This window comes from Podarcis raffonei, chromosome 18, assembly GCF_027172205.1.
Source record: "Podarcis raffonei isolate rPodRaf1 chromosome 18, rPodRaf1.pri, whole genome shotgun sequence".
NCBI lineage: Eukaryota > Metazoa > Chordata > Lepidosauria > Squamata > Lacertidae > Podarcis > Podarcis raffonei.
The window spans coordinates 5,457,462-5,527,254 of NC_070619.1; the positions used below are offsets into that span (position 1 = coordinate 5,457,462).

A 69,793-nucleotide genomic window follows, 5' to 3' on the forward strand; every position below is an offset into this window, starting at 1 on the left:
CCTCCTTCGATCAAGCAGTAAAGATGATTCGCAAATTCGGGCGTGGGGCACTTCTTGCCAAGTGTGACATTGAGTCGGCGTTTCGCCTTCTTCCCGTCCATCCAGCGGATTTCCGTTGGCTGGGCTTTAGATTTGAGGGGGCGTATTTCATTGACAAAGCAATGCCCATGGGCTGCTCCGTGGCTTGCTCAGCTTTTGAGTCCTTCAGTACTTTTCTGGATTGGGCCCTACGCATCAGGACAGGGTCGTCGGGCGTGTCTCATTACCTCGATGATTTTATTTTGGTGGCAGAGAGCAGACAACGTTGCTCCGCCCTTCTGGAGGCTTTCATGGCTTTGGCAGGTGAGCTAGGGGTGCCACTGGCCGCCGAAAAAACGGAGGGGCCAGCGACTTCATTGGTCTACCTAGGCATCGAGTTAGACACCGTAGCTCAAACATCCAGACTGCCTCGGGAAAAACTTGCAGCCCTTAGGGAATTGATACACCAGCTGCTGCCCCTAAAGAAGGTGACTTTAAGGCAAATTCAATCCCTGTTGGGTCACTTAAATTTCGCCTGCAGGGTGGTGGCACCGGGCAGACCTTTCTGTGGCCGCCTGGCCAGGCTGTCGGCCGGTCTCCGAGCTCCGCAGCATCGGGTCCGCCTTTCTAAGGAAGTCAAGGCAGATTTGGAGGTCTGGCTGCAATTCCTGGATAAATACAATGGCATATCCCTGTGGCAGGACTCCTTGTCACTCAATGCTGACTTCCAAGTTCAGTCAGACGCAGCGGGATCCTTGGGCTTTGGTGTGTATTTCAGAGGGCAATGGTGCGCAAAAAAGTGGCCGGAAGAGTGGCAGGGGCAGCCCATTTCACGGGATCTTACATTCCTAGATTTTTTCCCTATCTTGGTGGCAGTGCATCTCTGGGTGGAAACGTTTCGCAATCACAGGGTCTGCTTCAACACAGATAATCAGGCCGTGGTTGCGGTTCTTGCTAGGCAGTCCGCGCGCACCCCTAGGGTGGGAAACTTGCTGCGGTCCTTCGTCCTCTTGTGTCTGGAGAACAATATATATTTCTCAGCCAAATTCGTACCTGGTATCAATAACGACATTGCGGATGCTCTGTCTCGCTTTCAGATGGAGCGCTTCCGCTCATTAGCGCCGGATGCGGAACAATCATCGATGCCTTTCCCGGAGCATCTTTGGAGTCTTGGGAGGAAGAAGTGATGAAGGGAGTACTCGGTGCAGTCGCCCCTTCCACAATGAGATCGTACAAAAAAGCATGGGCCGATTTCCTGAAATTCCGCAACAAATTTCCTAGCGCAAAACAGAAATCTGTCCCCTCAACGAGGGAGGTCCTCCACTATTTAGCCCACTTGAAAGAGATGGGCAGGGCACCTAAGACTCTCAATATTCACTCTGCAGGGATTTCTTACTTCTGTAAAACCTTTTTCGCAACAGACCCGTGCGCAAAATTTATAGTGCGTAAGACCTTGGAAGGGTGGCGCCGGCTGCACCCCCCCACCCCTGACAGGAGGAGGCCCATAACTTTCGATATTCTGACACAGATACACAAAAAGTTACGGGACATATGCTGGTCGAAATATGAAGCTCGCCTATTCTCGGCCGCTTATTCCATAGCCTTCTTTGGGGCCCTTCGTATAGGGGAAATGGTGTGCGAAGGAGGGGCTTCCCATGCACAGAGGGGTATTCTCTTAAGCGACTTGACCCTTTCAGCAAATGAGCTTATAGTCCAAGTGCGGAGCTCTAAGACCGATCAGCAGGGCAGGGGAGCCCTCTTACGGTTACCAGCCGCGCAAGGTGTCGGCCCCTGCCCAGTTAGGGATACAAGGCGTTTCCTCTACCTAAGACCCAGTAGCCCAGGCCCCCTATTGATTCATGCTGACGGAACGCCTTTGGCTAGGCACCAGTTTACACGGGTGATGCGCAGGGCTCTGGCGGCTTGTGGGCAGCCTGCGGCCGAATTTGCGGCTCACTCCTTCCGAATCGGTGCAGCAACCACGGCGGTGCACCTTGGGCTCTCCACTGAGAGGGTGGAGGATCTGGGGCGGTGGAAATCTAATGCGTACAGGGCTTACGTAAGAAAGACCGTATGACTACTGGGCGCGTCACTGACCTCGGTTTCCTTGTCTATTTGCTTTTCAGAATTCCGAAAGCTGCGCATTTGGTTGGTGGGCCACAGCATTGTGTATTGGGCCAGGAAGCGTGCCATTAGTACCGGGCTGGGTCAAAATTTGAACTTACCTGCTGATGTTGAGCTAACGTGGATAGCGCGAAGAGGGATGCGCTGGAGCGAATTTATGCCAACCGTGATGGCGAGAGCCGCCTCTGAGGGCCCCCCTGATGCCTTGCTCATCCAGTTGGGGGAAAATGACCTAGCATACCGCAAAGCTATTGATTTGAGATGGAACATCTTTGACGATTTTGATGGCCTGATGGCGGTTTACCCAAACATAACTATCCTGTGGTCCTCGTTGCTTGAGAGGAGGACATGGAGGGATTGTGTGAGCCCGGTGGGAATCAATAAAGCAAGAAGGGTCTTGCAGCGTGCTGTGGAGCGTAGAGTGGCAGCTCTGGGCGGGGGCGTCATTCGACACCCGAGCATCCAGTACAGCAATGAGGCCCTCTACAGATGGGATGGCGTGCATTTGTCCGATGATGGAAACGATATATGGTTGGGGGACATCATTGCATGGATTAGGAATTGGTTACAGGATTGAAGGTATTGGCGGCGAGCTTTGCTCGGGTGGCGGTTAGGCATTGGCAGGGGTCAATTGTTATGCAAATGATGGGGGGAAGGAAGCGCCATCACCTTCCCCAAAGTAAGGGTAGTCCGGTAGAGGACTCCGAGGGGCGTGGCCTTGTCCGAGACCTAGGGAGGTAAGGGCCCCCGGCACGCCCCAGAGCGGTGACATCCGTGGGATCCTAGTTGGCGTACTTCAACAGGACTCCCACGGTTTGTGGACAACCCTTCCCGGTGCCCATGCCGGGTAGTTGATAGGAGCCAATGCCTAAGGCCAATACCTTCCAATTCTGTAATCAATAAAGTTGTGGCCTTTTTATGCCCATTAACCTAAAATTCTGTGTCTGGCGTCTTCATTTCACATGGGGGAGGGGTCTTGCCACGCAAAGCCATTTCCGACCTGGGAGGAGAGGGGGTTGCGGGCTGAAATCCCTCCCACATCTCGCGCGGGGGCTGGCCCTTGCCCCCGCGTGGTTAGGGAATCCCCGGGCGTGTCAGCCCACCGGCCCGCCAATCAGCGGGCTGGGGAGGCGTGGCCTAGCCTACTTAAGGCCGGGCACGACCGGGGACCGCCCTCTTTGTCCCCTTCCAGCCGAGCGGTTTTCCCGTCCCACCCTCCCTTTAGGTTTAGCTAGCCTTGACTTTGCTATGGACTTTGGTTGGTCGCCGCAAGGGGCCTGGTAGGAATTTTTCCAAGTTGGCGCACTTCCAGCCGTTTGGTTTTTTCGCCTACCTCGTAGCAAACGTCACAACTTATTTCGGTATGGGCGGTTAGGCATTGGCAGGGATCAATTGTTATGCAAATGATGGGGGGAAGGAAGCGCCATCACCTTCCCCAAAGTAAAGGTAGTCCGGTAGAGGACTCCGAGGGGCGTGGCCTTGTCCGAGACCTAGGGAGGTAAGGGCCCCCGGCACGCCCCAGAGCGGTGACACACGTGGGATCCTAGTTGGCGTACTTCAACAGGACTCCCACGGTTTGTGGACAACCCTTCCCGGTCCCCATGCCGGGTAGTTGATAGGAGCCAATGCCTAAGGCCAATACCTTCCAATTCTGTAATCAATAAAGTTGTGGCCTTTTTATGCCCATTAACCTAAAATTCTGTGTCTGGCGTCTTCATTTCACATGGGGGAGGGGTCTTGCCACGCAAACTTCTCTACTTGTAAACAATTGCGTGTGCAGAAGCCAGGTGTGACGGAAAAGTTGGTTCCATAAGTATTTCTTTTTTACTTTTTTCTCCTGCCAGGAAATGGTGAAAGAACGGCAGCCTCTGATTGGCTGAGGTTCCAGGAGGGAGAGTTTAAAAAGAGAGGCGTTGCAGGGAGACAGGGAGTTGGGCGGTTGAGGGTGGTGTGGTTGGTTGAGTTGAGCTGGTTGAGGAAGGTTTCTAAGGCGGTACTTTCCTTCAGTTAAAGGTAAAGGGACCCCTAACAGTTAAGCCCAGTCGTGGACGACTCTGGGGTTGCGGCGCTCATCTCGCTTGGCCGAGGGAGCCAGCGTTTGTCCGCAGGTCATGGCCAGCATGTCTGGGTCATGTGGCCAGCATGACTAAGCTGCTTCTGGCGAACCAGAGCAGCGCACGGAAATGCCGCTTACCTTCCCACTGGAGAAGTACCTATTTATCTACTTGCACTTTGATGTTCTTTCAAACTGCTAGGTTGGCAGGACAGGGACCGAGCAACGGGAGCTCACCCTGTCATTGTGGGGATTCGAACCGCCGACCTAGGCAAGCCCTAGGCTCTTTGGTTTAGACCACAGCACCACCCACGTCCCTCTTTTCCTTCAGTTACCCACCCCTTTAACAAATCCAGGACAGACTTTCAGTAATAGTCTTAAGGGTTCACCATACACACACCGTTTCTTCACTGGATTTCGGGAGTCTCTTCTTTCCTCAGAAGAGTCTCTCCCCTCCAGACTAGTTTGTTTTTAATATAATTTTTATTAAAGAATTTTTTATAACCACAAAAACATAACAATACATTACAATAAACACAACAAATACACAAACAAAAACAAAGACAAAAACAAGTACAATTTCAGATCTTAATTTCTTACACCTTTCTTCTCCGACTTCCTCATGCCTCCCTTTTCTGTATTCCAATTTCTAATCAATTATTCAGCAAATCTTCCCTTATTTTAATTTAGTTTAATCTTCCTTATTCTCCTTATCTTAACCATTACTAATAGTAACCATTTATTTTCTAGTCCAACATCATTCTAACTTTCATTAATTTTGTAATATTTCTTTAAATAGTCCTTAAATTTTTTCCATTCTTCTTCCGCTGCTTCTCTTCCCTGGTTTCGGATTCTGCTCGTCATTTCTGCCAGGCCCATGTAGTCAATCACCTTCATCTGCCATTCTTCCAGAGTGGGTAGCTCTTGTGTCTTCCAGTACTTCGCAATGAGTATTCTTGCTGCTGTTGTAGCATACATAAAAAAAGTTATATCCGTCTTTAACACCCCTTGGCCGACAATACCCAAGAGAAAGGCCTCTGGTTTCTTAGGGAAGGTATATTTAAATACCTTTTTCAGTTCATTATAGATCATTTCCCAGAATGCCTTAATCTTCGGGCACGTCCACCAGAGGTGAAAGAATGTACCTTCCTTTTCCTTACATTTCCAACATTTATTGTCAGGCAAATGGTAAATCTTTGCAAGCTTGACTGGGGTTATGTACCACCTATAGATCATTTTCATAATATTTTCTCTTAAGGCATTACATGCCGTAAATTTCATCCCGGTGGTCCACAACTTCTCCCAGTCAGCAAACATAATATTATGACCAATGTCCTGAGCCCATTTAATCATACTTGATTTAACCGTTTCATCCTGTGTATTCCATTTCAGCAGCAAATTATACATTTTTGACAAATTTCTAGTGCTGGATTCTAACAATTCAGTCTCCAATTTTGATTTTTCCACCTGGAAGCCTATTTTACTGTCCATTTTAAACACTTCATTTATTTGATGATAATGCAACCAATCTCTCACTTTCCCTTTTAGTTTCTCAAAACTCTGCAATCTCAATCTGCCCCCTTCCTTTTCCAGAATTTCCCAATATCTTGGCCATTTAGACTCCATATTTAACTTTTTAATTGCCTTGGCTTCCATTGGCGACAGCCACCTTGGGGTTTTGTTTTCCAACAAATCTTTATATCTAATCCAGACATTTAGTAGTGCTTTTCTGACAATATGGTTTTTAAAACCTTTGTGTGCTTTAACCTTGTCATACCACAAATATGCATGCCACCCAAAGATATTATTAAAACCTTCTAAATCCAAAATATCTGTATTTTCAAGAAGTAGCCAATCTCTTAACCAGCAGAAAGCTGCCGCTTCATAGTACAGTTTAAAGTCTGGCAGGGCGAATCCCCCTCTTTCCTTTGCATCCGTTAATATCTTAAATTTTATTCTGGGCTTCTTGCCCTGCCAGACAAATTTAGATATATCTTTTTGCCACTTCTTGAAACAAGACTAGTTTGAGACCTCAGCTAAGTAGACCTCAGCTCCTACTTCTTTCTCAGCCTCAGTCTCCCAGCAAGATCTGGTCCTATTACTTCCTCAGGACACTACACTCAGACACTATACTCAGTCCTTCACTGTACAGTGGAGTGGACCTTTTCTCCAGAACCAGCTCTGCCTCCTCAACACTCTTTGTATTTCAACCTGACTCCTATCCTATCTCCCTACCTAACTCCCAACCTCCTTCCTCAACCAGCTCAACTCAACCAACCACACCACCCTCAACCGCCCAACTCCCTGTCTCCCTCCAACGCCTCTCTTTTTAAACTCTCCCTCCTGGAACCTCAGCCAATCAGAGGCTGCCGTTCTTTCACCATTTCCTGGCAGGAGAAAAAAGTAAAAAAGAAATACTTATGGAACCAACTTTTCCGTCACACCTGGCTTCTGCACACACAATTGTTTACAAGTAGAGAAGTTTCTGCTGAAAGACGAGGAGCAAGTTGGCTCCATGTACAACAGAAGCTCACCTTCCCCAGAACATGTCCCTCTGTTGGAGAAGCCTTTCAAAGATGGGGTGGAAATTCACTTGAAGTGGACACAAGATTTACCCACCCGGGAAGAATGGCAGATGAAGTTGATGGACTATGTGGAACTGGCGGAAATGACTGGCAGAATCCGAGACCAGGGAGAAGAGTCGGTGGAAGAAGACTGGAAAAAATTCAAAGATTATTTACAGAAATACTGTAAAATTAATGAATGTTAGAAAAATGTTGAAATGAAGTTATATGGCTTTAGCAGAAAGGTTATAAGGAATTAAGTACAAATAGATTTTTAATGTATTAAAGGGAAAAAATAAGGTTAGAATAAGTTAAGATAAATTACAGGACAGAAAACTGAGGAAGATGGAAAGGAATTGCTGAAACAGTTAATTGAAGTGGAATACAGAAAGGGAGGTGTGAGGAGGTCGTGGGAACAAGTGAATGAAAGATAAGATACTGAAATTATGGATGTGTTTTAAATTGTGTTTCTTGTGTTTTGTTAATTCTATGTTTTAGTGTCAGTGTTACGTAGTGTTTTTTATTTTTGTATTGTATTGTTTTGTTGAATTCTTTTTCTTTCTTTTATAGTTTTTAAACTGTTAATAAATATTATTTTTTTTAAAAAAAGGAAATTCACTTGAAGTGGCTTCGAAGTCACCAAGGTGCTACTTCCCTTCAGGGGGAGAACCAGAAGAGAGTGGCAGGAATCAAGCGGCCCAGACCCACCCAAAGTGGCCAGAGGGTGGGCTTGAGAAAACTCTCCCCTCGCAGGCTCCACCAGTCTCAGTCTCCCGCAGCCGCCAAGAAACAAAATCCCACCGCCATGTATTCCGTTCACAGTAACGATGATTCTCAGCATTCTCCATTTATTCCTTCATCTTTATTTACTTATTGAATCTATATACCGCCCTAAGAGGAACTACCGACTTTGAATGAGTGGAGAATGAAATTTATGGATTACGCAGAACTGGATAAAATGACTGGAAAAATTAGATACCAGAAAGATCACAAATTCATCGAGGACTGGGGAAAGTTTACGGATTATCTGAAAACTATATGTGATGAACAGATAACGCTAGAGGGTTTTAAGGAGGTTTTGTGATAGTACAAGGTATATTGTAAAAAAGAAACAGAGATGGAAGGATAATATTAACTGGCAATATTATATATAGAAAATGCGTGAAGATAGGAAAAATGGATGATGGATGGAGGTGCTGGTGGAAGCTCAAAAATTGGAAATTTGTAAACATGGTTATTTGGACTTATTTGTAATGGAAAATTTAATAAAAATCTATCTATCTATATATATATAAAAGAATCCATATACCACCGTATGCCTGGAGGCCTCAGGGCAGTTCAGAGAGCAAAATCAAATTATATAACCACAAAATATATAATCAAAATAAAAACAACAACCCAATAACAGCCTCAGCCCTCCCCAAAAAACTCCACATTTTAAAAGGGCTTAGGATGCCTGGGATACAAGGCTGGGACTCCTTCATCTGGCTGTTGTCCATCCCTGATTGTCCGACCTCTTCTTAAAAACCTCCAATGAATCATAGAATGGGAGACTTGGAAAGGGACCCCAAGGTCCTCTAGTCCAAACCTCTGCAATGCAGGAATCTCAGCTGAAGAAACCCAACAGATGGCCATCCAACCTCTGCTTCAAAACCTCCAAAGAAGGAGCGTTCATGGTCGGATCCAACTCCTTCTTTGGTGGTCTTGAACAAAGTTCAGGCCAAACTTCCAACTTCCAAACACACCCCTTGACTTCTGTCCAATGTGTTTTTCTCCAGCTCTGCACCTGCCACTTGAGCCACTCAGGACTTCAGAAAGTTATTGTGGTGAAACTTATTCCACTTGGAATAATCAAAATTATAGTCATCTCATCTTCTGAAAGCTCAGGAGATATTTCTGGAGATTACATCAGCCTCAGAAAGTAGCATGACAATATTAATTGCTCTGTGTCTGGGAAAGAAAAAGTTGGTGCACAGAATATTTCCTGTGTTGGATCCAGACTGAGTCAAGATGCAGAGCTGGCAAAAAGGGTGTGTGCCTGCCTTGTGCAGGTAAGAGGAGGAGGAGGCAGAGCCAGAATGAGATCCCTGCTCCTTCTGTTGCTCCTTCTGCTGCTCATGATGCCCTTTGGAGTCTGCGGGAAGCACAAGGCGAAATGCCCCTTGAATCTGGTCAGGGATGAAATGGATGCTCGCAATTACTACCGGCCTGGACACTTTCTCATCAGTGGGATCATATCTCCAAAACGCTTTTATGAGGAAACTCCATACGTCTTTTCTCAGACACCCTTCGCCAGGAATGAAGTGTATGTACTTCACAGTTTTGCGGTCCTCCAGTCCTTCTAGTGGTTCCTATTTATCAAGGAAAGAGCCCCTTTCTCAGGGCTGGGGAGCCAAGGCTGTCCTCATGTTGCAGGTCTACCCTGCCCTGACCATTGGTCTTGCTGGCTGGGCTCATGGGAGCTGGGGGGTCCACTAAAAGATTCCACCCAAACCTCTCCCATTTCCTTGTTCCCTGGGTCTTCCTTAGTGAAACACTCTCCTACCTATGGATGCACTGAGTTTCCCCACCTGCAGGATGCCATGAAACTCAGGCAATTCAACCTTTGAGCTCTGGAAATTGCCTGAGTTTCAGGGCATTCTGCAGGTGGGGAAATTCAGTGCAAACTTTTGAACCCTGACCAGATTCCTTGGCATTCTTGCATTCTTCGATTATATCCTTATACTGATATAATATTATAAATGACCATCAACAAACTGTCGTTAAAGAATGCTATAGTTTTAAAAATGGATTTTTAAAATCCTACAGGTTAACGTTTGGTGGCTGGAGAGCAGGAAATATGTGCTTTAATTGAAATGATAAAATAATATGAGTCAGGAGTCTTCCTTGTTAGAGGAGTCTAAAATGTGAAAAGGAATTATTCCTTTTTTTCACACACAAACAACTGGTCTCATTTCTAACTATTGCAGTGGTTGACACAGTAGGTACCTGTTTCCTAACGCAGAGGGTGGCATGAAACTCAAGCAATTTCCAAGCAACTGAGATTCATTATTTTACGTTTATTCTATTTGGATCACAGTTCTCTTTATACAACACAACAGGACACCTACATCTCAGAATGAAAAAATCTCTCTTGAAAATGGGTGGATTTTTATGGGAGAAGAGCAGGAATGATATGTGTAATGGTTATATGGGGTTGCTCGTGCGTAAGTTGCCGCCACTCCTGGCTAGGTGGCCTGGTTAAACCTTTCCTGGCTGGACAGCCCCTCACTTCGTGGCTGCTCAGTCGCTGGCAGAATCCGACAGTGGGCGTCTCGTCAACCTTTTCCAACATAAAAGTTGTTTGACGCCCAGTCTCCTCCTATTCTCCCTGCGCGGAAGTCTTCTGCGCAGGGTGGGCGTGGGTAGCGGAGGACCTGTGCTCTCCCCGCTGGTGTCCAGTGAAGAGTCTCTGAGCCTGCTCTCCGCTTCCCCCATTGGCCCCCCTCCATCCCTGGTGTTGCGCTGATTTTCTTCCCCAACAGGAGACCTGCCTCTCTCCCTACTTGGCCCCTCTCCAGCATCGTCGTGGAGCCTCCCCTCCTCCTCTCGCTCCGATGGCAGTTCCCTGACAATATGCTTCAAATAAAATGATTATATAAAATAATACAGACCAGGGGGTGTCCTCATTGGTGGAGTCACTGATGAAAAACATGTGCAAAATTATGCTCAAAGCTGCAAGCCACCAGGCCTCATTTGTAACTAAAAGGGGACTGAGGTATTTGGTGCTTCCCCTCCTTCAATAAAATTGTCTCTTACCTACCTATAGTCTAGCCCCTTGGAAGAAGTCAAAGACCAATGCAGGAAAAGCAGCCTTTGCAGCAACTTCCCAGTATAGCACACATTTTGAGGGGCGCCTTCATTTCTTACTCATAGAACCACTATATAATAGAATCATAGATTGCAGAGATGGAAGGAACCCGGAAGAATCTCACCTGAAGCATCCATGACACATGGTCACCTTCGGAGGGAGTCTGTTCCACTGTTGAACAGCTCTGTGTGCTGTTTGCATCAAAGCTCCGGTCATGGAGCAGAGATCTCCAAATTTTTATTCTATACTAGACTGTAAATGGTTTGATATTAATGCAATAGGATTAATCAATACATACTAATCTTTTTGGATCATATAATGTCCCCACCCCCATTAATATGAATACCAGTTTCACTCTTTTTAAAGGATTCATTTATTGCAGAGACACACGTAGGATCTACTGGTACATGTTGTCTTTCCTGTTCACCATTCAAGAGATCAACCAGGATCTCAGGCTCTTACCCAACATCACCCTGGGCTACAACCTCTATGAGAACTATTTTGATGCAAGGATGACTTCGGACGCCATGCTAGAGCTGCTTGCAGGCAGTGGATGCAATATTCCCAATTATCACTGTGGAGAACAGAATCACCTGCTGGCTGTTCTTGAAAGAAGCAACACTTTCATCTCAAGAGTGATTTCAGCCTTGTCAGGCATCTACAAAATCCCACAGGTAAGTAGTGGGAGAGCATGGAGGGAAAGGGAATTTCAACTGCGTAAAATTCTATTTTTTCTTTGGAGGGGTCAAGTGGGGATATTTTTCAAAATGGGAAAATCCTGAGCTATGGATCCAACATCCCTTTTTCAAAACTGAGCCTTCACCAACTTGACACCTCCAGATGTTTCAGACTAAAACTCCCATCAGCCTCAGCCAGCAGAGATTTAGATATCAGACATTTCATATGATTAAATACCCGTTATGATGAAAGTAAAATAAATTGGTGATCTTTTGCTTTCCTTGCTAGATCAGTTATGGCTTCACTGCCCAGGTTCTTGAAGGTAAAACCCTGTTCCCTTTTGTCTACCGGACTTGTCCTGTCTTCACGCTTTTTATGATGGAGGACCGCTGTAGTCACCCCCAACGACACCTTCTCAAGATGGAGGGAGAGGGAACAGCTGCAGTCGCCTGTGGTTCCTGCGCAATGTTTGCCATCTTGCCAAAGGTTGCAGGCAGCTTTACCTGCAGCAATTGCATGTTGATTGCCCTCTTAAAAGACAAAGTCCAGCAACTGGAGGAACGTGTAGCTACGCTCCAAAGAATTAGAGAGCTGGAGCTCTTCTTGGAAGCAACAGAGCACACCGTCTCCACCAAGGAGGAGACAGGGGACTCCCCTGAGAAGGAGGCTAGTTCACCAACACAGGAGCCAGATATATGGAGAAACGTGACTCAAAGAAGTAGGAGGCCCAGGGTTCGCTCTGATTGTTTAGAAATACGCAATCGCTTTGAGGTCCTTTCCCCTAGCATGGAAGAAGAAGAGCAGACTCCATTTGAGGATCTCTCCCTCATTACAGTCGATCAGGTATATGAAGACGAGCAGCAAAGGCAGTCCTCAGGGAATGTGCAGGCGACCTTGGAACGGACACCTCACGGAAGAACCCCGACCAGACCTAAGAGGAGGCGTGTAGTGGTGATAGGGGATTCCCTACTGAGGGGAACAGAAGCAGTGATCTGTGGGCCTGACAAGATGTCTCGGGAAGTGTGCTGTCTCCCCGGGGCTAAGATCCAAGATGTAACTGAACGACTGCAAGGAATCATAAAACCCACTGACAAATACCCCTTCCTCTTGGTTCATGTGGGAACCAATGACACTGCAAGCAATAGCCTCCAGAAGATCAAAAGAGATTACGAGGCTCTGGGCAGGAAATTGAAGCAATTAAATGCACAAATTGTCATCTCATCTGTCCTCCCAGTTGAACGACGTGGCCCAGGGAGAGAGGGAAAAATAGTGGAAGTGAACAACTGGCTTCGCAAATGGTGTAAACAGGAACGGTTTGGATTCTTAGATCACGGAATGCAGTTTCTTGAAGATGGACTTCTGGCAAGCGATGGGCTGCACCTCACAACGGTTGGGAGGAATGTTTTTGCAAAAAATCTCAGAAACCTCATCAGGAGGGCTTTAAACTGACTAATGTGGGGGAGGGAGACAGTGCTCCTGAAGGTAGGAGTCTATCAATTGATGAAGATGATCATCCAAATGTCATAGACCGAATGGAGCAAACAGCACGCAGACCTAGTGGTGGGAGGAAAAAATCCTTAAATAAGAGACACGGGGGAATGATTAATGGACTTCAATGTCTGTACACTAATGCGCAAAGTATGGGAAATAAACAAGATGAGCTTGAGCTCTTGGTACAGCAAACTAAATATGACATAATAGGAATCACTGAAACCTGGTGGGATAAGTCCCACGATTGGAATGTAATAATGGAGGGATACAATCTATTTCAGAGAAACAGACCAGACAAGAAAGGAGGAGGAGTGGCGTTATATGTCAGGGATGTTTATACCTGTGAAGAGATCCAAGATTTAGAACCTCAAAGCCAAAGTGAGAGCATTTGGGTCAAAATTAAGGGAGAGAAGAATAACAGTGACCTCATTGTGGGAGTTTACTATAGATCCCCAAGCCAAACGGAGGACATAGATGATGCCTTCCTGGAACAGATGGCCAAGCATGCAAAAGGAAGGGAGATAGTAGTAATGGGGGACTTCAATTACCCGGATATTTGTTGGATGTCAAACTCAGCCAAGAGCATAAGGTCAAACAGATTCCTCACTGGCCTTGCAGACAACTTCATTGTCCAGAAAGTGGGAGAAGCAACAAGAGGAACAGCCATTTTAGATCTGGTCCTAACCAATGTTGATGACCTGGTTAGTGGGGTAGAAGTGGAAGGATCATTAGGCGCGAGTGATCATGCTCTTCTGAAGTTTACTATACAGCGAAAAGGAGCAGCCAAGCATACTAGGACTCAATTTCTCGACTTTAAGAAAGCCGACTTCATAAAACTTAGGGAAGTGCTTGGTGAGATCCCATGGACAGTAATACTAAAAGGAAAGGGAGTTCATGATGGCTGGGAGTTTGTTAAGAGGGAGATAGTAAAAGCACAACTTCAGGCAATACCAATGAGACGGAAACATGGAAGGTGCCTAAGGAAGCCAGGGTGGCTATCTAAAGAACTTTTAACTGAGTTAAGATTAAAAAAGGATGTGTACAAAAAATGGAAAAGGGGGGAAACCACCAAAGAGGAATTCAAACAAATAGCCAGCACGTGTAGACACAAAGTCAGAAAAGCTAAAGCACAGAATGAACTCAGGCTTGCTAGAGAGGTTAAAAGCAACAAAAAAGGCTTTTATGGGTATGTTCGTAGCAAAAGGAAGAACAAAGAAACAGTGGGGTCACTCAGAGGAGAAGATGGTGAAATGCAAACAGGGGACACAGAAAGGGCTGAACTCCTCAATGCCTTCTTTGCCTCAGTCTTCTCCGATAAAGAAAACAATGCCCGACCTGAAGAATTTGGAGCAAATGATTCAGCAGAGGAAACACAGCCCAGAATAACTAAGGAGATAGTACAAGAATACTTGGCTAGTCTAGATGTATTCAAGTCTCCAGGGCCAGATGAACTGCATCCAAGAGTATTAAAAGAACTGGCAGATGTGATTTCAGAACCACTGGCAGTCATCTTTGAGAATTCCTGGAGAACAGGCGAAGTCCCGGCAGACTGGAGGAGGGCAAATGTCCCTATTTTCAAAAAGGGGAAAAGAGAGGACCCAAATAATTACCGCCCAGTCAGTCTGACATCAATACCAGGGAAGATTCTGGAGCAGATCATTAAGCAAACAGTCTGTGAGCACCTAGAAAGGAATGCTGTGATCACCAATAGTCAGCATGGATTTCTGAAAAATAAGTCATGTCAGACTAACCTGATCTCGTTTTTTGACAGAATTACAAGCCTGGTAGATGAAGGGAACGCAGTGGATGTAGCCTACCTTGATTTCAGCAAGGCATTTGACAAGGTGCCCCATGATATTCTTGTAAAGAAGCTGGTAAAATGCGGTCTTGACTATGCTACCACTCAGTGGATTTGTAACTGGCTGACTGACCGAACCCAAAGGGTACTCATCAATGGTTCCCCTTCATCCTGGAGAAGAGTGACTAGTGGGGTGCCACAGGGTTCTGTCTTGGGCCCGGTCTTATTCAACATCTTTATCAACGACGTGGATGATGGACTCAAGGGCATCCTGATCAAATTTGCAGATGACACCAAACTGGGAGGGGTGGCTAACACCCCAGAGGACAGGATCACACTTCAAAACGACCTTGACAGATTAGAGAACTGGGCCAAAACAAACAAGATGAATTTTAACAGGGAGAAATGTAAAGTATTGCACTTGGGCAAAAAAAATGAGAGGCACAAATACAAGATGGGTGACACCTGGCTTGAGAGCACTACATGTGAAAAGGATCTAGGAGTCTTGGTTGACCACAAACTTGACATGAGCCAACAGTGTGACGCGGCAGCTAAAAAAGCCAATGCAATTCTGGGCTGCATCAATAGGAGTATAGCATCTAGATCAAGGGAAGTAATAGTGCCACTGTATTCTGCTCTGGTCAGACCTCACCTGGAGTACTGTGTCCAGTTCTGGGCACCACAGTTCAAGAAGGACATTGACAAACTGGAACGTGTCCAGAGGAGGGCAACCAAAATGGTCAAAGGCCTGGAAACGATGCCTTATGAGGAACGGCTAAGGGAGCTGGGCATGTTTAGCCTGGAGAAGAGGAGGTTAAGGGGTGATATGATAGCCATGTTCAAATATATAAAAGGATGTCACATAGAGGAGGGAGAAAGGTTGTTTTCTGCTGCTCCAGAGAAGCGGACACGGAGCAATGGATCCAAACTACAAGAAAGAAGATTCCACCTAAACATTAGGAAGAACTTCCTGACAGTAAGAGCTGTTCAACAGTGGAATTTGCTGCCAAGGAGTGTGGTGGAGTCTCCTTCTTTGGAGGTCTTTAAGCAGAGGCTTGACAACCATATGTCAGGAGTGCTCTGATGGTGTTTCCTGCTTGGCAGGGGGTTGGACTCGATGGCCCTTGTGGTCTCTTCCAACTCTATGATTCTATGATTCTATGACTCCCAAAGAGGAAAGTCAGTACCAGGGGATTGTTGAATTGCTCCTGCATTTTGGATGGACGTGGATTGGCCTCTTCACTCCAGACAATGACAGTGGAGAAAGATTTGTGAGAGCTGTGAAACCTCTGATGCTCAGCAAAGGGATCTGCATTGCTTTATCAAAAAGAGTACCAGAAAGTGATATGGATCAATTTATCAGGCCTGGGGAACCTTTTTTCCTATGGAGACAAGTTGGGGTATTTTTTTACTATATAACCAATGTAAGGGGCATCATTCTACTCGTGTCAATAAACGTGGCATATGAGAAGGAAATAGGGGCAAAAGTCTGGATCACAACAGCTTTGCTAGAAATCAGAACTGGCTATTACATCCCTCCAAATTACTTCCAGCACCTCCATGGTTCTCTGTCCTTTGCAATTCAGACCGGAATAAGGAGCAGCAAAGGTGACAACTATAAATTGCAGTCCAATCTTGGGGATTATTTCAATCAAGCATTTCAGTGTTCATATTCAAAGCATCTGTTGTCCATGAAAGGCAGGATAAGATGCAGAAAGGAGGAGAAACTGGAGCCATTGCCCCAAGAGGAGTATGATAGAGCCCTGTCTCTTGACAGCTATAGCACTTACATCAATGTTCAAGCTGTGGCTCAGGCCTTGCATGCTTCGCTTTCATCTAGATCCCAGAGGAGGCTGATGGTGGAGGAAGGAGAGCAATGGGGACCCCAAAGGCTACAGCCGTGGCAGGTATTTCCTTCCCCTTTTTGCAAACTGCAATCCCCTCAGATGCTGATCTTGACTGGGGATAGACCTGTAAAATATCATAGTTAGTATTGGTATTAGTAATAGTAGCATACCGCCCAACATTTCTCTGTTGAAAATAGAGACGGCCCGTTCCATAATGATAATCTTACTGTTTATAGCCAGGGCTTTTTTTCAGTTTTGACACCTTTCAGGTGGGTGCCATTGCCATTCTCAGAGGGAGGTGTTCATGGTGAGTTCCGGCACCTTCTTTTCTAGAATAGCACTGTTTATATATCTTCTTCAGTTGCCTCCTCACTCTGGGCAGCTCCCAAAATAAAGAAATTCATACTAAAATATTAAACATATTAAAATTTCCGATACAGAATTGGACGGCTTGCGGGTTGGATAACTCCACATCCGCCAACATTTCTCCAATGAAAATAGGGACATTCTAAGGAAAAGTGGGAAATTCTGGGATCAAATGAAAAACTGTCTCTAATTCAGGGACATCCCTGGAAAATTGGAGCACTTGCAGGGTCTGTAGTAATAAAAATGGCTGAATAGGAATTCCAGTCTATATGAGATACATGCAGCCCCAAATCAGAAGAGGTTGAAGTGAGTAGGACTGAGATATCCATCTTGGCTTCCAGCTTTCTCAGTGCTGCTGCTTTCCCCTGTCATTCCAGCTTCACCCTTTCTTGAGAGAAATCCGGTGTCTGAATACTTCCAGAGGCAGGCTGTGCTTGGATGAGAACTGGGAGCTCCCAGGAGACTTTGATATTATCAACTGGGTGATCTCTCCCAATAAGTCTCATGTCGTTGTGAAAATTGGGAATATAAGGAGAGAGACATCTGCTAGCATAAAGTTCACCATTAACCCAGAAGCCATTGAGTGGCCCAAGAAATTCAACAAGGTACGGGGAATCACAGAGAGGGGAGGCTAGGAGATCCTGAATATGTTTTTCCTTGAACAACTGCTGCAAAATGAGTATATTGGGTTGATCAATGATGTATTGACGGTCCAATAACAGCTGCAACCGCCACTCCTTCTTTCCACAGCAGCTGAGATAGGAGGGGAATTTGGGGTGCTCAAAGAAAGGATAGAGCCCAGAGGTCCTCAGAGAAGACACCATCTATTTCCAAGCCAGACAGAGAATTTAAGAATTCTGGACAGAATCTTTAACTGAATGGACTACGTAGATAAGAAGAAAAGGGAAAACACCTAGGGAAAAGGGAAAATACCTAGTAAAAGTGAACTATTGAGTTTTCATACATGCAGAAGGATGGAAAGTAATTTATTTTAGAAATTATAATTACTAATTTATTGTGGATTTTTTAATTTGTGGAGTAAGCTCACTTGTAGATGTTGCAAATGTTAAACTATTGTACGTGCAGGAATTGAGAAGTGCACAGCTGTTGGTGAAGCATGGTAAGTATTTTTTAAAAAACCCTATTGTAATGTAAGGTTAATGTTAAGGAATGGCATATGAACTAGAAATAACTAGGGAAATAGATCAGCGACAAGAGGAAACCTTGCATGCCTCAAGAACAGAGTGAGGGAAACCAATATTTGGAAAAGTCATATTAAATGTGTCTTAATTAGCAGTTGAGAGATTATCAGAATCCTGAAATTTGGGGAAATCACATTTCAGACTCCACTGCCATTTTCTTTGAAGATTTATTAAGCAGGGAAGCGGGTAAACGGAGAAGAAGAAACAGAGTTCTGTGGTGCAAACCTCAGTTCTCCTGAATGAATTATGAAGAACATGATATTCTGGTCACCCCAATGGTCAGTGGGGGGTTGAAAGGACCCTGATGAGGGGTCAAAGGCTGCAGTCCAGAGATCCCTTTGAATTCACTCTATGTGTGAATTAAGGTAAAGGTAACGGGACCCTGATCATTAGGTCCAGTCGTGGCCGACTCTGGGGTTGCTGTGCTTATCTCTCTTTAATGACCGAGGGAGCCGGCGTACAGCTTCTGGGTCATGTGGCCAGCATGACTAAGCCGCTTCGGGCGAACCAGAGCAGCGCACGGAAACGCCGTTTACCTTCCTGCTGGAGCGGTACCTATTTGTCTACTTGCACTTTTGACGTGCTTTTGAACTGCTAGGTTGGCAGGAGCAGGGACTGAGCAACGGGAGCTCACCCCGTCATGGGGATTCAAACCTCAGACCTTCTGATCAGCAAGTCCTAGGCTCTGTGGTTTAACCCACAGCGCCACCCGCGTCCCTATGAGTGAATTACATACCCACAAATACTCCTAACTGTTCCTCTTTGTTGCACCTTCTTGTCTTCCTGGTTAGGCCGTGCCTCGTTCCAGGTGTACAGAGAGATGTCGACCTGGATATGCCAAGGTGGTTCTAGAAGGAAAGCCCATTTGCTGCTATGCTTGTGCTCGGTGTGCGGAAGGGACCTTCTCCGCCCAGGAAGGTGGGTGACTCCAAGGGGGAGGGTATTCCTATTGAGAGTAAACACAGGGCAGTAATCTAGTCTCACACTTTTTCTGAGAATTCTGCAGACATTGTGGAATGGGGCTCCTTCCTCAACTTCTTTAGGATTAATCGCCTTCATTACATCCTGGAAGAGAGTTGAAAGGAAAGATCATAAGGAAGCAATCTCTAGGATTTCTTCAAAACGTAATAGAGTTCTTCAAAACGTAATAGAGCATAGATCATTAGGGATGTAAGTGATGTTGCAGCCACTCTTTTTCTCTTCCTCAGATGCAGAACATTGCACCAAATGCCCAGAAGATCACCATTCAAACAAGGACAGAGATCAATGTGTCCCCAAGATTACCACCTTCCTGACTTATGGAGAATATTTAGGAATGTTTTTAGCTTCTGTTGCCCTCTTCTTATCTATAACAGCAGGCATCGTGTTGGGAATCTTCATTAAATACAAGGAAACTCCCATAGTCAAAGCCAACAACCGGGACCTCTCCTACATCCTCCTCGTCTCCCTCCTGCTTTCCTTTTTGTCCTCCTTCCTCTTCATCGGGCACCCAAGGAAAGAGACCTGCCTTCTCCGACAAACGGCCTTCAGCATCATCTTCTCTGTTGCTGTTTCTTCTGTCTTGGCAAAGACCATCACGGTGGTGCTGGCCTTCCTGGCCACAAAGCCCGGGAACAGGGTGAGGAGATGGCTGGGCAAGAGTCTGGCCAACTCCATTGTCATCTCCTGTTCTGGGGGGCAAGTTCTCATCTGCACCATCTGGCTGGGCTCTTCTCCTCCATTCCCAGAGCCCAACATGCGCTCCCAGGTGGAAGAGATCATCCTGCAATGCAACGAAGGGTCTGTGGCCATGTTTTACGTTGCCCTCGGCTACCTGGGCTTCTTGGCTGCCACCTGCTTCACGGTGGCTTTCCTAGCCAGGAAGCTGCCTGGCTCCTTCAACGAAGCCAAGCTGATCACCTTCAGCATGCTGGTCTTCTGCAGTGTTTGGGTGTCTTTTGTGCCCACCTACCTGAGCACCAAGGGCAAGTACATGGTGGCCGTGCAGATCTTCTCTATGTTGGCCTCCAGTGCTGGGCTTCTGGGCTGCATCTTCCTTCCCAAGTGCTACATGATTGTGCTGAGGCCTGATCTGAACACAAAGGAGCACCTGACAACCAGAAATTAAGGGAACATCTGATTCTTAAAATATTCCATGTTCCTGATGTCCAGAAGTGCCTAAAGGAAACACAGCTACTCATCCATGTTGCTCCTTCTCCACCTCTGAAAGAGATTATGTTCATTCTTAGCCCAACTTTTATGTAGTCCTGTTCACATGAACAGGAAGATGGAAGGAAATGTTTTGCTACCTTGCTTTGCGTCCTGGTCTAGTGCCCTTAGTTTGTAAACTACTATCTTTTAATAATATTGTGTTTGGGGAACTTATATTTATCTCACAACAAGATAGTCTAGAGGGAGACAGGAGTTAGGTTTTTTAGTCTGTTTGCTTTGCTATTAACCATATCAGTTCTGATATTCAACAATACTTTCTAGTTATGTCATTGCTAGATATTCAAATACCTGTGCTCCATTTCCTACAGGTATGCTACATCATTCAAAAGTTCACTTCACATCATTTCATTCTCCTAAACTTTGTATATTAATAAATAGAGAAAAGCATTTATGTTCTCTTCCGTAGTCTGCTGGTTTAATTTCTGTATTCTGTAAGCTCTGCTCCCTGTTCCAAAGAGTAGCAACTGAGCTTAGCCAAGCCTTGACTGGAGTACAATGGATTTTATTGCGTTGTCCAGGATATGACACCTTGTGCACTGATGTTGAGTGGATCACCAGATTACGAGTGAGCCAGCAACAAGTTTAGCATTGGAGGGAATCAATGAGACGATGCCAGATAGTTGTATTCCCTGCCTGCCAAACCTTTTAAGAGGAGGCATCTTATGCTCAGGAAGGAAGGAAGAGCGAGAGACCTCCTCCTCCAACTCAGGTTCCTCCCATTCAGGTCCCCATTTATAGAGCAAAACCAAGATCAGATGGGAAGTGAAAATAATTGGCAGAACAGCCACTGACGAAGCATTTAGAATAGGTTAATAAGCCAAGATTGCATCCTACATAAACTTTCAACACTTCAAATTGGTGGAAAGCTCACTAAGCTCTCAGTCTTATAGCAATTCAACCAGTAGAATTCCAGCGAAGGGTGCAATATAAAATTAATAAATAGAGGTCCAGAGAAAGCTGACTAGTTTATGTATGTATGCAACCACAGCAGCTAGAACTTTATATGCACAGAAATGGAAAGAGTTCCCCACCAAAGAGGAATGGCTTATGAAACTGGGGGAATATGCTGAAGTGGTGAAATTACCATCCAAAATTACCATCCAAAATGATGGATTGTTTAAGGAAGAATGGAGATCATGGATATATTATCCGTCAAACTATCATCCATACATGAAGTCAAAGGCAGAGGATTATTGAAATACGACATTGGGGCTTACATAATAAAAGCATATATATTTTAAAACATCTGATAAAAAGGAGTCATAAAAACAAGCATTGAGAAAGGAGAGGTGGGGAGTCAAGAAGAAATTATGTATTTATTTTTACAAATTGTATAAGAAGAAAGGTGTTTTGGAATATCTATGGAGACTTTATTAAATTTATTGTTTTAAAAAATATATTTTGGTTAAGGATCCACCCAGATTCTTAGGAAGTTGAGGTAATTTGAGTCTGTTTTATTATTTTAACTTTTTGTATGTTCTGAAGTAAGTTGGTAAACTTTATTATGATTGTCCTGCCTTATCTTTACGTAAAGGGCTTTGGGAGTTATTGGCCTAACCCTGCGGTACATGGATTTTATGCAAGAGATGAAATGAGTAAGTAAGTAAGAAGAAAATATTAATAAATAAATGGATAAAGAATAATAAAACTGCTAGAATGCTAGCCTGGTGCAACGGGCTTGGCGCCTCAATGTGCCTGCTCTTTCTTACATATATTGCCCCCACCTCACTGAACCTCCCTTAAAACCAATGCTAACTATCCCAGAGTATTCTGTGGGGGACCTGGGTGTGGGGGGTAACCAGAGAGCTGGACTCTCAAGCAGATGTTTTTAAAATAACAATAAAGGTTTATTTTAAAACAAGGTAATATAATACAAGTGGAGAAACTTAGGTTACTCCAATAATAATACACTAGTTCAATTCATTTTCACAGGTTTCAGCTTTTTAGTTTGGTTCCTTTCTAAGGCGGTACTTTCCTTCAGTTAAAGGTGAAGGGACCCCTAACAGTTAAGTCCAGTCGCGGACGACTCTGGGGTTGCGGCACTCATCTCGCTTTATTGGCCGAGGGAGCCAGCGTTTCTCCGCAGGTCATGTGGCCAGCAGGACTAAGCTGCTTCTGGCAAACCAGAGCAGTGCACGGAAACGCCGTTTACCTTCCCACTGGAGAAGTACCTATTTATCTACTTGCACTTTGATGTTCTTTCGAACTGCTAGGTTGGCAGGGACCGAGCAATGGGAGCTCACCCTGTCGCGGGGATTCGAACCGCCGACCTAGGCAAGCCCTAGGCTCTCTGGTTTATACCACAGCACCACCCACGTCCCTCTTTTCCTTCAGTTACCCACCCCTTTAACAAATCCAGCTCCAGAGGGACTTTCAGTAATAGTCTTAACGGTTCACCACACACACCCTTCCTTCACTGGATTTTGGGAGTCTCTTCCTTTCTCAGAAGAGTCTCTCCCCTCCAGACTAGTTTGAGACCTAAGTAGACCTCAGCTCCTACTTCTGTCTCAGCCTCAGTCTCCCAGCAAGATCTGGTCCTATTACTCCCGCAGGACACTACACTCAGACACTATACTCAGTCCTTCACTGTACAGTGGAGTGGACCTTTTCTCCAGAACCAACTCTGCCTCCTCAACACGCGTTGTATTTCAACCTGACTCCTATCCTATCTCCCTACCTAACTCCCAACCTCCTTCCTCAACCAGCTCAACTCAACCAACCACACCATTCTCAACAGCCCAACTCCATGTCTCCCTCCAATGCCTCTCTTTTTAAACTCTCCCTCCTGGAACCTCAGCCAATCAAAGGCTGCCGTTCTTTCACCATTTCCTGGCAGGAGAAAAAAGTAAAAAAGAAATACTTATGGAACCAACTTTTCCGTCACACCTGGCTTCTGCACACGCAATTGTTTACAAGTAGAGAAGTTTCTGCCCAAAGAAGAGGAGCAAGTTGGCTCCATGTGCAATAGAAGCTCTCCTTCCGCAGAACATGTCAAAGGGGAAGGGAGAGTCGAAAGTTCAGAGCAACATTTCTCCCCTCCACCAACCCCAGAGAGCTTCCCTCTGTTGGAGAAGCCTTTCAAAGATGGGGTGGAAATTCACTTGAAGTGGCTTTGAAGCCACCAAGGCGCTACTTCCCTTCCAGGGGAGAACCAGAAGGGAGCGGCAGGAATCAAGCAGCCCAGACCCACCCAAGGTGGCCGGAGGATGGGCTTGAGAAATCCCTCCCCATCGCAGGCTCCACCAGTCTCTGTCTCTAGAAACCTCCAGGAAACAAGATCCCTCAACCATGTATCCCGTTCACAGTACTGAGGATGGTATTTCTCAGCATTCTTCATTTATTCATTTTTATTTAAAACAAAAAAATTTTTTCTTTCCAGTAGCACCTTAAAGACCAACTAAGTTAGTTCTTGGTATGAGCTTTCGTGTGCATGCACACTTCTTCAGATACACATATTATTCATATTTATTCATATTATTCATATTTATTCCTTTATTTATGGATGTACTGAATTTTTATACCGCTCTCTCCCTGGAGGTCTCAGGGCGGTTCACAGAACAAAATCAAAATATAAAACCACAACATATATAATCAAAATAAAAACAACAAGCCAATAATGCCCCCCCCAAAAAACCCCACATTTTAAAAGGGCTTAGGATGCCTGGGATTCAAGGCTGGGACTCCTTCATCTGGCTGTTGTCCATCCCTGACTCTCCCACCTCTTCTTAAAACCCCCCAATGAATCATAGAATGGGAGATTTGGAAAGGGACCCCAAGGTCCTCTACTCCAACCCTCTGCAATGCTAAAGCAGCCCTAACAGATGGCCATCCCACCTCTGCTTCAAAACCTCCAAGGAAGTAGAGTCCATGGTCGGATCCAGCTCCTTCTTTGGTCCTTGGGAGCAAAGTTCAGGCCAAACTTCCAACTCCCAAACACATCCCTTGACTTCTGTCCATCATGTTTTTCTCCTGCTCTGCACCTGCCGCTTGAGCCAGTCAAGAATCCAGGAAGTTTTTGTGATGAAACTTATTCCACTTGGAATAATCAAAATTATAGTCATCTCATTTTCTAAATGCTCAGGAGATCTTTCTGAAGATTTCTGAAGTTAGTGTGATGAAACTTATATCTGGAATTAGCGAAGCTAAGAGAATCAATAAGAAATCATTCAGGAAAAAGAATGGGATGTTTATTAAAATTACATGATGAAATATGTTTCCCATGATTACTCTTGGTGGAGCATAGACTAAATTTCACAGAGTTAAGAGAATGGTCTTTTGTACAATAAGAACAGACACAGAAATTATAAGAAATGAGGAATTAGGAACCGTATAGAGGTGGAAGGAAGTCATTAACAAATCAGGGAATAAAACCAGAGATTAGACATAAATAAGAAAAGTAAGAGTAGTGTGGAGAAATTGATAAGGAGAAGATAAAAGGATATATTGATGGAAATATATGTTTACACTAATGTTGCTGGTGGTTTGTAGTTCTTAAAAAACTGTATGTCTTTGATAAGATTATTCATTTAACTTTCTATTTTTTCTATTTCTCGATATTCTTTCTCTTCTTTCCCCCCTTTCTTTTCTATTTTCTATTTTCTTTTTGTGTAAAGTGTTTCTTTCATTACAGAACAATATGTTTGATTTGTGTATTTCTTAATGAGTAAATAAGGATCGTAAAAAAATACATCATTTTGTCCTCTGAGTTAAGACATTTCATCATATTCCACCAGTTTCATCAGAAGGGATTGGCTAGAATCAAGCATGTTTTTCTCCCGCTCTGCACCTGCCGCTTGAGCCATTCAGGACTTCAGAAAGTTTTTGTGATGTAACTTATTCCACTTGGAATAATCAAAATTATAGTCATCTCATCTTCTGAAAGCTCAGGAGATATTTCGGGAGATTGCATGAGCCTCGGAAAGCAACATGACAATATTAATTGCGCTGTGTCTGGAAAAGAAAAAGTTGGTGCCGAGAATATTTCCTGTGTTGGATCCAGACTGAGTCAAGATGCAGAGCTGGCGAAAGAGGCTGTGCCTGCCTTGTGCTTCCGAGCTCTGAAGGTGTAGTTTAAAACCACCCAGACTGGGAAAGCCCACCCAGTCTGGCCTTGAAAGAGTCTTTGGGTTCTTCTGCTTCGCCTCCTTGGCAGGTAAGAGGAGGAGGAGGCAGAGCCAGAATGAGATCCCTGCTCCTTCTGTTGCTGCTTCTGCTGCTCATGATGCCCTTTGGAGTCTGCGGGAAGCACAAGGCGAAATGCCCCTTGAATCTGGTCAGGGATGAAATGGATGCTCGCAATTACTACCGGCCTGGACACTTTCTCATCACTGGGATCATATCTCCAAAATCCTTTTATAAGGAAACTCCATACGTCTTTTCTCAGACACCCTTCACCAGGAATGAAGTGTATGTACTTCACAGTTTCGCGGTCCTCCAGTCCTTCTAGTGGTTCCTATTTATCAAGGAAAGAGCCCCTTTCTCAGAGCTGGGGAGCAAAGGGCTGATGTTGCAGGAGTACCCTGCCCTGACCATTGGTCTTGGTCGCTGGGGTGATGGGAGCTGGGGAGTCCAGTAAAAGTTTCCACACAAACCTCTCCCATTTCCTTGTTTCCTGGGTCTTCCTTAGTGAAACACTCTCCTACCTTTGATTCTGTGTTGCTTTTAGTAGAATGCAAGGATGCCAATGAATCTGGTCAGGAGTCAAAAGGATGCACTGAATTTCCCCACCTGCAGGATGCCATGAAACTCAGGCAATTCAACCTTTGAGCTCTGGAAATTCCCTGAGTTTCATGCCATCCTGCAGGTGGGGTTTGATATTAATGCAATAGGATTAATCAATACATACTAATCTTTTTGGATCATATAATGTCCCCACCCCCATTAATATGAACACCAGTTTCACTCTTTTTAAAGAATTCATTTATTGCAGAGACACACCTAGGATGTACTGGTACATGTTGTCTTTCCTTCTCACCATCCAAGAGATCAACCAGGCTCTCAGGCTCTTACCCAACATCACCCTGGGCTACAACCTCTATGAGAACTATTTCGATGCAAGGATGACTTCGGACGCCATGCTAGAGCTGCTTGCAGGCAGTGGATGCAATATTCCCAATTATCACTGTGGAGAACAGAATCACCTGCTGGCTGTTCTTGAAAGAAGCAACACTTTCATCTCAAGAGTGATTTCAGCCTCGTCAGGCATCTACAAAATCCCACAGGTAAGTTGTGGGAGAGCATGGAAGCACAGAGAATTTCAACTGCGTAAAATTCTATTTTCTCTTTGGATAGGTCAAGCAGGGTTATTTTTAAAAATGGGAAAATCCTGAGCTATGGATCCAACATCCCTTTTTCAAATCTGAGCCTTCACCAACTTGACACCCCCAGATGTTTCAGACTAAAACTCCCATCAGCCTCAGCCAGCAGAGATAGAGATATCAGTCATTTCATATGATTAAATACCCGTTATGCTGAAAGTAAAATAAATTGCTGATCTTTTGCTTTCCTTGCTAGATCAGTTATGGCTTCACTGCCCAGGTTCTCGAAGGTAAAACCCTGTTCCCTTTTGTCTACCGGATGCCTCCGAAAGAGGAAAGTCAGTACCAGGGGATTGTTGAATTGCTCCTGCATTTTGGATGGACGTGGATTGGCCTCTGCACTCCAGACAATGACAGTGGAGAAAGATTTGGGAGCGCTGTGAAACCTCTGCTGCTCAGCAAAGGGATCTGCATTGCTTTATCAAAAAGAGTACCAGAAAATGATATGAATCAATTTATCAGGCCTGGGGAACCTTTTTTCCTATGGAGACAAGTTGGGGTATTTTTTTACTATGTAACCAATGTAAGGGGCATCATTCTACTCATGTCAATAAACGTGGCATATGAGAAGGAAATAGGGGCAAAAGTCTGGATCACAACAGCTTTGCTAGAAATCAGAACTGGCTATTACATCCCTCCAAATTACTTCCAGCACCTCCATGGTTCTCTGTCCTTTGCAATTCAGACCGGAATAAGGAGCAGCAAAGGTGACAACTATAAATTGCAGTCCAATCTTGGGGATTATTTCAATCAAGCATTTCAGTGTTCATATTCAAAGCATCTGTTGTCCGTGAAAGGCAGGGTAAGATGCAGAGAGGAGGAGAAACTGCAGCCATTGTCCCAAGAGGAGCGTGAGAGAGCCCTGTCTCATGACAGCTATGGCACTTACATCGATGTTCAAGCTGTGGCTCAGGCCTTGCATGCTTCGCTTTCATCTAGATCCCAGAGGAGGCTGATGGTGGAGGAAGGAGAGCAATGGGGACCCCAAAGGCTACAGCCGTGGCAGGTATTTCCTTCCCCTTTTTGCAACCTGCAGTCCACACAGATGCTGATCTTGACTGGGGATAGACCTGTAAAATATCATAGTTACTATTAGTACTAGTAATAGTAGCATACCGCCCAACATTTCTCTGTTGAAAATAGAGACGGCCCATGCCATAACGATAATTTTACTGTAGATACCCAGGCCTTTTCTTCTGGGGCTTGGGACTCACTCAAACTCAGTTCTGGCACCTTTCAGGTGGGTGCCACTGCCATTCGCAGCAGGAGGTATTCCTGGTTAGTTTCGGCACCTTTTTTGCTAGAAATATATCACTGTTTATACCCCACACATCTTTCTGGGTTGCCTCAGCACTCTGGGCAGCTCCCAAAATAAAGAAATTCATACTAAAATATTAAACATATTAAAATTTCCGATACAGGATTGGACGGCTTGCGGGTTGGATAACTCCACATCCGCCAACATTTCTCCAATGAACAAAGGGACATTCCAAAGAAAAGTGGGACATTCCAGGATCAAATGAAAAACTGTCTCTAATTCAGGGACATCCCTGGAAAATTGGAGCACTTGCGGGGTCTGTAGTAATAAAAATGGCTGAATAGGAATTTCAGTCTACATGAGATACACGCAGGCCCCAAATCATAAGAGGTCAAAGTGAGTAGGACTGAGATATCCATCTTGGCTTTCAGGTTTCTCAGTGCTGGTGCTTTCCCCTGTCATTCCAGCTTCACCCTTTCTTGAGAGAAATCCGGTGTCTGAATACTTCCAGAGGCAGGCTGTGCTTGGATGAGAACTGGGAGCTGCCAGGAGACTTCGATATTATGAACTGGGTGATGTCTCCCAATAAGTCTCATGTCGTTGTGAAAATTGGGAATATAAGGAGAGAGACGTCTGCTAGTATAAAGTTCACCATTAACCCAGAAGCCATTGAGTGGCCCAAGAAATTCAACAAGGTAAGGGGAATCACAGAGAGGGGAGGCTAGGAGATCCTGAATATGCTTTTCCTTGAACAACTGCTGCAAAATGACTATATCGGGTTGATCAATGATGTCTTGACGGTCCAATAACAGCTGCAACCGCCACTCCTTCTTTCCACAGCAGCTGAGATAGGAGGGGAATTTGGGATGCTCAAAGAAAGGATAGAGCCCAGAGGTCCTCAGAGAAGACACCATCTATTTCCGAGCCGGGCAGAGAATTTAAAAATTCTGGACAGAATCTTCGACAGAAAGGACTACGTAGATAAGAAGAAAGGGGAAAACACCTAGGGAAAAGGGGAAATACCTAGTAAAAGTGAACTATTGGGTTTTCATACATGCAGAAGGATGGAAAGTAATTTATTTTAGAAATTATAATTACTAATTTATTGTGGATTTTTTAATTTGTGGAGTAAGCTCACTTGTAGATGTTGCAAACGTTAAACTATTGTACGTGCAGGAATTGAGAAGTGCACAGCTGTTGGTGAAGCATGGTAAGTATTTTTTAAAAAACCCTATTGTAATGTAAGGTTAATGTTAAGGAATGGCATATGAACTAGAAATAACTAGGGAAATAGATCAGCGACAAGAGGAAACCTTGCATGCCTCAAGAACAGAGTGAGGGAAACCAATATTTGGAAAAGGTCATATTAAATTTGTCTTAATTAGTCATTAAGAGATTATCAGAATCCTGAAATTTGGGGAAATCACATTTCAGACTCCATTGCCATATTCTTTGAAGATTTATTAAGCAGGGAAGCAGGTAAACGGAGAAGAAGAAACAGAGTTCTGTGGTGCAAACCTCAGTTGTCCTGAACGAATTATGAAGAACAGGATATTCTGGTCACCCCAATGGTCAGTGGGGGGTTGAAAGGACCCTGATGAGGGGTCAAAGGCTGCAGTCCAGAGATCAGTTTCAATTCACTCGATGAGTGAATTACATACCCACAAATACTCCTAACTGTTCCTCTTTGTTGCACCTTCTTGTCTTTCTGGTTAGGCAGTGCCTCGTTCCAGGTGTACAGAGAGATGTCGACCTGGATATGCCAAGGTGGTTCTAGAAGGAAAGCCCGTTTGCTGCTATGCTTGTGCTGGGTGTGCGGAAGGGACCTTCTCCGCCCAGGAAGGTGGGTGACGCCAAGGGGGAAGGAATTCCTGGAGAGAGTAAACACAGGGCAGAAATCCAGTCTCATACACTTTTTGTGAGATTTCTGCAGACATTGGGGAATGTGGATTCTTCCTCGACATCCATAGGATTAATCAACTTTATTACATCCAGGAAGGGAGTTGAAAGGAGTGGCCATAAGGAAGAAATCTCTGGGGTTGAAAGTGGGCAGCTGTGAGAGGAATTCCCACAAACATTCCTTTTTTTATTTTTTATACCAAGTCACACCAAAAAGGAAATCATTTTGACAGTTATAAAAAATAATGCACAGGTGATGCAAATCAGCCAATTTTTAATAGCAAAAGCACAATAAAAATAAACAATGCTTCATATGAAAATTATTACAATATAATCAATGGACTGTTTTGATCTCACTACTATGAGCATTGCATGGAAGCAACAGAAAACTGTTTGCAGTATTTAACATTCTTATTTCCTGAGGTCCACCACAGAGTTTTTCAAAACGTAAAAGAGCACAGATCATTAGGGATGTAACTGATGCTGCAGCCACTCTTTTTCCTCTTCCCCAGATGCAGAACATTGCACCAAATGCCCAGAAGATCACCATTCAAACAAGGACAGAGATCAATGTGTCCCCAAGATTACCACCTTCCTGACTTATGGAGAATATTTAGGAATGTTTTTAGCTTCTGTTGCCCTCTTCTTATCTATAACAGCAGGCATTGTGTTGGGAATCTTCATTAAATACAAGGAAACTCCCATAGTCAAAGCCAACAACCGGGACCTCTCCTACATCCTCCTCGTCTCCCTCCTGCTTTCCTTTTTGTCCTCCTTCCTCTTCATCGGGCGCCCGAGGAAAGAGACCTGCCTTCTCCGACAAACGGCCTTCAGCATCATCTTCTCTGTTGCTGTTTCTTCTGTCTTGGCAAAGACCATCACGGTGGTGCTGGCCTTCCTGGCCACAAAGCCTGGGAACAGGGTAAGGAGATGGCTGGGCAAGAGTCTGGCCAACTCCATTGTCATCTCCTGTTCTGGGGGGCAAGTTCTCATCTGCACCATCTGGCTGGGCTCTTCTCCCCCATTCCCAGAGCCTGACGTGCACTCCCAGGTGGAAGAGATCATCCTGCAATGCAACGAAGGGTCTGTGGCCATGTTTTACGTTGCCCTCGGCTACCTGGGCTTCTTGGCTGCCACCTGCTTCACGGTGGCTTTCCTAGCCAGGAAGCTGCCCGGCTCCTTCAACGAAGCCAAGCTGATCACCTTCAGCATGCTGGTCTTCTGCAGTGTTTGGGTGTCTTTTGTGCCCACCTACCTGAGCACCAAGGGCAAGTACATGGTGGCCGTGCAGATCTTCTCTATGTTGGCCTCCAGTGCTGGGCTTCTGGGCTGCATCTTCCTTCCCAAGTGCTACATTATTGTGCTGAGGCCTGATCTGAACACAAAGGAGCACATGACAACCAGAAATTAAGGGGACATCTGATTCTTAAAATAGTCCATGTTCCCGATGCCCAGAAGTGCATAAAAGAAACACAGCTACTCATCCATGTTGCTCCTTCTCCACCTCTGAAAGAGATTATGTTCATTCTTAGCCCAACTTTTATGTAGTCCTGTTCACATGAACAGTAAGATGGGAGGAAATGTTTTGCTACCTTGCTTTGCCGAGGATTACAATGAATCCTGGTGTACTGCCCGTAGTTTGTAAACTATTATCTTTTAATAATTTTGTGTTTTGGGAACTTATATTTATCTCACAACAAGATAGTCCAGAGGGAGATAGGAGTTAGGTTTTTTTTAGTCTGTTTGCTTTGCTATTAACCATATCAATTCTGATATTCAACAATACTTTCTAGTTATGTCATTTCTAGATATTCAAATACCTATGCTCCATTTTCTACAGGTATGCTGTATCATTCAGAAGTTCACTTCACATCATTCCATTCTCCTAAACTTTGTATATTAATAAATTGAGGATTACAATGAGTCCTGGTCTACTGCCCTTAGTTTGTAAACCATTATCTTTTAATAATTTTAAAAAGATTTAAAAGGTTTTTGAGTCTGTTTGCTTTGTCATGACTACCTATTAACCATATCAATTCTAATATTCCACAATACTGTTTGGTGATGCCAGTTCTATGTATTCAATTTTCTATGCTCCATTTCCCGCATTTATGCGCTATCATTCATAAGCTCGCTTCACATCATTTTGTTTTCCTAAGCTTTGTATATCAATAAACTGAGAAATTCATTTAAGTTCTCTTCTGTAGTTCGTTGGTTTAATTTCTGTATTGTGTAAGCTCTGCTCCCTGTTCCAGAGAGTAGCAACTGATCTTAGCCAAGCCTTGACTGGGATCCAATGAATTTTATTGCACTGGTCAGGGTTAGGGGCGGGCGAGCAATGTCTTTATTCCTTCTCGACAGGTCAGCCCATTCTCCATAGTCAGAACTAATATCCAAAAGATATTTCAGAGCATGTTTCAAAATCCCTCCAAAGTTAGAGGCCCTCACAACTCCAATCTCCCCCTGGCCCAAAACCAGGTCCCAAAAGCCAGAACATCCCTGCATAAGGGGATCTATCCAACTTTCCTTCTCCAATCCAAGCGGGACTCCATCTCTCCAAATCTGGCTTTCTCTAGATTCGATCATAAAAGACAACAGCTTATGTTCATCAGATTGCCTCTGCAAGGCCGAGGCTCTCTCCACTTGTATTGCTTGAGGTTCAACAACAACCTCCTCCTTTATCTTCTCCACAGCTTGCCATGTCAAAACAGATTCCTGAATCAGTTCCTGAGTAGTTTCTGTATAAGTGTTCACTTTTTGTCCCAAATCAGTCAATTTTTGTCCCAAATTGTCAATTTTAGTAATCATCACATCCGTCTTCTCATGAAGCTGTTCCAATAGAGCACTTGTCTTGCAAAAAGCAATCACTAAGGCTTCTTCTATCAACATTCTTGTCCAAGGTCAATGTCTAATTCTCATGGTCTTTAATCTCTGCAGATGGAAAATTCCCCAGCTCCACTCCTGCAACAGTTTCAAAAGCTCCCTCTAGGGGAAACAATTTCTATTTGTATTCGACCTTTTAAAAGCAGATCCAGCAACGAAGTTAATTTCAGTTTTCAAATATTTTGCTCCTTTTAAGTGCAAAAGGAAACATTGGAATCAATATGTTTCTCTTATTTAACTATCTGTCAACATACGTTTTATTCACAGTCAATGAACTTTCCCAAAACGTCAGTCTTACTGGCAGCCCGTTCCCAGGTTCAAAACGGTGGTAATTTATCTTTCTTCATTCTCTCTCCTGCAGGCATTAAACGTTCTAAAATTTCCCCCCTCTTCTCCTGCTTCCAAGGGGGGTTTAGTAATTTTAACCGATGGAGATTTAATCCTTTACAAAAGACTTTCCAGACTTTAGCTTGCAATGTCTTTGCTTCAATCTATTTACAAAAGAGGAAGGCGAGCTTCCTGTTTGAAACCTTCCCGTTTCGGTACCAAATTAAGATATCTAGGAATCCAATTTTCCATTCTACTCACGGGTATTTATTTAAAGTCCAATTGTCCACAGGAAAAAGTCAGCGCTCTCCGGCAACAGCAATGCGGCTTCACTCCGTGAAAAAAGCAGTCGATTCGAAGCACCGTGCCACTCACCCCACGTCGCTCCGGATCCCCGAAACTGGGTTTCCCCGCGAGTAGGGGAGGCGCAAAAGGTGCCAGCCGAATCCCACGTCCACAGGCTTCTCCCGCCTGTGGTTTTTAATGGGTCTCCGCCTCGCCGTGGCGGTCCAGACCCTGATTTCCATGAAGCGGATTCCTCCCGATCAGAGGAAATCTGCCATTGCCGGAGGCGCTAACCCGGAAGTCCTGTAATGAAATATTAACTTGGGGGAATGTATATTATATTATGTGGGGACGCGGGTGGCGCTGTGGGTAAAAGCCTCAGCGCCTAGGGCTTGCCGATCGAAAGGTCGGCGGTTCGAATCACCGCGGCGGGGTGCGCTCCCGTTGCTCGGTCCCAGCGCCTGCCAACCTAGCAGTTTGAAAGCACCCCCGGGTGCAAGTAGATAAATAGGGACCGCTTACTAGCGGGAAGGTAAACGGCATTTCCGTGTGCTGTACTGGCTCGCCAGATGCAGCTTTGTCACGCTGGCCACGTGATCCGGAAGTGTCTCCGGACAGCGCTGGCCCCCGGCCTCTTGAGTGAGATGGGCGCACAACCCCAGAGTCTGTCAAGACTGGCCCGTACGGGCAGGGGTACCTTTATATTATATTATATATTATATTATATTATATTATAATTATATTATATTCTTATATTATATTACATTGGGACGCGGGTGGTGCTGTGGGTTAAACCACAGAGCCTAGGGCTTGCTGATCAGAAGGTCGGCGGTTTGAATCCCCAAGACGGGGTGAGCTCCCGTTGCTCGGTCCCTGCTCCTACCAACCTAGCAGTTTAAAAGCAAATCAAAGTGCAAGTAGATACATAGGTACCGCTCCAGCGGGAAGGTAAACGGCGTTTCCGTGCACTGCTCTGGTTTGCCAGAAGTGGCTTAGTCCTGCTGGCCACATGACCCAGAAGCTGTATGCCGGCTCCCTCGGCCAATAAAGCGAGATGAGCACCGCAACCCCAGAGTCGGCCATGACTGGACCTAATCGTCAGGGGTCCCTTTACCTTTAGCTATCATATTATATTATTACATTACATTACATTACATTACATATTACTGTATTTTCCCGTGTAGAACATGCCCCCGTGTATAAGACACCCCCTATTTTGGGGGACTCAATATTAAGAAAATGGGGGATCCCATTTTCCCCGTCTTATACACGGAAAAGTACGATGTATGTATGTTTATATTATATTATATTATATTATATTATATTATATTATATTATATTATATTATATTATATTATATTATATTGCTACTAATCCCAGTGGCTTACAAGACTGAGCTCTATTCTGCCTTGGTCAGACGCCACCTGGAATACTGTGTCCACTTCTGGGCACCACAATTTAAGAAGGATGTTGACCAATGGGAAGAAACCCCTCACCCCCCAGAGAGATGCCAGCGGAGACAGCCCCCTGAGCTTAGACTATGAAGCCTCTGAGGGCGTGCAGAGTGCAAATCCCCCCAGGGGCCCCTCTCTCTCCCGGGCTCACCTGGGGGCCCTGCCCCTGCCAGCCTCTCCGGCCTCTGAGGGCATGCAGAGTGCAGATCCCCCAGGGGCCCCTCTCTCTCCCGGGATCACCTAGGGGTCCTGCCCCTGCCAGCCTCTCCGGCCTCTGAGGGCATGCAGAGTGCAGATCCCCCAGGGGCCCCTCTCTCTCCCGGGATCACCTAGGGGTCCTGCCCCTGCCAGCCTCTCCGGCCTCTGAGGGCGTGCAGAGTGCAGCTGGATGGGCTGCAGGCGGCTGGTGTCCCTGGCGGAAGCAGAGGCAGGAGGGCCATGGAGCCAGGCTTTGAGATCCCCTCGGAGGGGAAGGGGCCACCTTCAAAAGGCCCTGCAACTCCCGCCAGCCTCTGCCAGCACGGTCCACATTGGGGGGGCAGACTTCCCAGCATGCATTGCCAGCTCTGTCAGGCCAATGGTCGATTCCCAGCATCAATAAATTTGAAATTTACTGGTTTTTCCAGTGTATAACCAAATAAATCAATCTCAAGGTGTCTTTTGTTCGGTTTCACTTATTAGCTTTATTGATAAATTATCCTTTATTAGGTTTCATTTCCCTCACGTCCTTCCAGCATGCTTTTCTGCCCCTTCTTCTCACAAACAAGGATCCTGTTTCTTATCATTTTATTTTTCTCTTTTTCTTCCATTTAAACTTGATGGAGGGGCAGAGCGATGGAGAAAGAGAGAAGGCTTTTCCTCACAGCCTTTCCCTCACCCTTCCCAGGCTGCACTGCGCAACCTTCCTCCTGGCCTGCTCATAAACTAAAAATCACCAATTATTATACTAATAAACCCGCATAACCAAGGAAGTCGTGAAGAGACCTCGTCCTTTTCCTCATTCCCTTGGAGGCACCTAGAACGGCTTCCATGTTTTCCCGACATCCCATGGCTCCTGCGCCCTGGACAACTGTCGCCAAAATGGCGTTGGCCACCCGCCAGTTGGTTTACCTGCAATTTAGAGCTCCAAAAATGCTTTAAATGCATGTTGTGGCTGTGATTTTTATAGTGCTTTTAATATTCTGTTGGGAGCCGCCCAGAGTGGCCAGGGAAAACAATATTATTATTATTATTATTATTATTATTATTATTATTATTATTATTATTATTATCTCATCGCCTTGATTGCAATGAAACCTAAAGCAGACCCATTGAAATGCAATTATTAACTTGGTTTCGGGTTTACACCAACCATTCTTCTTTTCGCAGTTGAGACGTTATTTCTGACCATTCACTTTGTTCTGATTGGTACCTGATTAACTCATTCTTTAACGTCATCTGAATCTCTTGCTATTGGTTTATATACACAGTGGTACCTTGGGTTAAGGACTTAATTCGTTCTGGAGGTTTGTTCTTAACCTGAAACAGTTCTTAACCTGAAGCACCACTTTAGCTAATGGGGCCTCCCGCTGCCGCTGCACCACCGGAGCATAATTTCTGTTCTCATCCTGAAGCAAAGTTCTTAACCCGAGGTACTATTTCTGGGTTAGCGGAGTCTGTAACCTGAAGCGTCTGTAACCCGAGGTACCCCTGTATGTATATAAATTCAGAACATTGTTGCAAAGTTACAAGAAAGGAGATTCCAAACATCAGGAAAAACTTTCTGATAACAACGACTCCCGAATACAACATAGAAGACGCAGAAAGAAGCCCCGAGCAATGGGGTCTCCTCCTTTTTCAAAGTTTCTCCAGGTTACCCCTGTAGCAGGAACCCCACCCCACCCCAATCATTCTGTTTGTACAAACTTCACACACACACACACACACACACACACACACACACACACACACACACTACATACGCCACCTTTCTGTTATAAATTCATAGAAAATCAACCATACATCGGATTTGCACTGTTCCATTTTATTTTACTCCATATGACAAGAACTATCAAAGGGGGGTGGCTTGTTCCTGGTCAGCCATAATCCCTTCACCGTCTCAGCACATCCACAGGAGCCCTGCCCAGTTGCTATGCCAACCCTGATGATCCCAGACAGAAGACAATCAAGATCACAAAGAAGTTGCATATGGGAGTGGATTCAGCATGGACTGAAACAAAGGACAATGATCAGATCTTCCCTCTGGGGGCAGGAAACTGCAAACTCCCCTTTGTCTCCTGGAAGTGACTCATGGGGAGGGGGGAAAGGAGGAACCAGCCAGGTGACAAGACACTCAGGTTACCACCAACTCCTCCCTCAACCCCTCCTTTCTGTAATGTATGCATGATGTTTCTGGGGGTGGGCTTGACCTAGAGGAGGGGAATTTCAAAAAAGTTTTTATAAGACCTTGCACACTATTTTTCTGGGTCTTTCCTCTCTCTTGCAAGTGAGGGGAACACCCTGTTGCAACAGTTCAATAAAGGCCAAGCCTACAGGCTGCTGTTTTGCTCCAAGTTATCCTGGTTGGTGTCTTTACTTTTTGTCCAAGGGAGCCCTCGGATTTTCCCGGTAACAGCCCCAACACCTTCTTGGAAGCGTCACACACATGCCATGAACATGTCATAGAACAGGTGTGGTACTGGGGTGAAAACTGATGCCGTGTCAATCAAAAATGGAAGACAGAGGGAAATACCGGCCATCTCGGACCCTCCAGACCACGTCAAGTATCCCCCCCCCTTTGTCTTTCTCAGCATTCCAATGCAGTGGTACCTCAGGTTAAGTACTTAATTCGTTCTGGAGGTCTGTTCTTAACCTGAAACTGTTCTTAACCTGAAGCACCACTGTTATGTACTGAGTTGAATAGGATCCAAACTGCAGCAGTCTGATTGGTCCTAGAACAATAGGATCCAAAAGGCAGCAGTCTGATTGGTCCTAGAACAATAGGATTCAGAATGCAGCAGTCTGATTGGTCCTAGAACAATGCAGCAGTATGATTGGTTGGCAGGAACCACCCAATCATGCTCCAGATAGAAGTGAATACACAACTTGATTGGCTTACAGTAGAATTCCGGAATTAGCCAATCATGTGCAGCCCATTGTGTAAATAATGTATATAAAGCAGATACTTTGAGGGGACTTTCATTCATTCATTCCTCCTCACCACTATGAGCTGAATAAAGAGCATGAAATCACTTTGCGACTCTGAGTATATTTCAACCACTTTAGCTAATGGGGCCTCCTGCTGCTGCCGCCGCGCCGCCGGAGCCCGATTTCTGTTCTCATCCTGAAGCAAATTTCTTAACCTGAAGCACTATTTCTGGGTTAGCGGAGTCTGTAACCTGAAGTGTATGTAACCTGAAGCATATGTAACCTGAGGTACCACTGTACACTGAGACCGGGAGGGCATTTTTTCCTGAATGGTTTTGTGTCTGACCCTCCAAAGTCAGGATGGAGGGCTTAACCCTTATGCAATAGGGCAGGTGGGGACGTGACCATAAGCTTCAGAGATTAGGGCAATGCCAGGCTCAGTCCCAAGCCCCATCTCGGATGGCCACCTTTTCCCTGAATAAAGCAACCTTGGCAGGATCAAAACCCGTCACTGGAATAATTTATTATGAATTCCTAAAGATTCCTACTAAATGGAGGGTCGCTCAAATGCAGCCCGTTCGTGTCAATGGCTTCTTCGCCCTTCCCTGCTTTGGCAGCTGCAGTACCAGCGCAGGGCGATGTTTCGCAACCTCTCCTGATCCCGCGCTTCGGATTGCCAAAGGAAAGAGGGCGCTGTCAGGAAGGGCGCTTGTTGATTGGTCGAGCACTTTATGAATGGGGGAAAGGAGGAAACGAAGGGGATCGCTGCACGCTACGCTGCACGGGTTTGAGCTACAGACGTGCAGGTCCGCAACACGTGCAAAGAGTCGGCGAACAAAACACAGGATCAAAATTCAGGGCGCCACCGGCGAAGTCCGTCCTCCGTTCTTTTCTCTTTTTTTAATTTTAAATAATATTTATTACTTTTCCAAAAATTTAAACACTACAGAAAAGAACAATACAAAAAGAAAAAAGAACTATACAATACAATACAAAAACACTACATAACACTGACACAATAAACTAACAAAACAAAACAAAAACAGTTTGAAACACATCAAGCAATTTCAATATCTTATCTTTCATTCACTTATTTCCACGACCTCCTCACACCTCCCTTTTTGTATTCCACTTCTATTAATTCTTTCAGCAATTCCTTTCCATCTTCCCTGTTTTCTATCCTATAATTATCTTAACATATTCTAACCTTATTTTTTCCTTTAATACTCTATTAATCTATTTATACTTAATTCCTTATAACATTTGTACTAAAGCCATATAACTTCATTCCCACATTTTTCTAACATTCAAGTCCTCCGTTCTTTTCTCCGCTTACAACCTCCCTGATTTCAGAATGGCGGAGGGTCACATTTATAAGTACCCCAATGGATCAACAAGGGCATCAGGCCCCCCACCAAATTCAACCCAAGGGGGAGGGGAGGCCAGGAAGCAAGCCGCCCCCTCAGCTGGAAGGGGCCTTTAAAATGTGGAGGGGCCAGAGTCACAGACTTTAAACCCCCTAAGCTATTGGTCTGAAGCTCGAAATCAAAAAAACTAAGATCATGGCCACTGGTCCCACCACCTCCTGGCCAATAGAAGGGGAACAAATGGAGGCAGTGAGAGATTTTACTTTCTTGGGCTCCATGATCACTGCAGATGGTGACAGCAGTCACGAAATTAAAAGACACCTGCTTCTTGGGAGAAAAGCGATGACAAACCTGGACAGCATCTTAAAAAGCAGAGACATCACCTTGCCGACAAAGGTCCGTATAGTTAAAAGCTATGGTTTCCCCAGTAGTGATGTATGGAAGTGAGAGCTGGACCATAAAGAAGGCTGATCGCCGAAGAATTGATGCTTTTGAATTCTGGTGCTGGAGGAGACTCTTGAGAGTCCCATGGACTGCAAGATCAAACCTCTCCATTCTGAAGAAATCAGCCCTGAGTGCTCACTGGAAGGACAGATCGTGAAGCTGAGGCTCCAATACTTTGGCCACCTCAGGAGAAGAGAAGACTCCCTGGAGAAGACCCTGATGTTGGGAAAGATGGAGGGCACAAGGAGAAGGGGACGACAGAGGATGAGTTTGACCAAACTGCAGGCGGCAGTGGAAGACAGGAGTGCCTGGCGTGCTCTGGTCCAGGGGGTCACGAAGAGTCAGACACAACTAAACGGCTAAACAACAAGAAAAAAATATGACGAAAAGGGGGGGGGAATGTACCAAGTCTAAGTCCAAGTCTAATTTAAAGGGTTCCTCACATAAAATACATTCTCAAGAGACTACACAATGAATTAGATGTTGCAACGAACTGACCTGCCACAAAGAGAATACAAAAGAAAGATTGTGAATACCACCAATTAAGCCATGTTTCACTGGGACCTGCCACTCCTATTTGACATATAAACGTAATCTGAATTTCTTGTAATCATTTACAGGGCTTCAGAGACTGGTTTGTAACCTTCAGCCATGTATTCTGGGGTGTGTATTTTATTTTTTTACTGCTTTTGTTCCTGTCAGATTGTATTTTTTCCTATGAAATTCACATCATAATACAGCTATTGTGTTGGAAACAATGGTTAACTTAACAGGTAGAGTGATCTTGAGTACAAAAACAGAGGCGGCTTTGATCATAAGATTATTCCATTGTGTTTTTTTCACTCAATCAGTCCCGGAGTGGACTAACTGAAACCAGTGCCATTTAAGTCCAGTCATATCCATTCATTTCAGTCAGTCTGGTTCCGAGTGGGTCTGAAGTTGAATGCAACACCCAATAAACAAAACAATATTTCCCCTGGTTCCATTTTGGAATGCCGTGAGAGTGATCTACTTCTGTGTCAACGCTCCCCACACACGCAAAGAAAAACCCAAAACCTGCAGGACGACCATCCGGTTGCACTTTTCCTTCACCTGCTTGCAGATAAACCATCCACGCCCGGCATAAGCAAACTCCGGCCCTCCAGATGTTTGGGACTACAACTCCCATCATCCCTAGCTAACAGGACCAGTGGTCAGGGATGATGGGAATTGTAGTCCGAAACATCTGGAGGGCCACAGTTTGCGTATGTCTGATCCAGGCCGCCGTGAGCTCCTTGCAGGAAAATTAGGGTTTTAAATGCAGTGAAATAAATAAAACAAATAAACAACAACAACAACAAAAATAATAAATTTTATTTATACCCCGCCCCCCCCAGCCAAGGTCAGGCTCAGGGCGGCAAACAACCAATAATAAAAACGAGCTGAATGAATACAACTTAAAAACAAGATTAAAATACAACATTACAACATTAAAACAATTAAAATGCAGCCTCATCACAGGAGGAGAAAGGAAAAAGAAAGAGGGGGAAGGAATATATATATATATATATGTATATATATATGTATATATATATGTATGTATATATATATATGTATATATATATATATATATGTGTGTGTGTATATATATATATATATATGTGTGTATATATATATATATATATATATATATATATATATATATATGTATATATATATACACACATATACATATACATATATATGTGTATATATATATATGTATATATATGTATATATATGTATATATATATACACACATATACATATACATATATATGTGTATATATATATATGTGTATATATATATATGTATGCAATAATTGATCAATGAAATCTGTACATGCAATAAAATAAAATAAATGGAATGCGAAAACAAATAAATAAATAAATATCCGACACCACGTGCCAACGAACCCGGAAGCGGCTCAACTGCCAACTCCCATCTCCCCATGCCATTGTCCCTGCCCGAAGGGGCTGACGGGAGATGTAGTTTTAGCCGCTCCCTCTGGGTCCGCCGCCCGCGTGCGCATGCGCGAGAAGGCGGGGCGAGCTGACCCGCCTGGGTGACGTCACTCCCCACGCGGTATTTCTCTCCCCCGGCGGACTCCAATGCAGGCGCAGAGGACACTCTCGGCATGGAGCGGGCGCTGCTCTTCTCGCTGCTCCTAACAGCCGCCGCTATAGACGCAGGTGAGCACGACCCGCGCATGCGCGAGGAGCCCCTTTCTGGGCGGGAATGCCGGCACGCGCGGGAGGGGGGGGGCTCCACTCAGGTCCCGCCCACCTCCACCGCCGGCGCCGATTGGCCAGGCTCTCCTCGGCTGTCGGAAAGGCGGCGATTGGACGCTCGCTCCCACATGGGGGCCCGCCCCTCCCCCTGTGACCCCGCCCTTTTATTGGTTGCGGGGGGGAGTGGGCGGGGCCTCTTTAGGGTTGCCATGGAGACGCGGCCTTTACCTTCAGGCTGAGGAGAGAAATAAACAATAATAAAGCGTGTTTGTTATTAATACATAGGAATTATAATGCTAGCATTTTGGGCCACCTGTTATGTGTTTATACCCCGCCCTCCCTCCATGGGTGGGGTAACTTTTCCTGCTTCTGCCCCATTTTTGTTTCCCCCCTCACAACAACCCTGTGAGGTAGGCCACATATTATTATTTTTATTATTATTATATATATTATTTTATTGTTGTTAGCCACCCTGAGCCCGGCTTCGGCTGGGGAGGGCGGGATATAAATAAAAATTTATATTTTATAAATTTATTTTTATTTTTATTTTTTTAAAAAAATATTTATTAAATTTTCCAATTTTTTAAACAAACAAAAACATTAAAAAAGACATATAGTTCATAAAACGTACTTTTCCATAACAAATTTCTCAGACCTCCCCATACTTCTCCTCCTCGTATTCCAATTAAGATTATTTGTTCAGCAAATCCTTCATTTAAAGCATTATTATTATTATTATTATGCTATTAAAAGGGCCACAATGGATGAATGGAGGACAGAACTCCCACCTTCAGGGGCCTAGCCAACTTAAGTTCTACCAAGAGGAGAACTTAATGGTCACACGCCGATATTTTCCATTAATTTCAGCGAGAGGAGGACTGAAGCTAGGTGCATCTCTAAAGTATTAACCATTAAGCTATACAGTGGTATCTCGGGTTACATACGATTCAGGTTACAGACTCGGCTAACCCAGAAATAGTGCTTCAGGTTAAGAACTTTGCTTCAGGATAAGAACAGAAATCGGGCTCCGGCGGCGCGGCGGCAGCAGGAGGCCCCATTAGCTAAAGTGGTGCTTCAGGTTAAGAACAGTTTCAGGTTAAGAACGGACCTCCGGAACAAATTAAGTACTTAACCCGAGGTACCACTGTACAGGCAGTAATTGGGCACATATGCATTGTACATCTTATAGCACATGGCTTCCCCCCCCCAAAAAAATAATTACCCTGGGAACTGTAGTTCACCTTTGTTGAGGTACTGGGAATTGTAGTTCACCCGTTTCGGAGGTGCTATAGATCCTGGGAGTCTTTGGGTTGAAGCTGCGTGCTTCAAATGTTGTCTGCGGAAACTTGCAGCCAGTCTTTTGAATTTGTTGTTTAGTCGTTTAGTGGTGTCCGACTCTTCGTGACCCCCTGGACCAGAGCACGCCAGGCCCTCCAGTCTTCCACTGCCTCCCGCAGTTTGGTCAGACTCATGCTGGTCGCTTCAAGAACACTGTCCCACCATCTCGTCCTCTGTCGTCCCCTTCTCCTTGTGCCCTCCATCTTTCCCAACATCAGGGTCTTTTCCAGGGAGTCTTCTCTTCTCATGAGGGGGCCAAAGTCTTGGAGCCTCAGCGTCAGGATCTGTCCTTCCAGTGAGCACTCAGGGCTGGTTTCCTTCAGAATGGAGAGGTTTGATCTTCTTGCAGTCCATGGGACTCTCAAGAGTCTCCTCCAGCACCAGAATTCAAAAGCATCCATTCTTCGGCCATCAGCCTTCTTTATGGTCCAGCTCTCACTTCCATACATCACTACTGGGAAAACCAGAGCTTTAACTATACAAACCTTTGTCGGCAAGGTGATGTCTCTGCTTTTAAAGATGCTGTCCAGATTTGTCATTGCTTTTCTCCCAAGAAGCAGGCGTCTTTTAATTTCGTAACTGCTGCCACCATCTGCAGTGGTCATGGAGCCCAAGAAAGTAAAATCTCTCACTGCCTCCATTTCTCCCCCTTCTATTTGCCAGGAGGTGATGGGACCAGTGGCCATGATCTTAGTTTTTTTGATGTTGAGCTTCAGACCATATTATCCTTAGTGGCGAAGGGGCTTGAATAACTCAGAGAAGCTATGAGCTATGCCGTGCAGAGCCACCCAAGATGGACAGGTTATAGTGTTGAGTTTTGACCAAACTTGATCCACCTGGAGCAGGAACCGGCAAGCCACTCCAGTATCCCTGCCAAGAAAACTCCATGGACAAAGACAACAGGCACACGTCGATATTTTCCATTAATTTCAGCGAGAGTAGGACTGAAGCTAGATGCATCCTTAAGCATTAACCATCAAGCTATAGAGGCAGTAATTGGGCACATCCACATCGTACATCTTATAGCACATGGCTTCCCCCCCCCAAAAAAAAATTACCCTGGGAACTGTAGTTCACCTTTGTCGAGGTACTGGGAATTGTAGTTCACCCGTTTCGGAGGTACTATAGATCCTGGGAGTCTTTGGGTTGAAGCTGCGTGCTTCAAATGCTGCTTGAGGAAACTTGCAGCCAGTCTTTTGAATTTAATGAATGCAATTATCCCTCATGGGAGAGGTCAAGGCCGAATAAACGATTCTTCTCTGTTCTTTGGCACAACTGACTAGGCTTAGCAAGAGTGACTTGGCTCAAGGTCACTCAGCAAGTTTCATGGCCAAGTGTTGATTTAAAAAAAAAATGTATTTGTATTAAAGATTGTCTTGATTTACAAAGGTATGTGCAATGTCTCCCTCGTATTTTTTTTCCATGTAACACATCTTTTTTTTTTTTACAAATCGGTTTCATTTGTTGAGACGTTAGGAAGAATAGGAGGAAAGAGGTGGAGGGGGGAGCCAAGTGTAGATTTGAACCCAGGTCTTACGTTTCCTTAGGCTAGGTCCTGTGTTTCACCTGCTCAGAGCGGGTCCATTTTATCTGAAACTGTGATAATTGGAAGTGACCCCAAGGGTCATCTAGTCCAACCCCCTGCAATGCAAAAATCCATGTTAGCTATGTCTATCAGTGGGTCTACTCTGACTGGGAATTACTGGGTACAACCCACCTGACAACACCCATCCCGGCCCTCGGTGTATTCATACATACATAAGGGTGGGTCACTGCTTCCTTTAGGTATCCTGACCCTTCCCAGTTCATTGGCATCATTTACTGATATTTCTTTTCCTGCCAAAAAAAAATTACTTGGCACTTAAACCACAACCTTGCTATTTCTTCATTCCTGTGATATTTCAGAGCTTATTTTTATTTCTACGCAGCTAAAGCCCTCTATTCAAACCCAGTTCCAATAAAAATCCCACCTAGGGGTACTGAATATATAACCTTTATTACGCTCAACCGAAAAACACCCCCGCTGCTCCTATTATGAACGAATGTGCAGCCAAAGTCCTCTGTTAAAATCCTGTTCCGATAAGAAAATTCCAACAAGGGGCGTTGGAAAAAATAATCCTAATTGTTCCCAGAAAAAACCCACTGTGGTTGAAACTTTTGTCCAGTTCTAATAATGTGTGATATTTTTTCTTTGCCCGTAAAAATAAGCTGAGATTAGGCTTTCCAGAGAGTGGCAACACGTGAACAGTTCTACGAGTTCACTATATGTTAGCCAACTCTCTTTCATATTATTTCTGTGCATGGCTGATGATTCTATAGGCGATAACCACCAGGGAGTTTTGGCTGTTTCTTTCCCAAACTTCGAATAGGGCCTTTCTCACCAAATGATTAGTAAAGCCTCTATGTGCTTTTATTTTATCATGACCCAGGGCCTTTTCGCTGGTGGCTCCCCATTTGTGGAACGCTCTCCCCAGCGAGGCTTCCCTAGTGCCATCATTACATAACTTTAGGTTTTAAGCCAAAACATTTCTTTTTTGCCAGGCCTTTGGGTCTTAATTATCTGTCTCCTCAATTGGGTGAAATATTGCCATCTTTTACCCTTTAGCTTTTTCTTTATGTGGGTGTTTCCCCCAGTTTTATGCCAGCTTCAAGGTACGTTCATTTATATGTCGTAAGTCGCCTCAAATTACCTTGGTGTTACCCATTTATTTATTCATTTAATTCACAAAAACTTTCACGCCACTTGATAGGGTTTTTTTAAAAGGACTGCAAAAAAGGTAAGATCGGGAAGGATTTTGTTGTTGTTGTTTAGTCGTTTAGTCGTGTCCGACTCTTCGTGGCCCCCTGGACCAGAGCACGCCAGGCACTCCTGTCTTCCACTGCCTCCCGCAGTTTGGTCAGGCTCATGTTTGTGGCTTCGAGAACACTGTCCCACCATCTCGTCCTCTGTCGTCCCCTTCTCCTTGTGCCCTCCATCTTTCCCAACATCAGGGTCTTTTCCAGGGAGTCTTCTCTTCTCCTGAGGTGGCCAAAGTCTTGGAGCCTCAGCTTCACGATCTGTCCTTCCAGTGAGCCCTCAGGGCTGATTTCCTTCAGAATGGAGAGGTTTGATCTTATTGCAGTCCATGGGACTCTCAAGAGTCTCCTCCAGCACCATAATTCAAAAGCATCAATTCTTCGGCGATCAGCCTTCTTTATGGTCCAGCTCAGTCCAGTTATGGGAAGGATTTACAATATATTAAAACATAACAAGAAGTTTAAAAAGCTGAAGCAGATTGAAATGCACACCAGCTTTTCTAAGCGGCTGAACTAAACAAGGACGTTCTTAGCAGGCGCTGAGAAAAATACAGTGATCTCAAGCAGGATTTTGAGTGTTTGTAAATCCTGCCTAAAGGATCCGGGTGGCGCTGTGGGTTAAATCAAAGAGCCTAGGACTTGCTGATCAGAAGGTCGGCGGTTCGAATCCCCGCGACGGGGTGAGCTCCTGTTGCTCGGTCCCTGCTCCTTCCAAACTAGCAGTTTGAAAGCACGTCAAAGTGCAAGTAGATAAATAGGTACCACTCCGGCGGGAAGGTAAACGGCGTTTCCGTGCGCTGCTCTGGTTCGCCAGAAGTGGCTTAGTCCTGCTGGCCACATGACCCGGAAGCTGTACGCCGGCTCCCTCGGCCAATAAAGCGAGATGAGCGCCGCAACCCCAGAGTTGGTCACAACTGGACCTAATGGACCTTTACCTTTTTAAATCCTGCCTCTTTCATAGCTGAGCTGCTGGAGTTGCTCCGATGTTCTTGACCATCCTTTTGGGTCTCCCAAATGACTCTCTTGTGTGTTTGTTTGTGTGTCTCTCCCTTCACAATTCAGAACGTTTCCTTTGCACCCTCGGGAGTTTCCGGTGCGAGGACGGCGGGCAGGTTCCGCTGTGCCAGCGGTGTGACGAGAAGCGGGACTGCAGCGATGGCAGCGACGAGAGGGGCTGTCGAGCCGCCAACGTCTTGTGCGGACCCCGCGGGAGGCGATGCGGCAGCGACGGCCCTTGCCTGCCCTTGGAGAGGATCTGTGACGGCCACGGCGATTGCCCAGACAATTCCGATGAGTCCTTAGACGCCTGCGGGCATCGGGTAGACACGACTTCGCCAGCCTGTCCGAAGGACGAGTTTCAGTGCGAACCGGGGGCAGAGTGCTTCCCCCTGGCGTTTGTGTGCGACGGCCATTCTGATTGTCCAGATGAGAGGGATGAACAAGGCTGCCTTCTAGACTTCCCAACGGTTTCGGTAACGCCACCAGCCACTCAGACAGGTAAGGTGTTGCGTTCTGAGGCCAAAGGAAAGGACTGGACCCTGATTAAAATAAGACACGAGGCTTTGACCGACAAGGCTCTTGGAGGAAGTGCGTCCCCCACACCCCTCACCAGGCCATTTTATTAGCAAAAGAACCCTTTCACAGTGTTCGTAAGAACCAATCAGATTTCCTCTGAGCATTTAAACAAACCCCACTTGGGAACAAAGTTAAACTACAGTCACTAGTTAGGCATGCATATTTTTGGAGTAAATGAATGAAAACTACAAAGGAGCGCATTCAGCAACCCCGGAGGTCATAAACAATCAGTACACATGATAAGAAGGATGGCCAGGAGGACAGTGATCATTATCAGCTTAATTTGAAACCTGTTTCCTGGCCCTAAGATTGACATCCTAAGATTAACATGTCAGAAAAGCTACATCGATGAAACTGCCCACTGTCTTTGAGGACCCACGACGCCTGCCTGTCTAAGTGTGTACGTGACTTGTCAAAAAAGAAAAATGGAACAGGGATGCAGAGGTGTAGATTGATCAAGAATCATATCAAATAGTTTAAACCCAGTCAACGCAATGCTTTCATTGCTGACACACATGGCTTACTCTATATTTGCTATAATTCCTCATAGCAATCCAACCTGATCACTACAGTAAGGTGTGCAGCAATCTGCTTTAGGGGGCAAACGTGTATCCTGGCAACCATCTCTACCGTAACCCCCTCCTTTAGCTGACTTTGCTTCCTCCCCTTTGTCTCTGCTTGCTTCACGTTAAAAGGTTTTTTTTTTAATATAAAGTTGTCCTTGACTCCCCCAGCACCACCCCAAATTATTTGGAATGTAGGGGAAATATCGCTGTACAGTGGTACCTTCGTTCTCGAACTTAATCTGTTCCGGGAGTCTGTTCAACTCCCAAAACTGTTCGAAAACCAAGGCATGGCTTCTGATTGGCTGCAGGAGCTTCCTGCGCTTAATCGGAAGCCGCGTCGGCTTCCGAAAAATATTAGTATTGGCACCATAAAAGTGTCCTAAATAAGAAGCACCATTGTGTTGTGGAGTCATCTTATTAAATACAAAGTTTGGTGAGGGAAGTGCATTCTGCACATGGCCATGCACTGAATTTCTGAGGCTCATAGTTTCTAATGATTATTATCACTATGCATCATCAGCTTCTTTTTGACCCCCAGGGCCTTTATTCTCCACCTGCGCAGAAATTTATTTACCCGTGTTATTTATTTCGCGAAATCTGTACGCTGCTTGATTGTAAGAGAAAACATAAACCTCAAAGCGGTTTGCAGAGGAATAGAACCGTAAAACCAAGGAAAAGGGGCAATGCATTAAAACATAAAAAGGGACCCCTGACCATTAGGTCCAGTCGTGGCCGACTCTGGGATTGCAACGCTCATCTCGCTTTACTGGCCGAGGGAGCCGGCGTACAGCTTCCAGGTCATGTGGCCAGCATGACTAAGCCGCTTCTGGCGAACCAGAGCAGCGCACGGAAACGCCGTTTACCTTCCCGCCGGAGCGGTACCTATTTATCTACTTGCACTTTGACGTGCTTTCGAACTGCTAGGTTGGCAGGAGCAGGGACCGAGCAACGGGAGCTCACCCCGTCGCGGGGATTCGAACCGCTGACCTTCTGATCAGCAAGTCCTAGGCTCTGTGGTTTAACCCACAGCACCACCCGCGTCCCATTAAAGCAGTTAAAATATGAAAACGGATTTCAATACAAAACCAGCTTTTTTCGAAGCTTGAAATGGAGTGGAATCTCCTGGAAGAAGTTGAGGCTGGCTGGCACCCTGAACCTGAATCGCTCCACGCTGCAAAATGCTCTTGCAGACCCTGCTTAGCCTTGTTTTACAGGTGCTATAAAACTGCAGCTTGTGTTGGGTGCAATATGCTGGTATTGCTATTGCTGCTGTTGCTGCCAAATTTTGATAAGACCTTTTATTTTCTGTGGTGCTCCTGTGCTGCCTCCCTGCCTTGCCTCTGCCAAGAGGGAAGAGTGACTAGTGACTAGTGGGGTACCACAGGTTTCTGTCTTGGGACCGGTCTTATTCAACATCTTTATCAACGACTTGGATGATGGACTCAAGGTCATCCTGATCAAATTTGCAGATGACACCAAACTGGGAGGGGTGGCTAACACCCCAGAGGACAGGATCACACTTCAAAACGACCTTGACAGACTAGAGAACTGGGCCAAAACAAACAAGATGAATTTGAACAGGGAGAAATGTAAAGTATTGCACTTGGACAAAAAAAATGAGAGTCACAAATACAAGATGGGTGACACCTGGCTTAAGAGCAGTACATGTGAAAAGGATCTAGGAGTCTTGGTTGACCACAAACTAGACATGAGCCAACAGTGTGACGCGGCAGCTAAAAAAGCCAATGCAATTCTGGGCTGCATCAATAGGAGTATAGCATCTAGATCAAGGGAAGTAATAGTGCCACTGTATTCTGCTCTGGTCAGACCTCACCTGGAGTACTGTGTCCAGTTCTGGGCACCACAGTTCAAGAAGGACACTGACAAACTGGAACGTGTCCAGAGGAGGGCAACCAAAATGGTCAAAGGGTTGGAAACGATGCCTTATGAGCAACGGCTAAGGGAGCTGGGCATGTTTAGCCTGGAGAAGAGGAGGTTAAGGGGTGATATGATAGCCATGTTCAAATATATAAAAGGATGTCGCATAGAGGAGGGAGAAAGGTTGTTTTCTGCTGCTCCAGAGAAGCGGACACGGAGCAATGGATCCAAACTACAAGAAAGAAGATTCCACCTAAACATTAGGAAGAACTTCCTGACAGTAAGAGCTGTTCGACAGTGGAATTTGCTGCCAAGGAGTGTGGTGGAGTCTCCTTCTCTGGAGGTCTTTAAGCAGAGGCTTGACAACCATATGTCAGGAGTGCTCTGATGGTGTTTCCTGCTTGGCAGGGGGTTGGACTCGATGGCCCTTGTGGTCTCTTCCAACTCTATGATTCTATGACCGCCGTACCTTCTTTGCTGGCACAATTCTCCCTGGAGTTTCAAGGAAAGGGGTGTGGGCAGCGCAGTCTTTAGCATATACGCTGCCACAGTGCACAGATCCACCCAGCGCCCCCAAACTTAGTTTAGCCCCCAAATTAACTTTTATTATGCTTATGTCAGACATAACGCTTACGCCTTATCTTTTGTTTACGAAAGAAGAACCAAACTTTTTTATTTGCTCATTTATTTACAATACAGTGGTACCTCGGGTTAAGTACTTAATTCATTCCGGAGGTCCGTACTTAACCTGAAACTGTTCTTAACCTGAAGCACCACTTTAGCTAATGGGGCCTCCTGTTGCCGCCGCACCGCCGGAGCATGATTTCTGTTCTCATCCTGAAGCAAAGTTCTTAACAGGAGATAATAGTTCTGGGTTAGCGGAGTCTGTAACCTGAAGCGTATGTAACCTGAAGCGTATGTAACCCGAGGTACCACTGTACACTTATACTTAAGTATACAACACCATTACACTTAAACTTATAAGTATTGTTTAGGCACCTACTTAGGAGAAAATCAGATGTGTCAAAGGGGCCTCTGACTCCACTGCCACATGAAGCATAGCATAGCAGTTACAATACGTAACATAATATTTTGATGTAAGAGTTAATTTCGCATGCACGGCGCCGTTGTGAATGACAAGCGCTGTCATTGAGTCTCACAAGCGCCGCCGTTGTGAATGACAAGCGGCACCACTGACGCAGCGCGTCTTTGATAAGTGAGCGCACAAAGTCAAAAGTCCTTTAGTGAAACAGTAGGTATACATTTCGGTAATACCTAGGTGTATATGTATTTTGTTTTGCTAGCTTGATCAAAATTATTTATTATTTCATAACAGGTAGATAGTTAAGGGGGCGCGGGGGGCGCTGTGGGTTAAACCACAGAGCCTAGGACTTGCCGATCAGAAGGTCAGCGGTTCGAATCCCCGCAATGACGGGGTGAGCTCCCGTTGCTCGGTCCCAGCTCCTGCCAACCTAGCAGTTCGAAAGCACGTCAAAGTGCAAGTAGATAAATAGGTACCACTGTATTAGAAGCTTAGAAGTTGGAGGGTCCTATTTGGGGTCTCGAAACCCACGTTTAAACCCCATCTTGCATCATGAGACTCATAGAATCATAGAGTTGGAAGAGACCACAAGGGCCATCGAGTCCAACCCCCTGCCAAGCAGGAAACACCATCAGAGCACTCCTGACATATGGTTGTCCAGCCTCTGCTTAAAGACCTCCAAAGAAGGAGACTCCACCACACTCCTTGGCAGCAAATTCCACTGTCAAACAGCTCTTACTGTCAGGAAGTTCTTCCTAATGTTTAGGTGGAATCTTCTTTCTTGTAGTTTGGATCCATTACTCCGTGTCCGCTTCTCTGGAGCAGCAGAAAACAACCTTTCTCCCTCCTCTATGTGACATCCTTTTATATATTTGAACATGGCTATCATATCACCCCTTAACCTCCTCTTCTCCAGGCTAAACATGCCCAGCTCCCTTAGCCGTTCCTCATGCATCGTTTCCAGGCCTTTGACCATTTTGGTTGCCCTCCTCTGGACACGTTCCAGTTTGTCAGTGTCCTTCTTGAACTGTGGTGCCCAGAACTGGACACAGTACTCCAGGTGAGGTCTGACCACAGCAGAATACAGTGGCACTATTATCTTATTTTTTTAAAATTAACCTGCATATGGTGTGTTTTTTCCTTCCCCTTCTTGTCTGCATTTCTAAGATGGCGTGCCTATCCCTGGAAATGCGATGCCTGCGGATTTGGTGGTTCTTTCCATCATCGGTGAGTCGTAATTGCAAAAGCATTCTTCCATCTGCCTGGTGCTTAATAGTGAGCCATTTCTTTTCTTTTTTTTCTTTTTGTTTTTTAAATAAAGTTTTTTATTGATACAACAAGAAAAAAGCAAAAGAAAGCACAGATACCAAATTACACACAAGAATAACCATAGACACATAATTTTCTTAGCAAACAATAAAACATCCATTGGTCTTAACACTAAAGACCCAACCTCCTGTCTATTTCATATTTCAAATTCATATTACTTATTGCCAATACACACTTTTATCATAATTAAACTTATTAATAAATCTAATTTCTTATATCTACCTTGCAACTATTACTGAAGTTCCTCGAATGCTGCAACAGAATTTAAACTACTATATTTATTTTTCAGATATTCTTTTGAAAACCTCCCATTTTGAAACAAATTCCTGTTTTGATTTATTCTTTATTTTTTCTGATAAACCAGCTAATTCGGCATATTCTGTCAGCTTTCGGATCCAATCTTGTACAGAGGGGATTTCATTACTCTTCCATTTTGCTCCGATCAAAAGCTGCCGCCGTCGCGTATAACAAGATACCCTTCCAATAGTGAGCCATTTCTTATTGAACCCTAAGCCGGTCAGATTTGGCCCACCAGGCCATTTCCCCAAAACCACGTATGCCAGCCTCGAACCTGCAGGTTGCTAGCTGCAGCCAAAAACAGGATTGAACCCTACAGCCTCACCCTTCTTTCAGCTTTCACCAATCCTGATTGATATTTGGCCTGCAGAGCCAAATACCATATTTTTCCGTGTATAAGACACCCCCATGTAAAAGACCCTCCTATTTTGGGGGGGACTCCAAATTAAGAAAACACCCCTCAGCGCTCCCCGTGTATAAAACGAGCCCCAATTTTAAACCTAACTCTTTGGTTAAAAAAACCTAGTCCTATACACAGAAAAATACGGTAGCCCTGCTCAGTGCCAAAGGTGGCTAACCATTTTTGACTTGGGGCGGGTGTCATCTCCATCGTATTATTATTATTATTATTATTATTATTATTATTATTATTATTCATTTTAATTATAAATTTTATTAGTATTTTCCACACAACAACACGAAAAATATCGAAAAATAACCATACACAAAACACAAAAACCAACATTCAAAAAATAATAATAATCCATATCTTACAAGTTAATAAGATAAACACTGAAAAGAAAAACAAACATTGACTTCCACCAATCCCACAGCACCTCCTTTACCTCTCATTGTGTCTTCCTGTTTTCCTGATCATCTCTATCCTAGCATCCAGATGTAAATCCCTCTTTCTTATCCTTTCACTTCACAAGGTTATTCCACACTCAGCCAGGTTTCTGTCCTCGAACCTTGGCTTTTAAGGTATTCATTTAGACACTCCCATTCCTTTTTCACTTCATTTTTTGGTTCTTCTCTTATTAGATCTGTCAATTTGGCTAATTCTAAATATTCTGTCATCTCCATCATTGACTAATCCTCTTGGGGCCAAATCGCTGGCACCCTGACTCTGCAGACACTCGTTTGCACATGTACCAGATGCACACCCACAGAGCGGAAACTGTGTGTCCTGTTTCAGGCAGGGAGAACAGCCATTTGAATATTTTATTCACAATGATTTTTCCTGCACAGGAAGCCATACCTTGGCTGTGGTGATGTAGCTGCCTTTCTGGGGGTGGGGGGTGCTGTTAAATGGAATGGGGTACACCTGATTGCTTTGCCCCATCCTTACTGATCCTGTGCACATCCACACACCGAAAACTGGGGTGGGGGACAGTTGGTCCACCGGGGAAAGCTGTTGTTGGCCACTGCTGCAGTTGCACCTGGCGCTGAAGCTCCCAGTACGTTTCCGAGCACAATTCAAACTGTTGGTGCTGACCTTGAAAGCCCTAAACGGCCTCAGTCCAGTATACCTGAAGGAGCATCTCCACCCCCATCGTTCAGCCCAGACACTGAGGTCCAGTGCCAAGGGCCTTCTGGTGGTTCCCCCACTGTGAGAAGCCAAGTTACAGACAACCAGGCAGAGGGCCTTCTTGGTGGTGGCACCCGCCCTGTGGAACGCCCTCCCACCAGATATCAAGGAAATAAGCAACTACCTGACTTTTAGAAGACATCTGAAGGCAGCCCTGTTTAGGGAAGCTTTTAATGCTTAATAGGTTATTCCGTTGGAAGCTGCACAGATTGGTGGGGAATAAATAATATATTATTATTATTATCCCCCTGTCTCCTTCATTCCGTAGCGTTCCTGGCTGTCGTGGTGGCTGCCGTTTTTGCCTCCGCCTGGAGCCGTGCGAAAGCGAGACATCTGGCAAGCTTTAAGTGGGATCACGGTTCAGAGCAGCTGATCGCAAAACAGCAGCCTTGAGAGACTCCTTCCTTCGAGGTACACCTGAGTTACGCATTTGACTCACTCCCCGCCCCTCTCTTCACCTGCAGGCCAGTGCCCTTATTAAACCTGCTTCTTCCTAGAACCCTCTTCCCAGCTCAGCCAGTAGAGCATGAGACTCTTAATCTCAGGGTCGTGGGTTTGAGCCCACGTTGGGCAACAGATTTTTGCATTCCTTGTGGCGCCTTCCAACTCTTCCATCCCGCTGGCTGTCTTGGCTTCCTCTTTAGCCACGCACAACCTCTCCAGCTGGGAGAAGCTGCGCGCGGCTTTGTTTTTAGCCGCGGGGCTGGGACCGGGGGAAGCCCCCAAAACAGGTCCAGGAGCGGCGGCGAGATTGCGCGCAACCTCGCCGCCGCTTGCGGGGCTGGGGACTAGGGAAGCCTGAGCTTCCCCCGACCCCAGCCCCCAGAACAGGCTGCTATCTGCAAGCCTTCGGAGCCTGGCAGGAACTCCTGCTCCGAAGGCTTGCGGATAGCTGCCTGAAGCCTGGAGAGCGAGAGGGGTCAGTGCGCACCAGGCTTCAGCGAAAGCCTGCATTCGCTCCATAGGACGCACACACATTTCCCCTTCATTTTTGGAGGGGGAAAAGTGCGTCCTACAGAGCGAAAAATACGGTAGATTTTCCCTCAATTAAGAAATGATTGGTGTTTCATGGATTCCGACTCTTACCAATAATTTCATTTATGATCTCCAGAGCTGGCCTGCCTTCAGAAGCGTGGCGTCTGATTCAACACATCCTCTGAGAAGAACGGTCAGCCTTTTAGTCCCTGCCGGGCTCACTTGCTGCTCACCTTTCAACAGGTGCCTTCAGTCGAGAACTTCAGGTGCACATCCGAGTTAGAAGGTCAATCGCTTTCTCAAGGGAGACCTCCCTGTCGCTGGTCCTCGTCATCTCAAAACGTATTTATTTCTGCCCTCTGGCTCCTTGATCTTCCATGGCAAAGAGCTGCTGAGTTTAGCCACTGCAGCTATGAACAGAGGCTCAAAAGGGTACTGGAAAATGTGGGGCGTGCGTTAATAAAAACAGCATTATTATCCAGTAGGCTTTGGTGGAAACTGCATCAAATGCATATTTGAATTGCCGTTTTAGGTTGTTTTTCCTCTATACTGGGCAATTTGCCGTTTGGCTAAAACCTTTCCCTACATTTCCCCCAGTACACTCGTCTTCTCTTTCCCCACCAATTGTGGTGAAAAGCAACAGAAGAAAATCGCCATGGCACATTCCTTTGCCACGCTAGTTTTGCCCGCAGCAAGCATCCTTGTGTGGCAAAAACGGTTTTTTAAATCATCCTGCTCACCTTGCCTCGTGCAAGCACAGTGTTTTCCTTTGCACAAATCTCCATGGCTGCATCTGTCTCTTGTGAGAATCAGGCCAAAGAGGGGGGAGCCCAGTTTGCTGTTGGGGATAAAACCCCATAGGTTGTCCTAGAATGTCCCAAAAGGATCTTCTAAAATGTCCAGCTGGAACAACTCCGTTGCTTAAGCGTTTGACACAGAATCAACTCTGGAAACTTGTAAAAGATTAAAAAAAAAACTTTTTGGAGAAAAAATAACTTGGGAGTTTTGGCTTTTATTCTCTTATTTCTCTCCCCACCAATACATTTTTTGTTGTTTTTCACTTTAACACAAGAGCTCAACTACATATAACTACAGTAACTTGCCCAGGGATATTATTATTATTATTACGTTTCATATGTAGGTACATAGTACGGTGGTACCTCGGGTTACAGACGCTTCAGGTTACAGACTCCACTAACCCAGAAATAGTACCTCGGGTTAAGAACTTTGCTTCAGGATGAGAACAGCAATCGTGCTCTGGCGGCGCGACGGCAGCAGGAGGCTCCATTAGCTAAAGTGGTGCTTCAGGTTAAGAACAGTTTCAGGTTAAGAACAGACCTCCGGAACGAATTAAGTACTTAACCCGAGGTACCACTGCACACAAGGAATACATTTACTTTTTTCAGGTAGTCTCTCCACAGAGATTCTCCCCCCCCCCATTCATTCAGTTTAATTGTATTCTGCTTTCTCACTAATCATGCCCAAAATGGCTTAGAACAAAGAAACAACAATATTATTATTATTTTGCGTAAAACGGAGCAAAACATTAACAATTTCATAACAACTTAGCAAAACAAAGATATAATACCATGTTGCTCAGCGTTTCGAATTCTACAATATCCATTTTGAGGATATTTTGAGGGTGGTCGTACCTCTAGCCAGGCTACGTGCTGGCACTGTCAGGGTAACTGGGTGTGAGGTAACAGGAAAACAGAGCTTTTAGCAGGGTGTTCTGGGAAGAAGAAGGAAGAAGAGAGGCTGGGATCTATCCACAGAGATTCTTGTGTTGTGAAGGTGGAATCCAAGTTATCTTCCATCTCATTTATAAAGGAAATGAAAGGAAACCAAGTCTCAAAATAGTGTCCCTCCCTGATGTTCCTTTAATCACCCTTTTGTGGCAAGTAAGGCATTCCGAGAGAGTGCCACATTCCAAATACAGTGGTACCTCGGGTTACATACGCTTCAGGTTATAGACTCCGCTAACCCAGAAATAGTGCTTCAGGTTAAGAACTTTGCTTCAGGGTGAGAATAGAAATCGTGCTCCGGCGGCACAGTGGCAGCGGGAGGCCCCATTAGCTAAAGTGGTGCTTCAGGTTAAGAACAGTTTCAGGTTAAGAACGGACCTCCGGAACAAATTAAGTACTTAACCCGAGGTACCACTGTATTATTTAACCGGATTTCAGTGAGGATTTCCGGTATCGGGCTATCGTTAATTGGGCTGACGGTTACAAAAACTAAACTAAATCTCTGCAATTTAAAGTTGTTGTTTAAATGTGGGTCTGATGATAATAAGGCGAGGACCGAATAGCATGGGGGGGAGGGATTGCTGCGTAATTTTGGAAGTAATGCGAAACACCTTTCCCCTCAGCGTGCAATTCTTCCCTTATTTCTACAATAAGGGGAGGAGTTTTGCTTAGAAATAGGAAGCAGACTAAGATAGATGAGGGATGGAGTGTTGCTGCAGGAACCCCTTGACCAGCCTCTAAGCTTTGTCTCAGACGATGATATAATTTACATATCAAAATATTCATTTAGACATTAATCAATGACTTCCCTGTGAGTGCCTGGAGGCGGTTGGAGGATGGATGGCGGCTAACAGATTGAGGTTGAATCCTGACAAGACAGAACTACTGTTTTTGGGGGACAGGGGGCGGGCTCGTGTGGGGGATTCCCTGATCCTGAATGGGGTCACTGTGCCCCTGAAGGACCAGGTGCGCAGCCTGGGAGTCATTTTAGACTCACAGCTGTCCATGGAGGCGCAGGTTAATTCTGTGTCCAGGGCAGCTGTCTACCAACTCCACCTGGTACGCAGGATGAGACCCTCCCTGCCCTCAGACTGCCTTGCCAGAGTGGTGCATGCTCTAGTCATCTCCCGCTTGGACTACTGCAATGCGCTCTACGTGGGGCTACCTTTGAAGGTGACCCGGAAATTGCAATTAATCCAGAATGCGGCAGCTAGACTGGTGACTGGGAGCGGCCGCCGAGACCACATAACACCGGTCCTGAGAGATCTGCATTGGCTCCCAGTACGTTTCCGAGCACAATTCAAAGTGTTGGTGCTGACCTTTAAAGCCCTAAACGGCCCAGTATATCTGAAGGAGCGTCTCCACCCCCATCGTTCTGCCCGGACACTGAGGTCCAGTGCCGAGGGCCTTCTGGCGGTTGCCTCATTGCGAGAAGTAAGGTTACAGGGAACCAGACAGAGGGCTTTCTCGGTAGTGGCGCCCGCCCTGTGGAATGCCCTCCCTTCAGATGTGAAGGAAATAAGCAGCTATCCTATCTTTAAAAGACATCTGAAGGCAGCCAGTGCTGTATTGTTTTTAACACTTGTTTGGGAGCCGCCCAGAGTGGCTGGGGAAACTCAGCCAGATGGGCGGGGTATAAATAATAATAATAATAATAATAATAATAATAATAATAATAATAAAAAATTATTATTATTCCCTTCTCTTTCCGTGGCTCATTTTGCATACCATAAATCCTTTCATATTTTACATCGGGGTCTGCAAAGTTTTTGTGGCTTGGGCCAGTTCACGGTCCCACAGATTCCACAGTGGGCCGGAGCGCACACATGCGCAGGTGCTATTTCCGGTGCTCCTTCTGGCACGGAGGAGGCGCACACAGCTTCCCATTGGCTGCAGCAGCTTCTTGCATTACAGGGGGTTGGACTGGATGACCTTTGGGTTCCCTTCCAACTCTATGGTACTGGAAGTCGCACATAACTATACCAGCTGCACTGGCTCCCGGTGGAGTACAGGATCAGGTTTAAGGTGCTGGTTTTAACCTTTAAAGCCCTATACGGCTGAGGACCCTCCTACCTATGGCACCGCCTCTCCTGGTATGTCCCACAGAGGAACTTACGGTCTTCAAACAAAAACATCTTGGAGATCCCGGGCCACAGAGATGTTAGGCTGGCCTCAACTAGAGCCAGGGCTTTATCAGCTGTGGCTCCAATCTGGTGGAACGCTCTGTCCCAAGAGACTAGGGCCCTGCAAGATTTGACATCTTTCCGCAGGGCCTGCAAGACAGAGCGGTTCCACCAGGCCTTTGGCCAGGTCACAGTCTGACCCCCTCCTTTGGTAATCATCACAGAACTCTAGCCCAATGGTTGCCATTAATTTGATTTGAATTAATTTTAGAAAGAAATGATTTTAGAATGTATTATTTTATTGCTGTTAGCCGCCCTGAGCCCGGCTTTGGCTGGGGAGGGCGGGATAGAAATAATTTTTTTTATTATTATTATTAACTATCGTGACTGGTTGTGCAGAACCCTGAAACCTGACAGCTGTCATACTGCTGCCCCTTCCTGGATTGATTGATTGATGAAAGGCAGGCAGGCAGCCGAAGCCTCTGTGCTGTTGAAATACAACTCCCATGAGCTGCAGCTAGCATGGCAAATGGCCAGGGATAAGTTGCATCTAGAGCAGCGGTTCTCAACTTGTGGGTCCCCAGATGTTGTTGGACTACAACTCCCATCATCCCTTGAGCTCCGGCCTTGCTAGCTAGGGGTGATGGGAGTCGTAGTTCAACAACATCTGGGGACCCACAGGTTGAGAAAGGCTGATCTAGAGCATGGGTAGGCAAACTAAGGCCCAGGGGCCGTATCCAGCCCAATCGCCTTCTAAATCCGGCCTGCGGACAGTCCGGGAATCAGTGTGTTTTTACATGAGCAGAATGTGTCCTTTTATTTAAAATGCATCTCTGGGTTCTTTGTGGGGCATAGGAATCCGTTCTTTTTTTTTCTTTCAAAATATAGTCTGGCCCTGCACAAGGTCTGAAGGACAGTGGACCGGCCCCCTGCTGAAAAAGTTTGCAGAGAGTAAGAGGCTCTCCACACCTGGCTTTAAAGTCCAACAGGTTGGGGAGCATCTTAAAAAGTAGAGACATCACCTTGCCAACAAAAGTCCGTATAGTAAAAGCTATGGTTTTTCCAGTAGTGATGTATGGAAGTGAGAGCTGGACCATAAAGAATGCTGATCGCCGAAGAATGGATGCTTTTGAATTATGGCGCTGGAGGAGACTCTTGAGAGTCCCATGGACTGCGAGAAGATCAAACCTCTCCATTCTGAAGGAAATCAGCCCTGAGTGCTCACTGGAAGGACAGATCCTGAAGCTGAGGCTCCAATACTTTGGCCACCTCATGAGAAGAGAAGACTCCCTGGAAAAGACCCTGATGTTGGGAAAGATGGAGGGCACAAGGAGAAGGGGACGACAGAAGACGAGATGGTTGGATAGTGTCTTCAAAGCTACAAACATGAGTCTGACCAAACTGCGGGAGGCAGTGGAAGACAGGAGTGCCTGGCGTGCTCTGGTCCATGGGGTCACGAAGAGTCGGACACGACTAAACGACTAAACAACAACAACAAGGTTGGGGAGCAGGTTTTATGTACTGGAAGTTTTCAAGGACCAAAAGCACTTAAGGGATAGAGTGCCCATCGTGGGAGATGGGAGCGTCCGATAAATGAAAGGAAGACCCGGCTTCCAAAAATAGCCTCTTAACTTGAAAGGTTAACCCCATAAGCTTATTAACGTTTTAAGAAGCTTGGGCAGATATGCCCAGTGTCTCCCTCGCAGAAGCAGCGGGGGGGGGGGGAGAAGGCTCAGGGGGTTAATCCAGACTGTGCACACACAGTAGCTGATAAGGAGGCGTTTGACCCAAGCGCTCGTTGAATGGGAGCAGGACCAGGGAGCCCCAGAACTGGGCTTCTCCTAGCAGCCAGGGGACCGCAGTCTGTAAGCACCACTCAGCAGCGATGAGGAAGCCCATAAACAGGCGGTCCAGCCTTTCGGCCAACTTGAAAATCGGCAACTACAAGAAATGCTGCCTGACTCCCGAGGAGGAGGAAGTCTACATCCCCTTCGCTCAGGAGAGGTTGGTCAAGCAATGGGGGTCGATGCACAACGTAGCAGACAGGGCCCAGGAACACCAGAGCATGCCTCCCCGGAGGAACCGCTACTTCCTGAACCTCAACGTCGGCGGGAAGTGCTTCCAGATCGCGTGCAAAGTGGCCGCCAGGTACCCCGTCACCAGGATCGGCCAGCTGGCCGTCGCCACCGACCCCATGAAGAAGCTGCAGCTCTGTGATGACTACTCAGTCCCGAGGAACGAATACTTCTTCGACCGAGACCCCCTCATCTTCCACTACGTCTTCCACTTCTACCGCAGCGGCGTCATGTGGATCATGCAGGAACTCTGCCCGGCCAACTTTGTGGAGGAAATCGAGTACTGGGGGGTCCACATGAAGTACGCCCAAAGGTGCTGCCGTATCCTCTTTGAGGAGAAGCAGGATGAGATGGCCGAATACCTGAAGGTGCAACGGGAGCTGGAAGCGGAGCTGGAGCCGCTGGAGAGCGAGGTGAACTTTGAGGGCATGTTCCTGGGCACGTTCCGGAAGGCCATCTGGAACCTGGTGGAGAACCCATTCTCCTCCATCCCGGCCAAGATCATCGCCATCATGTCCAGCGTCTGCGTGCTGGTCTCCATCGTGGGCATGACGCTCAGCACGGTGGAGGAGATGCAACACAAGACCAGCAAGAAGTGCATGGAGCGCGTGGAGACCGTCTGCGCCATCTTCTTCACCCTCGAGTACCTGATGAGACTCATCTCCGCCTCCTCTTGCCAGCAGTTCCTGCGGGCGGCCTTCAGCGCCATCGACCTGGTCTCCATCCTCCCTTTCTACATCCAGCTCCTCTTCGAGAACCTGGGCGAAGGAGACACGGAGTACCACGAGGAGTTGCACAAGATGCGCAGCGTCGGGAAGCTGGGGAAGGTCCTCAAGCTTATTAAACTCATGCGCATCTTCCGCATCCTCAAGCTGGCGCGCCACTCCACGGGCCTGCGGGCTTTCGGCTTCACCATCCGCCAGTGCTACCAGCAGGTCTGCTGCCTCCTCCTCTTCATCGCCATGGGGGTCTTCACCTTCTCGGCGCTGATGCACTCCGTGGAGCACGACGTCCCTGGCACCAACTTCACCAGCATCCCCAGCGCCTGGTGGTGGGCAGCGGTGAGTAGAGTGCCTCTGGTTACCTGTTCCACAGGTGGGGGAACCTCCATTCCCACAGAGGAACTTACGGTCTTCAAATAAAAACATCGTGTAGGTCCCAGGCCACAGAGAGGTTAGGCTGGCCTCAACTAGAGCCAGGGCTTTTTCGGCGGTGGCCCCGATCTGGTGGAACGCTCTGTCACAAGAGACTAGGGCCCTGCAGGACCTGACATCTTTCCGCAGGGCCTGCAAGACAGAGGTGTTCCACCAGGCCTTTAGCCAGGGCACAGCCTGACTCCCTCCTTTGGCAATCTTCACAGAACTTTAGCTTAATGGTTGCCATCAATTTGATTTTAATTAATTTTTATAATGAAATGTTTTTAGAATGTTGTACTATTTTATTGTTGTTAGCCGCCCTGAGCTTGGCTTCGGCTGGGGAGGGCGGGATATAAATAAAATTATTATTATTATTATTACTATTATTATTATTATTATTATTATTATTACTACTATTATTATTATTATTTTGGGGGGTTCCGGTTTGGCCGTTTCCCCCAAACTACGCCCCACTGCCAATCACTCAGTGGCGTCAGCCGATGGTCACGGGGTCCAACCCTGCCTGGTGCTGCTTTGACAGTGCGCCCCCTGTGGGGAACGCCCCCTGGTGAAACAGACCCCGCAACAGGAGCAAGCCAGCAATAAATCACACCGAGCATGTTGAAGTTAACTCTTTGTTACCAATAAAGAGTGTCAGCCTAACGAGCACAGCAACTCATCCCCAGTAGATCTTGTCCCCATGAAGCAGTTGCCAAGGCTAAAGGTCCCCGCCTCCCCCCAGCCGTCAGTCTCCTCCTCTCCAGGGTTTTCCCCCCAATCAATCAGAGACTGTGCCTGCGTGCCTGTCTTTGCTCCTCTCACTTCATGCCTCTGCTGGTTCTGGGACACAAAGGAGGAGGGGAGCTTGTCGCAGCAGGTTGACTCATCTCTGCTTCTTGGCCTCCCTCCTCCTCTGCTTCAGCTTCTGCCTCTGATTTTGGACTTAGCTCTGTCACAGACTCTTCCAGCTCACTAAGCCCTGTTGCCCCTTCAGATTCCAAACCTCCTCACAGTCTTAGAATCATAGAATCATAGAGTTGGAAGAGACCACAAGGGCCATCGAGTCCAACCCCCTGCCAAGCAGGAAACACCATCAGAGCACTCCTGACATATGGTTGTCAAGCCTCTGCTTAAAGACCTCCAAAGAAGGAGACTCCACCACACTCCTTGGCAGCAAATTCCACTGTCAAACAGCTCTGACTGTCAGGAAGTTCTTCCTAATGTTTAGGTGGAATCTTCTTTCTTGTAGTTTGGATCCATTGCTCCGTGTCCGCTTCTCTGGAGCAGCAGAAAACAACCTTTCTCCCTCCTCTATGTGACATCCTTTTATATATTTGAACATGGCTGTCATATCACCCCTTAACCTCCTCTTCTCCAGGCTAAACATGCCCAGCTCCCTTAGCCGTTCCTCATAAGGCATCGTTTCCAGGCCTTTGACCATTTTGGTTGCCCTCCTCTGGACACGTTCCAGTTTGTCAGTGTCTTCTCTGACCACTCATTGCTGTCCCACCCCCACTCCCCGGGCTCTGAAACTTCTTCCCTTGCTGGGTCCCAGCTAGTTCCTCCCAGCATTCCTCTGCATCCTACCAGTCCCTGACACCCTAAGCCTGTGGGTCACCTTTGACATGTGTCAATCAGGTGATGGATAAGTAGCCCTTGCCCACCCATCTCAGCTCCCCCTTCTCCTGATTTAATCGTGTGGAATCAGACCATTAGCCCACCCAGCCTTGCCCCGGGCACGAGCAACACACGCTATGCCCCTGCTTCCTGCAGACCACAGCGATCTGCTTGGTGCTTAAGGGATGCTGAGCAAAAAATGTCTAGGGATGCAGGTGGCGCTGTGGTCTAAACCACTGAGCCTGTTGGGCTTGCCAATCAGAAGATCAGCAGTTCGAGTCCGCAAACTGGGTAAGCTCCCATTGCTCTGTCCCAGCTCCTGCCAACCTAGCAGTTCGAAAGCACACCAGTACAAGTAGATAAATAGGTACCACTGCGACGGGAAGGTAAATGGCGTTTCCATGCACTCTGGTTTCTGTCACGGTGTCCCATTGTGCCAGAAGCGGTTTAGTCCTGCTGGCCACATGACCCAGAAAGCTGTCTGCGGACAAACGCCGGCTCCCTCGGCCTGAAAGCGAGATGGGCACCACAACCCCAGGGGTCCTTTACCTTTACCTAGTGGTCTGGCTCTGGTCTGTGTGGGCAGAAAAAGGCTTAGCTCACTGGGTACGTAGGGCACGAGATGGCAGGGAACAAGCCAAGCTGATTAGGGTGCATTGTCTCATAGAATTGCAGGCTTGGAACGGATCCCCAAGGGTAAAGGTAAAGGGACCCCTGACCATTAGGTCCAGTCACGAACGACTCGGGTTGCGGCGCTCATCTCGCTTTACTGGCCGAGGGAGCCGGCGTACAGCTTCCGGGTCATGTGGCCATCATGACTAAGCCGCTTCTGGCGAACCAGAGTAGCGCATGGAAACACCGTTTACCTTCCCGCCGGAGCGGTACCTATTTATCTACTTGCACTTTGACGTGCTTTCGAACTGCTAGGTTGGCAGGAACTGGGACTGAACAACGGGAGCTCCCTCTGTCGCGGGGATTCGAACCACCAACCTTCTGATCGGCAAGTCCTAGGCTCTGTGGTTTAACCCACAGCGCCATCCGCGTCCCCAAGGGTACCAGGAATCCGGGGACTTTCTGGCATGCTCTCGATGAGCCGCAAGGCAGACGTGCATCTTCGCTGCTTGCAAACGAGGCCCAATCCTGTTTCGGTTCTGTGTCATTCTCTTCCTCCTCTCTAGGTCAGCCTCTCTACGGTGGGCTACGGGGACACCGTTCCGGACACATTTCTGGGGCGCATGGTGGCCTTTGGCTGCATCTCCTTTGGGATCATCTTGAACGGGATGCCCATCTCCATCCTCTACAACAAGTTCTCCGACTACTACGCCAAGCTCAAGTCCCACGAGAACGAGACCACCCTGTCCCTCAAGCTCTCGCGAAAGCTCAACCTCAAGGCCAGAGCCTGGAGAAAGTTCAACGAGTGCTGCTGCGCTGAGTACATCATCACCGGCCAGCAAGCCTCGCATCAGGCCCATTCACGCCACGGGTACCATCCTGTCCATCAGGGGCACCCCGTCACCCGCCAGCCGGGGCACCCTCACCCCCAAATGCCCCATTCTCCCGTCCACTGCTCAGACCACCTCGCTCCCCAACCGCAGCCTCACCATGGCCACCCAGAGGCTCTCAACACCCACCTTGCGCCACCGTCAGGGCGGCCCACCCCTCAGCCATCGCCGCGGCTGCCCTCCAGCGCCAGGCGAGGGAGCCAGTAGAAGAAGCAGGCAGAGTTTTGTGGTCTTTTTAGGAGGTTATGCTTTGTTTGCAAATGGCCACATTTATTATTATTAGAGCCAGTGTGGTTAAGAGTGGTAGACTCGTAATCTGGTGAACCAGGTTCGATTCCCCGCTCCTCCACATGCAGCTGCTGGGTGACCTTGGGCCAGTCACACTTCTTTGAAGTCTCTCAGCCCCACTCACCTCACAGAGTGTTTGTTGTGGAGGAGGAAGGGAAGGGAGAATGTTAGCCGCTTTGAGACTCCTTTGGGTAGTGATAAAGCGGGATATCAAATCCAAACTCTTCTTCTTCTTCTTACATATTGAGTTTATATACTGCCCTATACCCAGAGGTCTCAGAACGGTTCACAGAATAGATCACAACATATGCCATCAGAATAAAAACAACAACCCAATAACACAAATAATTCAAAATTATTGGGAAACGATTTATATTGAACTTTTAAAGGTAAAGGGACCCCTGACCATTAGGTCCAGTCGCAGACGACTCTGGGGTTGCAGCACTAATCTCGCTTTATTGGCCGAGGGAGCCGGCGTACAGCTTCCGGGTCATGTGGCCAGCAGGACTGAGCCGCTTCTGGCAAACCAGAGCAGCGCACGGAAACGCCGTTCACCTTCCCGCCAGAGTGGTACCTATTTATCTACTTGCACTTTGACGTGCTTTCAAGCTGCTAGGTTGGCAGGAGCAGGGACCGAGCAACGGGAGCTCACCCTGTCGTGGGGATTCGAACCACCGACCTTCTGATCCTAGGCTCTGTGGTTTAACCCACAGTGCCACTCGTGTCGCCACCGAACTTTTAAAAAACATTAAAAGAAATATTTTGCTAAAAACCCAGAAGCATTATTGCCGGTGTTATTAACAACATAAGTTTCCAACAGAGAAATTTGTTTCTATATGCTACAGCGGCCGGCCGCGTATTATTAGTGCAAAAATGGAAAACAGATAAAGTGCCAGCGAAGGAAGACTGGCATATTAAACAGTTAGAATATGCAGAGTTGGCAGGGGTGCCCTCTAGAAAAAGAAAGCAAAATGATGAAAGATATTAAGAGGACTGGATGCTATTTATAGAATATATGGGAAAGTATTATAAGCAAACAATTTACCTAGCAGGATGGTAAAAATTTTCAGCAGAGTAAGAAATAAATAAAGTATATAAAAGTGGTTGCGATAGATGGGGTGAACTAAGAAAACACGAGGGGAAAATGGGGTTCAAAAGAACCATGAAAGAGAGGACAGGAAGTCAAGGAATGTTTTCTGATTTTTTGTTTGTTAAATCTTTGAAAGGTTTTTCTTTGTTGCATCGTTTTTTGCTTATGCTTTGTTGATGTGGAAGGTTATCAGAAAAGCAAATAAATAAGAAATTTAAAAATAAAAATGTGCAGTGCAGATAGGGGCTTGCTTGCCTATGGCTCTGGCTTTGCCTCTGCAATGGAATACACTCACAGAACCTGAAAATAATTCCTCAAGACTCATAAGCAGGCACCCATATGTCACACGTGATTCCATCACAAACACTGAGGGTAAAGTAAAGGTAAAGGGACCCCTGACCATTAGGTCCAGTCTTGGCCGACTCTGGGGTTGCGGCACTCATCTCACTTTACTGGCCGAGGGAGCCGGCGTACAGCTTCAGGGTCATGTGGCCGGCAGGACTAAGCTGCTTCTGGCAAACCAGAGCAGCGCACGGAAACGCCGTTTACCTTTCCGCCGGAGCGGTACCTATCTATCTACTTGCACTTTGACGTGCTTTCGGACTGCTAGGTTGGCAGGAGCAGGGACCAAGCAATGGCAGCTCACCCTGTCATTGCGGGGATTCGAACCGCCAACCTTCTGATCGGCAAGTCCTAGGCTCTGTGGCTTAACCCACAGCGCCACCCGTGTCCCATATAACACTGAGAGAGCAGGTCCTAATTTTGCATGTTACGTTGCCTGGGTTTAAGCCACTCTCACTTTTTTAGGTCCTTGGGGACTAGAAGCTTGGATATAAAGCTGAGAGAGAGCATCGCAACAACTTAAGATGGATATGTAAATGGGTCTGGAGAAGAGAGGTATCTAGGGTGGGGGTTTTTCACTTTTGTGTGCATGGGGTCTCTGCCAACAGGACTTCGAACGGACACAGGGAGCTTACAGACCGCCACCCAAAAAAAGGCGCCACAGCACATTTTGTGCATGGGTCGTCATCCAAAAAAATCGCCAGCACCCCTTGTTCCGCTGAGAAAGTCAGCCATGGTGGTTGAACCACAGCAAAGTGGCTGGATGATAAAAGGGACTAAGGAGGAATGGTTTTCTGCTGGCAGCCGGACCCAGAGGCCCGTAGTTCGTTGAAAAATGAATTGGCTGAGCTCAGAGCCAGATTTCGGTTTGATGTGGCCCTAAGCTACCAAAGGTAACGGGGCCCTTTATACGTCCAGCTGTCCTTTGTCAACAACAAATTCTCACTTTTTTGTGTGTTGAATATATGCTATATGGTAATTTGTGGACCTAACAAGGTATCGAAAGCCATTTGCACATAAGAAAATATGTATTTTATCAAAGTAATTGTTGAACTGAAATACAATTAAGAAGTATAAAGGTAAAGGGACCCCTGACCATTAGGTCCAGTCGTGACCGACTCTGGGGTTGCGGCTCTCATCTCGCTTTATTGGCCAAGGGAGCCAGCGTGCAGCTTCCAGGTCATGTGGCCAGCATGACTAAGCTGCTTCTGGCGAACCAGAGCAGCGCACGGAAACGCCGTTTACCTTCCCGCCGGAGCGGTACCTATTTATCAACTTGCACTGGTGTGCTTTCAAACTGCTAGGTTGGCAGGAGCAGGGACCGAGCAACGGGAGCTCACCCCGTCATTGCGGGGATTCGAACCGCCGACCTTCTGATCGGCAAGTCCTAGGATCTGTGGTTTAACCCACAGATTGTAGTACACACACAAAAAGCTGGGGACTCAAGTTTGGGAAACCCTGGAGTTAAAATGTAAATGGTGGCATTTCACCCCCTGGGCAATGCTCTCTTGCAGGGGTCGTCCAGCCCTGAGACCCACCTCTGACCCCATTTCACCTAGTCGCTTAATTAGTCCTGGAAATGGCACTTTTCCAGATATGCATAGTGCGACCTTAGAATTGCCTCTAAATGCAAACCAGCAAGGAATTTTGATGCCCTTCTTCATCCCATAGAGCCACTGAAACAGACTAGAAAACCTGTGGAAATTGATTGGTCTCGATAATATCAACATTTTAGAACTTTCGCAGCGGCAAGCTAAAGTCTGCATCGGCTGAAAGAGGGAGCAAGCTGGAGCGAGCATGCTAATCTAGGATTAAATGATTAAATGTCTCGACAGGTCAGGGTTTCTGAGCCGTAGAGCCTGACCACGATGAAGTTGCCAGGATCTTTTAATTCCCAGGTGAAGGAGAAGAATCGGGGGGGGGGGAGTCACATCCTCTGGGTTTAATTCCAGGATATTTTCTCTCTCTCTTAAAATTATTCCTATTTCCTCCCTGCCCTCCCCCCTTCTTTTTAACTGTTTTCTGTTGCTGCTCCTGCTGTAAAGATTTCTTCTAAATTAACCTTGTGTTCTTGTGTAATATAAACGTAAAGGGACCCCTGACCATTAGGTCCAGTTGTGGCCGACTCTGGGGTTGCGGCGCTCATCTCGCTTTATTGGCCAAGGGAGCCGGCGTACGGCTTCCAGGTCATGTGGCCAGCATGACTAAGCTGCTTCTGGTGAACCAGAGCAGCGCATGGAAATGCTGTTCACCTTCCTGCTGGAGTGGTACCTATTTATCTACTTGCACTTTGACGTGCTTTCGAACTGCTAGTTTGGCAGGAGCTGGGACCGAGCAACGGGAGCTCACCCCGTCATTGCGGGGATTCGAACCACCGACCTTCTGATCGGCAAGTCCTAGGCTCTGTGGTTTAACCCACATCGCCACCCGCGTCCCTCTTCTAATATCTAAAGAGCATCTAATATCTAAAGGGCTTTCGCATGAAAGATGGGGCAAGCTTGTTCTCTGGTGCCGCAGAGGGCCGGACACAAACCAATGGGTTCAAATTGCAAGAAGGGAGATTCCAGAGAATTTTCTGACCCTCCTCAGAAGGTGGCAGTTTAGGTTTTCTTGAGCTATGATCCTGCATTGCAGGGGGCTGGACTAGATGACCTGGGGTGATGCCACCCAACTTTACAA

The 69,793-nt window shown here is 46.2% G+C and overlaps 4 protein-coding genes and 1 long non-coding RNA gene across 9 annotated transcripts; 4 read left to right on the top strand and 1 right to left on the bottom strand.

Moving 5' to 3' along the window:
* Nucleotides 1–8,804: 8,804 nt before the first annotated feature.
* Nucleotides 8,805–29,543, bottom strand: LOC128405907 (uncharacterized). 2 transcript variants are annotated; one of them, XR_008328373.1, is made up of 6 exons: nucleotides 29,439–29,543; nucleotides 27,409–27,589; nucleotides 18,728–18,937; nucleotides 16,367–16,547; nucleotides 10,734–10,856; nucleotides 8,805–8,927 (listed from the first exon to the last, which is right to left on the bottom strand). It is a non-coding gene; the product is annotated as an uncharacterized LOC128405907 (long non-coding RNA). The 2 variants fall into 2 exon arrangements; XR_008328374.1 differs by having other exon boundaries at nucleotides 8,809–8,893.
* LOC128405897 (vomeronasal type-2 receptor 26-like) lies at nucleotides 10,856–20,283 on the top strand. Of its 2 annotated transcripts, none has more exons than XM_053372924.1 (4): nucleotides 10,856–11,283; nucleotides 17,167–17,394; nucleotides 18,783–18,909; nucleotides 19,200–20,283. In XM_053372924.1, the coding sequence occupies exons 1-4, from the start codon at nucleotides 10,948–10,950 to the stop codon at nucleotides 20,096–20,098; spliced, it is 1,590 nt and encodes a 529-aa protein (XP_053228899.1). In that variant the 5' UTR covers nucleotides 10,856–10,947; the 3' UTR covers nucleotides 20,099–20,283. The 2 variants fall into 2 exon arrangements, with proteins under 2 accessions (XP_053228899.1, XP_053228900.1); XM_053372925.1 differs by lacking the exon at nucleotides 10,856–11,283 and adding an exon at nucleotides 16,009–16,483.
* On the top strand, nucleotides 26,118–31,864 carry LOC128405891 (vomeronasal type-2 receptor 26-like). 2 transcript variants are annotated; one of them, XM_053372912.1, is made up of 6 exons: nucleotides 26,118–26,423; nucleotides 26,716–27,525; nucleotides 28,245–28,472; nucleotides 29,494–29,620; nucleotides 30,189–31,403; nucleotides 31,665–31,864. In XM_053372912.1, exons 1-5 carry the CDS (start codon nucleotides 26,145–26,147, stop codon nucleotides 31,085–31,087), a joined length of 2,343 nt encoding a protein of 780 aa, XP_053228887.1. In that variant the 5' UTR covers nucleotides 26,118–26,144; the 3' UTR covers nucleotides 31,088–31,403; nucleotides 31,665–31,864. The 2 variants fall into 2 exon arrangements, with proteins under 2 accessions (XP_053228887.1, XP_053228888.1); XM_053372913.1 differs by lacking the exon at nucleotides 26,716–27,525 and having other exon boundaries at nucleotides 26,119–26,423.
* A 9,754-nt stretch (nucleotides 31,865–41,618) lies between these two features.
* On the top strand, nucleotides 41,619–55,680 carry CD320 (CD320 molecule). 2 transcript variants are annotated; one of them, XM_053372934.1, is made up of 5 exons: nucleotides 41,621–41,773; nucleotides 47,009–47,443; nucleotides 52,175–52,234; nucleotides 54,490–54,632; nucleotides 55,333–55,680. In XM_053372934.1, exons 1-4 carry the CDS (start codon nucleotides 41,719–41,721, stop codon nucleotides 54,612–54,614), a joined length of 675 nt encoding a protein of 224 aa, XP_053228909.1. In that variant the 5' UTR covers nucleotides 41,621–41,718; the 3' UTR covers nucleotides 54,615–54,632; nucleotides 55,333–55,680. The 2 variants fall into 2 exon arrangements, with proteins under 2 accessions (XP_053228911.1, XP_053228909.1); XM_053372936.1 differs by lacking the exon at nucleotides 52,175–52,234 and having other exon boundaries at nucleotides 41,619–41,773.
* Nucleotides 55,681–60,829: 5,149 nt separating this feature from the next.
* Nucleotides 60,830–65,610, top strand: LOC128405895 (potassium voltage-gated channel subfamily V member 2-like). Its single transcript, XM_053372921.1, has 2 exons — nucleotides 60,830–62,200; nucleotides 65,071–65,610. The coding sequence occupies exons 1-2, from the start codon at nucleotides 60,950–60,952 to the stop codon at nucleotides 65,599–65,601; spliced, it is 1,782 nt and encodes a 593-aa protein (XP_053228896.1). The 5' UTR covers nucleotides 60,830–60,949; the 3' UTR covers nucleotides 65,602–65,610.
* Nucleotides 65,611–69,793: the final 4,183 nt, after the last annotated feature.

Bases quoted from the DNA above. Each gene is read 5' to 3' on its own strand.
- LOC128405897 (XM_053372924.1), top strand. From the start codon at position 10,948: ATGAATACCAGTTTCACTCTTTTTAAAGGATTCATTTATTGCAGAGAC. The intron at 11,284-17,166 runs GTAAGTAGTGGG...CTGTCATTCCAG, and splicing joins GCATCTACAAAATCCCACAG to CTTCACCCTTTCTTGAGAGA. The intron at 17,395-18,782 runs GTACGGGGAATC...CTTCCTGGTTAG, and splicing joins GGCCCAAGAAATTCAACAAG to GCCGTGCCTCGTTCCAGGTG.
- LOC128405891 (XM_053372912.1), top strand. From the start codon at position 26,145: ATGTACTGGTACATGTTGTCTTTCCTTCTCACCATCCAAGAGATCAAC. The intron at 27,526-28,244 runs GTATTTCCTTCC...CTGTCATTCCAG, and splicing joins AAAGGCTACAGCCGTGGCAG to CTTCACCCTTTCTTGAGAGA. The intron at 28,473-29,493 runs GTAAGGGGAATC...CTTTCTGGTTAG, and splicing joins GGCCCAAGAAATTCAACAAG to GCAGTGCCTCGTTCCAGGTG.
- CD320 (XM_053372934.1), top strand. From the start codon at position 41,719: ATGGAGCGGGCGCTGCTCTTCTCGCTGCTCCTAACAGCCGCCGCTATA. The intron at 41,774-47,008 runs GTGAGCACGACC...TTCACAATTCAG, and splicing joins AGCCGCCGCTATAGACGCAG to AACGTTTCCTTTGCACCCTC. The intron at 47,444-52,174 runs GTAAGGTGTTGC...TGCATTTCTAAG, and splicing joins GCCACCAGCCACTCAGACAG to ATGGCGTGCCTATCCCTGGA.
- LOC128405895 (XM_053372921.1), top strand. From the start codon at position 60,950: ATGAGGAAGCCCATAAACAGGCGGTCCAGCCTTTCGGCCAACTTGAAA. The intron at 62,201-65,070 runs GTGAGTAGAGTG...CCTCCTCTCTAG, and splicing joins GCGCCTGGTGGTGGGCAGCG to GTCAGCCTCTCTACGGTGGG.